The sequence below is a fragment of the Chiloscyllium plagiosum genome, unplaced genomic scaffold (assembly GCF_037043375.1).
Source record: "Chiloscyllium plagiosum isolate Xiang-an unplaced genomic scaffold, Cpla_swu_hap1 HiC_scaffold_34, whole genome shotgun sequence".
Taxonomy (NCBI): domain Eukaryota; kingdom Metazoa; phylum Chordata; class Chondrichthyes; order Orectolobiformes; family Hemiscylliidae; genus Chiloscyllium; species Chiloscyllium plagiosum.
In genome coordinates, this window is record NW_028270172.1 from 48,663,074 (window position 1) to 48,732,229 (window position 69,156).

General features: G+C 42.1%; 1 protein-coding gene across 1 annotated transcript; it reads left to right on the forward strand.

Annotated features, from left to right (window-relative positions):
- The first annotated feature begins 17,281 nt into the window (after positions 1-17,281).
- Positions 17,282-35,165, forward strand: smim13 (small integral membrane protein 13). The gene is made up of 2 exons (XM_043719037.2): positions 17,282-17,634; positions 30,675-35,165. Exons 1-2 carry the CDS (start codon positions 17,559-17,561, stop codon positions 30,866-30,868), a joined length of 270 nt encoding a protein of 89 aa, XP_043574972.1. The 5' UTR covers positions 17,282-17,558; the 3' UTR covers positions 30,869-35,165.
- Positions 35,166-69,156: the final 33,991 nt, after the last annotated feature.

Below are 69,156 nucleotides of genomic sequence, written 5' to 3' on the forward strand. Positions count from 1 at the left end.
GTTTCTGATTGTCTACTCTATCTATTCCCCTGATCATCTTATACACCTCTATCAAGTCACCCCTCATCCTTCTCCATTCCAATGAGAAAAGGCCTAGCACGCTCAACCTATCCTCGTACGACCTATTCTCCATTCCAGGCAACATCCTGGTAAATCTTCTCTGCACCCTCTCCAAAGCTTCCACATCTTTCCTAACGTGAGGCGACCAGAACTGCACACAGTACTCCAAATGTGGCCTAACCAAAGTCCTGTACAGTTGTAACATCACTTCACGACTCTTGAATTCAAACGCTAATACACCATAGGCCTTCTTACAAGTTCTATCCACCTGAGTGGCAACTTTCAAAGATCTATGAACATAGACCCCAAGATCCCTCTGCTCCTCCACCTTACTAAGAACCCTACCGTTAACCCTGTATTCTGCATTCTTATTTGTCCTTCCAAAATGGACAACCTCACACTTTTTTTAGATTAGATTACAGTGTGGAAACAGGCCCTTCGGCCCAACAAGTCCACACCGACCCGCCGAAGCGAAACCCACCCATACCCCTACATTTACCCATTACCTAACACTACGGGCAATTTAGTATGGCCAATTCACCTGACCCTGCACATCTTTGGACTGTGGGAGGAAACCGGAGCACCCGGAGGAAACCCACGCAGACACGGGGAGAACGTGCAAACTCCACACAGTCAGTCGCCTGAGTCGGGAATTGAACCCGAGTCTCTGGCGCTGCGAGGCAGCAGTGCTAACCACTGTGCCACCGTGCCGCCCACCGTGCCGCCCACTTGACAGGGTTGAACTCCATCTGCCACTCCTCAGCCCAGCTCTGCATCATATCTACGTCCCTTTGCAGCCGACAACAGCTCTCCTCACTATCTACAACTCCACCAATCTTCGTATCGTCTGCAAATTTACTGACTCACCCTTCGATTCCCTCTTCCAAGTCATTAATAAAAATTACAAACAGCAGAGGACCCAGAATTGATCCCTGCGGAACTCCACTTGTAACTGGGCTCCAGGCTGAATATTTATCATCTACCACCACTCTCTGACTTCGACCGGTTAGCCAGTTTTCTATCCAACTGGCCAAATTTCCAACTATCACATGCCTCCTGACTTTCCGCATTAGCCTACCATGGGGAACCTTATCAAATGCCTTACTAAAATCCATGTATACTATATCCACTGCTCTACCCTCATCCACATGCTTGGTCACCTCCTCAAAGAATTCAATAAGACTTGTAAGGCAAGACCTACCCTTCACAAATCCGTGCTGGCTGTCCCTAATCAAGCAGTGTCTTTCCAGATACTCATAAATCCTATCCCTCAGTACCCTTTCCATTACTTTGCCTACCACCGAAGTAAGACTAACTGGCCTGTAACTCCCAGGGTTATCCCTATTCCCTTTTTTGAACAGGGGCACAACATTCGCCACTCTCCAGTCCCCTGGTATCACCCCTGTTGACAGTGAAGACAAAAAGATCATTGCCAACGGCTCTGCAATTTCCTCTCTTGCTTCCCACATAATCCTAGGATATATCCCGTCAGGCCCGGGGGACTTGTCTATCCTCAAGTTGTTCAAAATGTCCAACACATCTTCCTTCCTAACAAATATCTCCTCTAGCTTACCAGTCCATTTCACACTCCTCTTCAACAATACGGTCCCTCTCGTTTGTAAATACTGAAGAAAAGTACTCATTCAAGACCTCACTTATCTCTTCTGACTCAATACACAGTCTCCCACTACTGTCCTTGATCAGACCTACCCTCGTTCTCATCATTCTCATGTTTCTCACATACGCATAAAATGCCTTGGGGTTATCCTTGATCCTATCCGCCAAAGATTTTTCATGCCCTCTCTTAGCTCTCCTAATCCCTTTCTTCATGTCCCTTCTGGCTATCCTGTATCCCTCCAGTGCTCTGTCTGAACCTTATTTCCTCAACCTTATGTAAGCCCCCTTCTTCCTCTTTACAAGACGTTCAACCTCCCTCGTCAACCAAGGTTCCCTCACACGACCATCTCTTTCCTGCCTGACAGGTACATACATATCAAGGACACGTCGTATTTGTTCCTTGATATGTATGTACCTGTCAGGCAGGTACATACATATCAAGGAAAGTTCCACATTTCCACGACATCCTTCCCTGACAGCCTATGCTCCCAACTTATGCTCCTCAGATCCTGTCTTACAGCATCGTATTTACCCTTCCCCCAATTATAAAACCTACCCTGTTGCAAGCACCTATCTCTCTCCATAACCAAGGTGAAAGTCACAGAATTGTGGTCACCATCACCAAAATGTTCACTCACTAACAAGCCCATCACTTGTCCCAGTTCGTTATCATGTACCAAATCCAATATGGCCTCCCCTCTGGTCGGGCAATCTACATACTGAGTTAGAAAAACTTCCTGTACACACTGCACAAACACTGCCCCATCCAATCTACTTGATCTAAAGAGCTTCCAATCAATGTTTGGGAAGTTGAAATCACCTATGACTACTCCCCTGTGGCTTCTGCACCTTTCCAAAATCTGTTTCCCAATCTGTTTCTCCACATCTCTGCTGCTATTGTGGGGCCTATAGTAAACACCCAACAAGGTGACTGCACCTTTCCTATTTCTGACTTCAGCCCATACTACCTCCAAAGGCAGATCCCCCTCGAACTGCCTTTCTGCAGCCGTTATACCATTTCTAATTAGCAACGCCACCCGCCCTCCTTTTTTACCACCCTCCCTAATCTTACTGAAACATCTGTAACCAGAAACCTCCAACAACCATTCCTGTCCCTCTTCTATCCACGTTTCCGTGATGGCCACATCATAGTCCCAGGTACCGATCCACGCCTTAAGTTCACCCACCTTATTTCTGATACTCCTTGCATTGAAGTATACACACTTGAGCCCATCTCTGTGTCCGCAAGTACTCCCTGTCAGTGCTACCTTCTCCACAGCATCCCTACATTCTTGGACATCCTGACAAACAGCTAGCCTACTTGCTGGACTACAAGTTCGGATCCCATCCCCCCTGCCAAATTAGTTTAAACCCCCCCGAAGAGTGCTAGCAAACCTACCTCCCAGGATATTGGTGCCCTTCTGGTTCAGGTGCAATCCATGCTTTACTAGAACACCCCCTACAAATACAATTGCCTCCTTCCCCACAGTTTGCAGCCTGCAAATGCCACAAATAAGTTTCTGAATCTCCTTTCCGCAGACCAACCTTGTTCACCTCTCACCCATCTCCCTCACCTATTAGTTTTTCTAAATGGACCTGATAGACTGGCTGTGGCCTACCCTCTTCAGTGACCCAAATGGATAGCCCTGGACGACAAGTGCTCAGATCCGTAGCTGATGCCCATGTATCTCCCTGATCACATTAGGCCAACCCATCCCCACTCCCCCCACCCCCAGACAGGTTGAACCATGAACCATGCACTGGACTGCAGAGGTATGGACCCCTAACTGAAATCAACCTGACTGGATGTCTGACTGGCCAATCCCTGGACTGGTATCAGATGCTGCCCTTGATTTACTGTGCCAGGATCCCTGACGTATGCGTGCTTCCATGGACTTCAGTGAGGTCTGTTCCCCTAAGACTTTGAGACATAGCTGCCTGCTTGTTGCACATCTATTGTTTGTTCCAAAGCTGCTGGCATATGCTGTAGGTGTGAGACTGATATAGCATACTGCTGTCAAGCAAGATGTGCGCTCCCTTGACTGAGCACTGCTGAGCTGCGAGGAAAACTTGGTTGGTTATGTGACTGACAACGCAGAGATGCTGTAAACTTGCAGGTAGGTGCTAAGTGAACAAGTGCTACAAACTTATTAGGAAAGCAAACAAGCAGCTCTGAGATGCAACCTGGTCCAATCTATGCTGACACCAGCTGTCAGCTGCAGAAACTTGAAGTGATAGATGGAAAATTGTTTATAGCATACCTTTTAACTATACCTATATGGTAAGCGCTGGTTAGCTGTTATACTCTGTTTTACTGCCCTTGCCTCCGTACAACCCCACTATTTTGTTCACCCCATTAAGAATTCTGCTAACAGGTGTTCAGCTCGGAAGAAGCACCAACATTTTTGGCAATATATTACCACAATTTCCAGCCGTTTTCAGTTCAGATAAAGGGTTACTGGATCTGAAAAGTTAACTCTATTTTTCCTCTACAGATGCTGTCAGACCCACTGAGTTTCTCCAGCACCTTGCCTTTGTTTCAGTTTGTATTAGTTTGGACATATATGCCAATTGGAGGACAGGGTGTGGTTGCACATATTAAAGTACCAGCAGCACTGGTTGCTTTATGTCCCTTTGAAATGTTAAATCATTTTCATTCTGACAATTGGTACTTCTAGGTTAGATGGACAATATCTACGTACCCAGTTGTAAATTAGAAACATCCAACAGCTCATACTCGTTATACCACCAGGAGCTGCAACCAACATTGGTCGTACAGAGGCAGAAGATCTGCTTTAATTTCAAAACTGTTTTGATAGATATCGTATTCTTAGGTGAAAATGTGTTGCTGGAAAAGCGCAGCCGGTCAGTCCTCACTTTCTCCTATCGTATTCTTAGAGGCAGTTCATTTTCCTGCTTAGATCACCACTGATCCCCACTCGATTTTCCATCTTGATTTGCACTTAAGGAGACGTATAATTGATCTCCATGATTATGACTCTCTTAATGCTGTTTCTGTATTCTGGATCTTTCCTTGAAGATGACAATTTGCTGGGATACTGCCTAATTTTAAATAAAAATGAAAATCTGGATTCAGTAGCTACATCAGTACTATTGAAAATATATTCAAATACAGATATCAAACACCATAAACTATATTGCCCATAAATTCATAATGAAGTTCCAGCATTGTCATTTGATATTCTGCACTGCACGAATAATCAACAGACCAGTTATTTCAACCTGTAGTTAGAAGCTGAGCTATGCAGTCAACGTTACAACTCTTACTGAGTGTTATGCTTCTGCCCCCCAGTGGAACAAATGCATTTGCAAATAGATCTAAACTGTTCTGTATTTAAAATGATGCTATTTGCGCTATTCAGAGCATGTGGTTAATTTACTTTTTGAGAACAATTACATTTTCTGTTTCAACAAAACAGCTTATAGCTTAAATGAGTAAATGTGTATATTTCAGTAACAACTTGCATTGATATATCAACACTAATACAGTTAAACATTCAAAAGATTTCTGAAAGGCTAAATGAAAAAGAAATAGCACTCAGCCCAAGCAGATACGAGAAGGAGTAGACAGAGTTTTGGAATGGAAGTGGAGAAATTTTGTGAGAGAATTCCTGGGTGGCTGAAAACACAGCTGCCAGTGGTAGGGTAAGGGGAAGACGCTCAAGGAAGAGGAGAATTCAGGGAGGGCGCTGTAGACCCACAAAAGGTTACAGAAGGGGTATGGAGGATGCATGGGGGTGTGAGGGAGGAAAGCAATGGGCCCTACCTGCAAAGAGAAGAACTGACATGCCAGCAAGAGGAGTTGGATATTTGTACCTTACCACCCCACTTGAAAAATTAAGCACTAAGCCCATTAACAATGAAACCCTTCAATTACATTTTTGTCACTTTCAAGCTCAAATATTCCAATGTTACCTTGACTAGCCTTTCAACTTCTACTGTCAAAAACCGTGTTCAAAACTCTGATGCCAGTGCATCATAAAACAAAACCTATTTCACTTACTCCAGCCTTAGAACCACGCATTCCACTCTCTGAGATTATTTAACCCGTGCTAATTTTCTCAGGCAACTTCAAAGATTTTAATGGATTCAGTTAATTGTTAACACAGTTGTACAATGAAACCTCATTATCTATGCTTGGTTGAATTTCAACACTAATAATTTCAGATAGAAGGGGTTGTTGCCATAGCTGATTTCATTAATAGTATTGTGTGATATTAAGAGGTGTAAAGTTTTTGTTCAAAAGGAGTTTGAATGTAGGTTTGTTTATTTTGACAGCTTCATGAGCATTTCAAAGAATTGCCAGTATTATTATGGGGGTGTGAAGTTATGAATAAGTTATACCAGACACAAAATACTCTGTTTCTCTCTCCACAGAAATTGCCAGTCCAGCTGAGTTTCTCCAGCATTCTGTGTTGATTTCAGATTTCCAGCATTAGCATTATTTTGCTTTTATTAAGGGCTTCATGAGTTCTGAAAATTTGAATACCTGGTGAGTTGGTAGAGAAGAGATATGGGCATGGGGATTAGAGAGTTTGTGGAGCGGCTCAGATGCTAAAAATGTCAGGGATGAGGGCTATAGTCCCTAGCAGTAAAGAGCAGAACTGGATTATTGTCCTAGTAAACTGAGATCAGCATTCCTACCTGCCTGTCTCACGTATGCTGTGTCTCATCTTGCCAGAAGCCTGCTTTCGGAGATTGCAGCTGAACTGCATCCTGTCCCCAACCTACTTGGGAGAATAACCTGACCTTGTCGTTGAAGCAGAAGGCAGCTAATAACGTCAGGAAATGGCCCAACTCCCAATCCCGTCTCAAAAGCAAAAGTATAGTCCCCATATTTAAGGAAGGATACCCTCATGTTGGAGACACAACCGTGAATGTTCATCAATTTAGTTTCTGGGATGACAAATTTAGTAAATTGGGTTTATACTTTTTGGAGTTTAGAAGAATCAGGATTGATCTTGTTGAATTATGCAAAATACTGAAGGTAGAACTGAGAGGTTGGTTCCCCTGACTCAGGTATCTAGAACTCAGGGGCAGTTTCAAAGTTCTTTATTCAAGACTGAGATGAGGAGACATTTCTTCACGCAGAGGAGAGTGAATTTTTGGATTTCAGAAAAATTCTGAAAAATAAGGTCTGGACATTTGATTCTACATTTATTGTATTCAAAATTGAGATGGACAAACATCTTTGAGGGCATTAAGAAATATGAGGAACAACAAGGATGCTTGAGTTGAGGCAGAAGATCAGCTATGATTATACTGAATAATGGCAGAATAGACTTGAGGGGCCATTAGTTTATTCCTACCCCTTCACCTTACTTATTTATGCTTTTTATATTCTTATGTTATTGTACCGTAAATGGTGTAGTCTGGACCAAGTGAGTGGGTCAGACTTTGAGTATTCTGACAACGCAGAAGTTCATTCTGACAACGCAGGGAGCATCCAAGAAAGACAAATTGGAATATCTTCCTGAAGATAAAGGAGCTGTGGAGGAGCAAATAGATTTAGGTATCTGTATATATAAATCATGAAGATGGTAAATTTCAAAAAGTGTACTCAAAAACTAATGGAATGGAACTGGGATAAAAACAATTAGGACTTGTGCTTCAGTTGCACAGAGCTTGATCAGTCCCCATCGGGAGTATCATGTTCAACTCGATCACCGCTTCACAGGAAGGATATATTATCCTTGGAAATAATTCACCAGACTAAAAGGGTCAAATTATAATGACAGGTTGTCTAACCTTGGTTCTTATTTCCATGAGTTTCAGATGCATGTAGGGAGACATAATAAGTGTTACAAATACAGGACTTCCCTACTTCCACAGCATTGAACAGTCATTTTACAAACCAGTAATCTAATCTTATAGGTGGAATCCTCTCAGACCCTGCATGACCTTTAGCAAATAAAATCACATGAGATGGCCAGCAAGGAGCTTCTTGACGTCAAGAGCAATAAGTCCTATTTTCAAACCAAGTGTTGAACAGCAAGATGTGATTCTCACTATTCTTATTTATCTGCACATTGTGGCATGCATTAGCATCTCATTATTAGTTAATGTAATCCCGTTAGTAGCAGTTTTCCATTCTCCCAGGGACAGAAACTTGAGAGCTGACAATTCCTGACATGAAAGTTGGAGCGGTAACATGGTGACTGCAGTTCACTACTTACTCCTTGGACACCAGATACCAACATCTTAGCCCATCTTAGGGCACATTCCTGAAAGCATTGCCTACATCCATGGACATTGACATCTGACACATGTCATCACTATGCCTTTTTGGCAATTCTCTGATCCACTTACAATATGTGTTGCACTTCAAAGCTGCATTTTGTAGGATGCTGGCAGCTTTCATTGGTCTGCTGTCGCTAGAACACTGCACACAGAAACAGGTACCCAACAGGATTGGACTAGGATACTTCTCAGGATCTTTGCTTGGTCTCATATCGCCCATTCACTTTGTGCCTACTTGGATGCTCACAGGATCTCTGCCTTGCCTTTTTCCACTTTGCCTCCTCAGCCAGACCTGACTGGCTGACAGTGCTTCTGTCTTGCCTTGTTGTTTAACATAGACGCAAAGCCAGGCAACTTAGAGTCATAGAGTCATAGAGATGTACAGCACGGAAACAGACCCTCCGGTCCAACTTGTCCATGCTGACCAGATATACCAACCCAATCTAGTCTCACCTGACAGCACTTGGCCCATATCCCTCCAAACCCTTCCCATTCATATACCCATCCAGATACTTTTCAAATGTTGTAATTGTACCAGCCTCCACCACTTCCTCTGGCAGCTCATTCCATACACATACTACTCTCTGCGTGAAAAAGTTGCCCCTTAGGTCTCCTGTATATCTTTCCCCTCTCACTCTAAACCTATGCCCTCTAGTTCTGGACTCCCCCACCCAAGGAAGAGATTTTGTCTATTTATCCTATCCATGCACCTCATGATTTTATAAACCTCTATAAGGTCACCCCTCAGCTCCGATGCTCCAGGGAAAACAGCCTTAGCCTATTCAACCTCTTCCTATAGCTCAAATCCTCCAACCCTGCCAACTTCCTTGTAAATCTTTTCTGAACCCTTTCAAGTTTCACAACATCTCTCTGATAGGGAGGAGACCAGAATTGCATGCAATTCCAACAGTGGCCTAACCAATGATCTGTATAGCTGCAACATGACCTCCCAATTCTTGTACTCTTTGTTCATCAATACTCCCTAGGACCTTACCATTAAGTGTATAAGATTTGCTTTCCCAAAATGTAGCACCATTGCATTTATCTAAATTAAACTCCATCTGCCACTTCTCAGCCCATTGGCCCATCTGATCAAGATCCTGTTGTAATCTGAGGTAACCTTCTTCGCTATCCACTACACCTCCAATTTTGGTGTCATCTTATACTCACATCCAAATCATTTATATAAATGATGAAAAGTAGTGGACCCAGCACTGATCCTTGAGGCACCCCACTGGTCACAGGCCTCCAATGTGAAGGACAACCCTCTTCCACCATCTCAGTTTTTTTACCTCTAAGCAAGTTCTGTATCCAAATAGCTAGTTCTCCCTGTATTCCATGAGATCTAACCTTGCTAACCAGTCTGTCAGTGGCAAACAATGTAGTGGGCATGTTGCTGTACATCACCATGTGACATAAGTCTCACACCTACACCATGTGCCAGTGGTGTACATGCCAAATACACTGCATGTCCTTCAAACAAATGGCCATGTCTCAAAGTGTAAGGGGAATAGTCCTCAGTTGCCAAAAGAGACAGCCTTTATCCATGGTGTCCCAACACAGTACATCAAGGGCAGTCTCCAAGATCAGTTCAGGGTTTGCATATGGAGCAGTCAAGGGGCCCATTTCTCCACTTACTGGGAAATGGGCCACAGTTAGCTTTAGGGGCCAGTTCAACTGGTCCGGAGAGTCACGGGAAGTCAGTGTGGAAGCAGCCATGGGTCTGGTCAGTCATCAGCTGGGTCTATCTCTCCAAGTTTGTCAAGAAACAAGGCTGTGGTCAATCTTGAGGGTCCATCGCTAAAGGTCAAGGGTGTGTTTCAGAGGCGATTGTTTTGGGAGAGAAGGTAAGGATTTCAATTGTGCAGGTTGGAGGCACCTTTCTGGATGCAGAGGTCATGCAGGTTTAGTAGTATTGGTGGAATTGAGTTTTGGGAAAGTGAGAGAGGGAAGTTGTTACAGGGAAGTATGGTGGAGCATGAATCTTGGTGGGAGGTGGGTACTGTAGCAGAGATGGAGTAAATCTGAGGTACCAGACAGAGGATGGTGACACTTCCCTTGGCAACACAAAGGAAATCATTGATCTTCTTGTGGCATTGCTGAGCATTCCTGTGGACTTTGGAGATTGCAATTGACCTCGGTAGCAATCTCAGTCCCTGCTGGTAGTGTGTGCTGTTAGGCTAAAAGTACCAATGGGTTCTTTAAAGTATGATCAAAAGAAAACATATGTACTTCGATACATTGCAAATGTATTTGCTTAATCTACTTAATATATACAAATGAATGAGAAACTCTATTAATGCAATCTACTTTACTTCCATATGCAAACTAATAAGTCACATTGATTTTTGGCTTGTCGGGGACTGGTGATAGTGGTACTATCTCAGATTCCACAGCAGTGGTCTTGCAAACCCCAGCCCGATAGTGAAAGTCTATAGCCTTCATCTTATGAACCCGGTTCGATGGTAAAACGGTTTGAATGGGTCAAAACACCTAATATTAATATTGCTCTGAATCTAATGTTATGTGTTGTATTAGCATTTCTTATACTTTCAGTACTTTTCCAGACATTTCATTGTGCAAAAACAATTCCAAGTGTCTTTGTATTAACTGTACAACAGTCTGTTTCCCAGGCCTCAGCCAATGTCAATGTAGTTCTCTTTCAGCCAAAAATGGCTGTTTTTGCACTGGTCTGCTTTCCATGTACTTTTCCACTTTCTCCAATTGCATATTGTCATCTCTAATTAATCCTTAACAATTAACCCTTAACAATCTGGTTTGAAGATATCATTGTTAAGCCCAACAGCACATAGGTTCTTCTGCTGATCCTGGGGAACAGGACAGCCCTCCCCTGCACCACTGTGTCCACTAGAACTTTCAGGTCCTTGTCAGAAAGCAAAGCACCAGTCTTCCTTTATTTGCCATATCCGGGACAAGTAAAACAACTCATGCAGGGCATTTCTAGACTGTCAGCATTTGACTGTGTGCACAACTGCCTTTTAAATTTGATGTTTAGATCAGAGTGGTGCTGGAAAAGCACAGCAGGTCAGGCAGCATCCAAGGAGCAGGAAAATCGATGTTTCGGGCAAACCCAAAACGTCGAGTTTCCTGCTCCTCGGATGCTGCCTGACCTGCTGTGCTTTTCCAGCACCAGTCTGATCTAAACTCTGGTTGCCAGCATCTGCAGTCCTCACTTTTGCCTTTTAAATTTGAGGTCAGTTCCAGCAGTCACAAGCACTGTTGCCTAGTAGAAGATTACAATGAATGGGCAGTGGGTGGGGGGGGGTCACGAGGTGGGGATTTGCATAAGTAATAAGTGATTTTGGGAACATAGCACTAGAAAATCTTTATCCAATTGTTCATCACAATCTGACATGACTTTCATGATTTGGAGATGCAGATGTTGGCCTGGGGTGTACAAAGTTAAAAATCACACAATACCAGGTTATAGTCCAACGGGTTTAATTGGAAGCATGAGCTTTCAGAGTGCACGCCCACCTGATGAAGGTGCTTCCAATTCAACCTGTTGGACTATAACCTGGTGTTGTGTGATTTCTGACATGACTTTCCAATCCTTTTCTGATTGTCTTATACTTTGCACTGCTTGTAAATTCAAGCTCATCCAAAATTCATCTGTCAGTATTTTAATTCACACCAGAATTCTGTTTAGTCTTGCCTTCATGCAATCATCTTATCGTCTGAAAACCCCCAATTTTAATTCTCAACTTTGTTGACAAATTATTGCCATATCACTTCCACAATAATCTCTTTCAGCTCAACTACCCTCTGAGATGTTTGTACTGCTTCAAATGTGGCCTCGATACACATTCGCAATTTTCATCAGTTAACCATTGGCAATCATGATATCAGATGCTCTAAGCTATGAAATTATATCTTTAATCCTCTCCAATTTTCTCTTATCCTTTACAATGTTCCTGAAAACTACCTCTTTTATCAAGCTATTCCTCACCTCCCCCAATTTCTCTACATGTGGCATAATGTCATACAGTCATAGAGCTGTACATCATAAAAACAGACTCTTCGGTCCAACCCATTCATACTGATTAGATATCCTAAATTAATCTAGCCCCATTTGGCCCATACTTAGCTAAATGCTTCCTACTGATATAGCTATCCAGATGCCTTTTAAATGTTGTAATTATACCAGCCTCCACCACTTCCTCTGGCAGCTCAAACCAAACACGTGTGAAAAAGTTGCCCCCAAGGTCCCTTTTAAATCGTTCGCCTCTCACCTTAAACCTATGGTCTCTAGTTTTAAACTACCCCACCCTGGGGAAAAGACCTTGGCTACTTACCCTATCCATGCCCCTCTATAAGGTCATCGTTCAGCCTCTGATGCTCCAGGGAAAATAGCTCCGCACTACGTAGTCTGCCCCTATAACTCAAACCCTACAACCCAGGCAACATACTTGTAAATCTTTTTAAAATTTTTTTCAAGTTTCACAACATCCTTCTTTTAATAGGGAGACCAGAATTGAATGCAGAATTCCCAAAGTGGCCGAACCAATGTCTTGTACAGCTACAACGTTACCTCCCAATTCCTATATTCAATGCACTGATTACTAAAGGCAAGCATACCAAACACCTCCTTCACTATCCTGTCAACCTGGGATTCCACTTTCAAGGAACTATGAACGTGCACTCCAAGGTCTTTGTTCAGCAACACGCCCATTAAATGTATAAGTCCTGCCCCAATTTGCCTTTCCAAAATGCAACTCCTCATATTTATCTAAATTAAACTCCATCTGCCACTTCTTAGCCCTTTGGCCCATCTGATCAAGGTCCCATTGTACTCTGAGATCGCCTTCTTCGCTGTCCATTACGCCTCAAATTCTGGTGTCATTTGCAATCTTTCTAAAGTTTGAGAATGAATTCTCCAGGGAAGCACAATTGTGTAAAATGCATTAAATAAATGTTTGTTGCTCCCAATCCCAGTGATAGAAGATTTCAGTCGAGTCACAGAGTCATAGAGAGTTACAGCACGGAAACAGACCCTTTGGTCCAACTTGTCTATGCTGACCAGATATGCTAACCTAATCTAGTCCCATTTGCTAGCACTTGGCCCATATCCCTCTAAACCCTTAGAACATAGAACATTACAGTGCAGTACAGGCCCTTCGGCCCTCGATGTTGCGCCGACCTGTCATACCAATCTGAAGCTCATCTAACCTACACTATTCCATGTACATCCATGTGCTTGTCCAATGACGACTTAAATGTACTTAAAGTTGGCGAATCTACTACCGTTGCAGGCAAAGTATTCCATACCCTTGCTACTCTCTGAGTAAAGAAACTACCTCTGACACCTGTCCTATATCTATCATCCCTCAATTTAAAGCTATGTCCCCTCGTGCTCGCCGTCACCATACTTGGAAAAAGGCTCTCCCTGTCCACCCTATCTAACCCTCTGATTATCCTACGTCTCTATTAAGTCACCTCTCAACCTTCTTCTCTCGAACGAAAACAGCCTCATGTCCTTCCTATTCATATACTCATCCAGGTGCCTTTTAAATGTTGTAATTGCACCAGCCTCCATCACTTCCTCTGGCAGCTCATTCCACACGTGCACCACCATCTGCATGAAAAAATTGCCCCTTAGATCCCTTTTAAATTTTTCCTCTCTCATCCCAGGGAAAAGATCTTGTCGATTTACCCTATCCATGCCCCTCATGATTTTATAAACCTCTATCAGTAGATTGGATGGAGCAGACATTGTCTATGGTAGTGGGATTCAAAACCTGACAATCTTAAAATTAGCACTCAGTCATTTAAAAGTAAAATCAGGAAAGATGTCTTCACATGTTTAGCAGAAATCTAGGACTGTCTGTCATAAATGTCTGTTGATACTGAATCAAACAATTTTTTCATCATTTACATCATTGAATATTTTTAAGGATATGTCAAACAATTCAAAGGCAGATTAGTTTAGTTGAGCTAGTGCGACTGTGAATTAATTGAATGGTGAGAGGTAAGTGAGGGATTAAATTCCATAGCATGTGCAGTTGTGGAAATAGAACATTCAACCCAATTGATCTGCATCTGGAATTTATGCTCCACAGAAGCTTCACTGACCACCCATCATGGCACTCCTCTTCATGGCACAGTCATATTCCTATGGAACACAGTAAAAAGAGTAAAACAAACCATATAAATGCAAAAATAAAACAAAGAACTGCGGATGCTGAAGATCTGAAACCAAAAGACAGAGATTGCTGGGGAAACTCAGCAGGTTTGCCAACATTTGTACAGAGTAAGTACAGTTGACGTTTCCAAATCCAGTGACCATTCTTCAAATGTATATGTGTTAGGATTTCACACCAGTGAGAATTAACTTTGACATTTTCCTGAAATACAGCAGTACTACGTTTGGGTTATATGAATTATCACCGTACAAACCACTATAAACGAAAGCCAAGAAATTTGTCCATGCTGATGAAACCTCGTTGCCTGCCTCTCAACTTTTCTGATGCAGATATTTTTCATTTGTTCCATTGCATAGGCTTTGTTGGCTGGGCCAGCATTTATTGGCTATCCCCAATTGCTCTTGAGAAAGTGGTAGTTGGTTACCTTCTTGAACTGCTATAGTCCGTTTGGGGTATGATTTGGAGATGCCGGTGTTGGACTGGGGTGTACAAAGTTAAAAATCACACAACACCAGGTTATAGTCCAACAGGTTTAATTGGAAGCACAAAGCTAGTGTGCTTCCAATTAAACCTGTTGGACTCTAACCTGGTGTCGTTTGGGGTATGTTATGGAGAGGTGATGGGCTAGTGGTATTATCGCTTGACCCAATCCAGAGATTCTGGTAATGCTTTGGGGATATGGTTTGAATCCTTCTGTGGCAGATGTTGGAATTTGAATTCAATAAATATCTGGAATTGGAAGTCTAATGGTCGATTGTCAGGAAAAGAAACTATCTGGTTCACTAACGTTCTTTCGGGAAGGAAACTGCTATCCTCATCTGGTCTGACCTACATGTGACCCCAGACCCACAGAGGTTTGTTTGACACTTATATACTCTCTGGGCAATTAGGGATGGGTAATAAATGCTGGCCTAGCTGGTGACACCCAAATCCCATGAATGAATAAAAAGGTACATTTACAATAATGTTAGGGAGGAAGTTCCAGCATTTGGAGCCAATAGCCCTGAAATAATGGCAATACATTTTCAAGTCTGGATGTTGAGTGACATGAAGTTGGTTCTCCCATGTATCCCTTGCCCTATACTCCTAGGTGGTAGATGTTGTGGGTTTGGAAGCTGCTGTCTGAGGTGCATTTCTGATAAATTACTGCCGTATATTCTGTAGATAGTACACACCACTGCCATTGCATGTGTGATGGTGGGAGTGAATGTGCCAGTCAAGTGGGCTGCTTAGTTGAAGATGGTGTCAAGCTTCTTAAGCGTTGTTGGAACTGCACGCAATCAGGTAAGTGTGGAGTTTTCCATCACACTCCTGATCTGTATCTTGTGGATGGTGGAAATTCTGTGGGGGTCAGTAGGTGAGTTACTATTAGAGTTACTATCTGTCGGATTCCTAGTCTCTGACCTGATTTGTGGACATAGTATTCATATGACTGGTCCAGTTCAATTTCTGGTCACTGGTAAACTCGGGATGTTGATTAACCCATTTGTCTGTTGTGATTCTGTTCGCCGAGCTGTGAATTTGTGTTGCAGACGTTTCGTCCCGTCTAGGTGACATCTTCAGTGCTTGGGAGCCTCCTGTGAAGCGCTTCTGTGTTGTTTCCTCCGGCATTTATAGTGGTTTGTCTCTGCCGCTTCTGGTTGTCAGTTCCAGCTGTCCGCTGCAGTAGCCGGTTTATGGGGTCCAGGTCGATGTGTTTCTTGATAGAATCTGTGGATGAGTGCCATGCCTCTAGGAATTCCCTGGCTGTTCTCTGTTTGGCTTGTCCTATAATAGTAGTGTTGTCCCAATCGATCCGTATCATTAGATTAGATTACATTACAGTGTGGAAACAGTTGAAACTTTATTGCTGGAACAGCACAGCAGGTCAGGCAGTATCCAGGCAAGTCCACACCGACCCGCCGAAGCGAAACCCACCCATACCCCTACATTTACCCCTTACCTAACACTACGAGCAATTTAGTATGGCCAATTCACCTGACCTGCACATCTTTGGACTGTGGGAGGAAACCGGAGCACCCGGAGGAAACCCACGCAGACACGGGGAGAACGTGCAAACTCCACACAGTCAGTCGCCTGAGGCAGGAATTGAACCCAGGTCTCAGGCGCTGTGAGGCAGCAGTGCTAACCACTGTGCCACCGTGCCGCCCCATGAACACCAACTAGCCACGAAACGACACGACCAGCTATCCTTAGTAGCCACACATGCAGATGACAAGCAACAGGAGTTCGACTGGGACAACACTACTATTATAGGACAAGCCAAACAGAGAACAGCCAGGGAATTCCTAGAGGCATGGCACTCATCCACAGATTCTATCAACAAACATATCGACCTGGACCCAATATTCCGGCCACTACAGCGGACAGCTGGAACTGACAACCGGAAGTGGCAGATACAAATCACTATAAATGCCGGAGGAAACAACACAGATGCGCTTCACAGGAGGCTCCCAAGCACTGAGGATGTCACCTAGACAGGGGACGAAACGTCTGCAACACAAATTTCCAGCTCGGCGAACAGAACCACAACAGCCAGCACCCGAGCTACAAATCTTCTCCCAAACTTTGAACCCATTTGTCTTACCAGCACTTAGAATTCCAGCATCTGCAACTTATTAAAATCCCTAATGTTGCCCTTAAACTTGATTTGCAGATTGAAATACTAGTGTTTACTTAGTATTGAACGAAAAATGCAATGTTTCCATATTTTAAATTTAATAACTGACTGCATATCAAGATGTTTTGATTAAAATAGCTTTGGCCGATCAACCAGTAATCTTGTACTTGCTGGCATTCACCTCTCTACACTCTGATGCTCAGACTATCTCCACGTACCTGCTGGAAAGGTTTGTGTTGCTGACATCACCTAGCAACCAGATAACATTGAGATGCGAGAACATCGTAAGAAAATATATAGTAAAGGCAACAATTGAGTTTCCCAGCATTGAGGAAACAAATGCCATTTATAAACTGGAGGATGAAGTTCGCGCCATGTGCAATTTAAATCACTTTCCTTTTGGAATTAGCTTTCTTTTGGGTCTTCAATTAAACCGCACCAACCGGAAATACAGTCCTCTTTGACCCCGGAACAGGCTGCATGCTGGGAACTGTAGTTCTCGGCTGCACAAAGGCCGAGCTGACTCTGCCGTCGGAAAACTACAACTTCCGACATGCCGCGGGGCGGCGCGGCGCGGCGCAGGCCTTGGGCAAGAACATCTGTCAATGTAAGAGGAAAGATTGCAGGAAACTGCGGTAACCGATAGGTTCTGTAATCAGAGCGCGTCGTCTGCGGCTTTTTAGCAACGGCCAGTGTGATTGTGGAGAACGTGATTGGGGGTCGGCGCTGTGATCAGTCGAGCTTCACGTCAGTGTGAAGCCGATGTTGGGCCTAGTGGAATCACGGAGTGAGTCCTGCAGCTGCTAGTGACACGGGACACCGCCTTCAGGCGCGCAATGTTACAGAGCATCGGTCTGACCCTGCTGGTTTTGGTCGCCACTCTCTTCTGCGTCCTCTTGTTTATGGTTTTTGGTGAGTAACAAACCTGATGCAAGAACACCGAAATTGGAAGGTGATGCTCTTACACTCTGGGCCTGGGATATATATATATATATATGTGTGTTTCTGCTGTGGGTAATAAAGCTATCCCCACCATTTCTTGAATCATGAATCAAACTTAGTACAAAAAAAATCATAAAGTGTTTTTTACTTTCTTAAAAAACAACGCAATATATATTGGCACTGGTGTGTGCTTCTTCAACATTATTTAATCTTTAATTGGTCTGAGAGCTTTACAATAAAAATAAAAAAAATGCTTAGAACAGATTTAAAGATGCTACGTGTCATCTGGATCTCATCATTATCTAACCTGAAGTGGTAGAATCTAACACCATATTATTTTCTCCGAGGCAAATGAATCTGCAGTAAAATGCATGCAAAACTCAAGACCTCACAGCTTTTGAATGTTGGACAGATAGTGCGAACTTAGACGTTTATATTAATGCATTCAAATGTATAGTTAGGTTGATGTATATTTTTCATAAACTATAAATACTAATTCAAATGTATATGTGACACATTAGCATGGTACCTGTACATTTGTATATATTTCAAGGATCTGATTTTACTTGCACATTTTTATTCTTTTATGGAATGTGCCTGCTGCTGGGAAAGTACACATTTGTTGCCTATTGGTAATTGCCTTTGAACGGAATGGGGGCAGTCAAAGGGGCAGAATATGCTAGTGTGTTTGGAGTCAATTGTATGCCAGATTAGATTAGATTCCCTACAGTGTGGAAACAGGCCCTTTGGCCCAACAAGTCCACACTGACCCTCTGAAGAGTAACCCACCCAGACCCATTTCCCTCTGACTAATGCACCTAATACTGTGCAATTTAGCATGGCCAATTCACCTGACCTGCACATCTTTGGACTGTGGGAGGAAACCGGAGCAAACCTACACAGACAGTGAGAGAATGTGCATACTCCACATGGACAGTTGCCTAAGGCTGGAATTGAACCCAGGTCCCTGGCATTGTGAGGCAACAGTGCTAACTACTGAGCACTAGGTAAGGGTGGCAGATTTGCTTCTAAAAAAAGTTTTAATGAACAAGATATGTTTTTACACTAACTAATACTGATCTCATGATGACTGTTCATAAGACTAGCTTTTAATTTCAGATTTATTAATTCAAATTCTGCCAGCTGCCATGGTGGCATTTTGACTCATGTCCCCATAACATTAGCCTAGGCCTCTGGATTACTTATCCAATTACGTATCTATAAATGGATTGATCAGTATTTTTGGTTTGTGCACATGTGTTTCTCTTTCAGTTATAAACATTATTGTCTGGCTGTTGATTCCCTGATCATTTCTAGTTGAAACATTTTCCATGGTTTACAACTGCCATATTCATTATATTTTCTTCCCAGTATCTCCTAGGCTACTTTCTATTGTAACTAATTGACATTAGCTCCGAATGGTTGATTTATCACAGACTGTTCCTTCTGCCTTTCTGTCCAATCTACAGAGGTTCTGGTCATTATCTCCCTAGAAAATGATGTGAATTGTGATTCCTGTTGAAGTAATCTGAAACAGTGATGTTAATGCAGAAGAACACTGGTTTAAATATAAAGATTCTAGTGGAGTCCTAGCAGCACAGCGCTGTATCCCAGGTCACTATCTTCCTTTTGTACACAGTCAAGATATGGCCAGTCATCCCTGCCTCCGTTTCAGAGCACAAGTCTGTGGCCAATTCTCTGTTTCAGTGGAAACTTTTTTTCTTGTTTTGAGATGTAGCAACACTTTCTTCAAGGCCTGAGTTTGCTTCCCAGGTCACATTGCTCTTGGTAAGGTGTTGGTGACACACCTTCATGAACTGCTGCGTTTACACCCACAATGCTATTAGGAAGGGTGCTTAGGACTTAGACCTGGATATAGTAAAGGACTGGTGATTATAGTTCTAAGTCAGCATATTGATAGCTAGAAGGGGAACTTGTAGATTGTAGTATTTGCATGTGCCTGCTGCCCTTGTCCTTCTAGGTTGTAGAGGTTGCAGATCTGGAAGTTGCTGTACTTGGGCAGACAAAGGAGGTATATTCTAAGACACTTTTTTTAAAACTTTGTTTTGTCAGAGGACAGCTTTGGTGAATTAAAAGGCAAGTTACAAAATTATAGAGCTCCTGTAGTGCTGTCTCCCCAGTTTCCATTGACTTCAATTTTACTAAGGCCCCTTGATGCCACAGTGGGTCAAATATTGCCTTGAAATCAAGGGCAGTTGTACTTTCCTTGCCTCTAAGTTCAGGCTTTTTGCTCATATTTGAACTGAGGCTGTAATGAGATTGAAAGCAGAGTGACCCTAGTAGAACTCAACCTGAATATTAGTGCAACCAATTTTTAGGTATGTCTCATGCTGTGTCTGACATACTCTCCTGCGTTCTTCATTAAACTAATCTGGATCCCTTGTCTTGTTGGCAATGACAAAGTGAGGGATATACTGAACAAAGAGGTTACAAATGGTGGTTGAGTAAAATCCTGCTACTGGACCACAGCATGTCATGGATGTCCAGTTTTGAGCTGCTACATCTATTATGAATCTTATTTAGTACAGTGCTAGTGTTACACAATAAGTGGTATTTTTATTGTGAAGAATTGTCTTCAAGGTATGTGCATTGTGCCTGCTACCAATACTGTCATAGAAAATGTACCTATGATAGGTAGATTGGAGAGGATATTTTGTAGTAGGTCTTTCCTTCTTGTTGGTTCCCTCACTGGCTGCTGCAGAGCCAGTCTAGCAGCTATGTCTTTCAGGACTCAACAGCCAGTTGTGCTACCAGGTCACTCTTGGTGATGGACATTGAAGTCCCCAACTCAGAGTACATACTGTGCTCTTGAGAGTGCAAGAAAGTGAAGCTGTTGCTTAATGAGGTGGGACACTTCTCCCATTTTTTTTTTAGCACAAGCTCCCAGATGTTAATAAGCAGGACGTTGCAGGATCAACTGGCCTGAGTGTGCCATTGTCATTTCTGGTTACTAGTTAATCCAGGTAGACCTAATGATTTTATTCCATTGTAGTTTGTCTGTAACTGTTTGGTACAAACTAAATGACTTGCTAGGCTATTTTGGAGGGCAGTTAAGAGTCAGTCACATCACTTTCTTCATGTTGAATCGCATGTAGGTCAGATCAGGTAAGGGTAACGGATTTTCTTCTGTTGGAAATTTATTTCCCCCACCTAGTCTATATTTTACTGATCGTATAAATGCTTTTGCCTTCTTGCCCTGAACTAGAATATTTCTGTCATGTTGCTTTTAGTTTCCACCTTTTTCTCTTTGTAGTCTTTTTACGTGGTCCATCTCCAACTCCTCACTTCTCTTATTTAAACAAGTACAAATAATTTGTTGTTCCACCTGGAAGGAGTGTTTGGATAGTGATTACAGAGGAAGTAAAGAGCAGCTGCTGCATGCCCTGCAATTGTACGGAAAGGGGAGGAGATTTTGGGAATGACTGAAAAATGGACCAGGTTGATGCAGAGTGAACAGTCCTTTCAGAATGCTAATGGGGAGGGGAGGTAGTGATGACACGTTTTACTTATGGGAGGTTTGAAATGGTGGAGGATGATCTCTTGAGTATGGGGGCTACTGGGTCTGAAATAGAGAAAAAGGGAACTTTATGTAGGATTGAGTAATTTTTCAATAATTGATAGTTACATCATTCTGGAGGTGAGGAGGGGTGACAGCAGAAGTACAGGAAAGCAAATTGATATAGCCAAGGGCCCGGTAACCCATGATAAACGGGCATCCTATCCACAGAAATGAAGACAATTAACTAATAACCACTTCACTTCTTATAGGGGATTGTATTTCATTGATCCTATTTCTCTCTCTGTTATGTGACTTTCTACCTTCCAAACTCTGTTATGTGACTTTCTACCTTCTATACCAGAGGGAGAAATAGGGTCAATGAAATAGAATTCCTCAACTCAGGATGCCCGTTTATCATGGGTTACCGGGCCCTTGGCTATATCAATTTGCTTTCCTGTACTTCTGCTGTCACCCCTCCTCACCTCCAGAATGATATAACTATCAATTATTGAAAAATTACTCAATCCTACATAAAGTTCCCTTTTTCTCTATTTCAGACCCAGTAGCCCCCATACTCAAGAGATCATCCTCCACTATTTCAAACCTCCCATAAGTAAAACGTGTATCACTACCTCCCCTCCCCATTAGCATTCTGAAAGGACTGTTCACTCTGCATCAACCTGGCCCATTTTTCTGTCATTCCCAAAATCTCCTTCCCTTTCCTTACAATTGCAGGGCATGCAGCAGCTGCTCTTTACTTCCTCTGTAATCACTATCCAAACACTCCTTCCAGGTGGAACAACAAATTATTTGTACTTGTTTGAATTTACTATATTGTACGAACAGTTCAAAATACAGTCTCTTCCACACTGAGGGCACCAGATACAGATAGGTGATCAATTTCTAGAAAATTACTTTTCAGTCCATAAGCTTCCTGTTGCCTATCATTGTTATTCTCTGCTTTGCTTTCTATTTGTCTTCTCTGCCCTTGGTCTTCTACATTGTTTCAATGAAGTTTAACGAACAGCACATAATCTTTCAATTAGGTACTTTACAACCTCCTGGATGCAACAATGTGTTCAGCAATTTCACATCATAACTTCTGCCCCTATTTTTCATGGCCAGCTGTTGCTGAGTGTTCTCCTATATCCATTTAGCCTACTGTAAGTCCATCTTTTTTTCAACTGACCTTTTTGCCTTGCATTAGAGGACACGATGTTTTAGGAGTAATGTTTTGGGGTTGGTAGTCCAGTGACTCGAACTGAAGACAGTAGTTCAGATCCCATTGAGGTAATTAATAAGTTCAAGTAATTAAAGAATTTAGAACAAAAACATAAATTTCTGGAAAACCTCAGTAGGTCTGGCAGCATCCATGGCAAGAAATCAGAGTCAACGTTTTGGCTCCAGTGAGTCGAGTCCCAAGGGTCATGAGACCTAAAATGTTAACTCTGATTTCTCTCCACAGATGCTGCCAGACCTGCTGAGCTTTTCCAGCAATTTTTGTTTGTTACTGATTTCCAGCCGGTACAGTTCTTTCAATTTTTAAAGAATTTATCCCCTAACTGCTTGCTGCACCTGCAAGCTTGCTTTTAGTGATCAGTGATGAAGTCTCTTTGTATGTCAACAGTTTTTAAACTATCACTATTTGATTAATACCCTACCATTCTGTCTGCCTTCATTGCAAGAGTTTTGAGCACACCAGCAAGGAAGTCTTACTCTAACTGTTCAGGGTGTTGGTGAGAAGCTTCTTCAATCCTCATCACTCATAACCTCCCCTTATGTTAGAGATTTGGCGTTCACCTTCAGTTGTGTATAGATCAGTTTGCCAAACAAGATCAGCAAGCTTACTGACAAGGTTAAGATTGGATCTTATAGAATGGAACACTGATAATCCAAATGGAAATAAGTTTGAAATGAAAAGATTTAGAGAGGATAAGAGGCCATAGGGAGGACTCCAGGTGAAATTGCAATTGTGAAGATGAATGAAAAGATCTAATTTTCAAGGAGGAAAACTCCCAGATAAAAGAAATGGGTGCAGAGGTGAAGGTGACCTTCACATTTCAAGAAGGTGAACTTGAAATTTATGAAGGTGGCGTTGGAAGAAGTAGAAACTAAGATCTTTGCTGAGGATTACAGATTTTAGCACCTGCAATATTTTTGCACATGTATTTTCCTCTCCTATATTAGTGTATCTGATATTTTTGTCTTCTGAAAATGTCATAAGTCATAGTTATACAGTACAGAAACAGGCCGTACAGCTCAACTTGTCCATGCCAACCAGGTTTCCTAAACTGAACTAGTCCCATTTGTCTGCATTTACTATCTGTGTGCCTGATACACATGGTACAAATGGATATATCAGGAGCTTTCACTTAAATAGCATCTTTAATTAAGAGAGGGAGAGGGAGATGGAAAGACATGGGGGGATTTAACAAAGAAAGTCTCTTTGAAGGAAGGTCTGTTGTACCACATGCTGATCAAGCTGTGGCAGGGCCACTAGAGGAATTTCTCCTGGACTCATGACCCTGGAGGAAGCAGTTTTCTCCCACCACCACCTGTATCCCGTCCTTTACTTCCCAAACATTCTGTCAACACACGCACAGATACTGGAGACTCCAAAGAAATTGAGACACAGGAGGAAGTTGCCTTCATGCCTATGAATGATAGTACTAAACATGTAGGTGAGGAAGCCAAACATGGCTCTTTCAAAAACTCTGGAAGTGGTGGTTTCTGGGTAGGTAGAGATGCTGTTAAAGGAGTTGTTAGTATAAGTGATATATACCAATAAGTACAAGTGGAACTAAAATAGAGCAGCCCAACAGATCTGAAAATTGGAGGGAGATGTGTCAGTTGTCAAAGTTTGCAAGGTGGTTAAAATGATTGAGAAAAGTTAATACTTTAGTGAATTCCAGCCGTGTTGGATTGCATTTGTGATTTTCATTAGGGCTGTGTATGCAGTAGAGGAGATTGAAACACAGTTCAGGAATGTGGATTTGAAAGGTGGCAACATGTTTAAGAATTTTGTGAGGAGGGAGATTGGACGTGGGTAATAGTTTGCAAGGAAAGAGGTATCAACCGTGGAGAGGAGCTAAGTTACAATACTAAATGGGAAGGAGGGTTGGGCGAACACCAGAATGTAAGCAATACGAGCAGATCATATTCACCACTGAACATGATTGTGGTGGATTTTGGCCTTAAATTCCAGTTTCTCACCAACTCCCCATATCTTTTGCTTTCCTGAGAATAGATGTTGTCTATTCTAGCCATCAATGTGTTCACCAGTAGAGCATTCGTAACCCAGTGGGATAGAATACTTCAAAGATTCCTAACCCTTTGAGTGAAGTAATTTCTCCTCACCCCTAATGATTTCTGCTTCATCTGAAGCTGTGCAAAACAATCTCTCAACATCTATCCTATTCAGATACTTCAGAATGTTCTAGCTTCAATGACCGTATTTTCTGGAATTTAAAAGATTGAGAGATATAGGCTCCACTTACTCATCCTCTCATTATTAAGCAACCTCTTCATCCCAGAGACCAAATTAGTGAACTTTTGCTGTATCATCTCCAATATAAGTATCTCCTTCATTGGCTCCAGAGACTAAAATTGCACAGAGTATTCTAGATGTGGTTTTGCCAAAGCCCTGAAAATGGTATTGTTTCATTGGAGGCATTTCAGAGAAGGTTGACTGGAATGATGCCCAGTATGGAGGGATTGTGTTTTATAAACAAAGGTTAAACAGTTTGGGACTCTACTCATTGGAATTTAGAAGAATGAGATGATCTCATTGAATTCAATAACTTATAGGATTCTTAAGGGGCTTGGTAGGGGATATTCAGAGAGGATGTTTCCCCTCGTGGTAGAGTCTAGAAGCAGGGTCATAGAATCATAGAGGGCATAATCTCAGAATAAAGGGGCAGAAATTTAAAGTTGACATTAGGAGGAATTTCTTCTCAGAGAGAATTGAGTGTTTGGAACTCCATGTTGCAGAGAGCTGTGGGGGCAGAGTCCTCATGTATATTTAAGGCTGAAGTAGATGTTTGTTCGGTAAGGGAATCAAGGGTTTTGGGGAAAGGGCAGGAGTGGACATGAGTAGTGTCGGATCAGCCGTGATCCAATTGAATGATGGAGTAGGTTGGAGGGGCCAAACACCTAATATGGTTTATGGTAGCAAGACTTACTTCCTGTAATCCAATCCCCTTGCAATAAGGGCAAACGTGCCATTTGCTGCCTTGGTTGCTAATGTACCTGCCCACTAAGTTTGTGTTCCTTTTATGAACGCACCTCTGAAGATTAATCTCTCTGAAGATTAATATTAACATATTCCAAATCTGTTTTTTTTTAATTTGTCATCTTGTTGCCCACTTACTTAACTTGCCTATTATCTCTTTTTCAGTCTCTCTGCTCCTCCTCGCTGTTTACCTTTGTGTCAACAAGTCTGAGATGCAGCCTGCAGCGCATCAGTTTGGGAGAATTACCTGCATACTCCAGGAGGCAGTCATGTCTCTTAAGTTTGTTAAAACCTCTCGAATTGATACATGGTCAGGAACATGAGGGTGTGTCTGTAAATCAAATCAGGCAGGTGTAGGAATGGGTCCAACAGATAGAAATGGAGTAGCCTCAGCCCTTGTCCTTGATTAATAGGAATAAGGTGTTTGCTACCTCTGTGGATGAGCAGCCTGACCATGGTGCTATAGTGCAGATGCCTTTCAAGTGGAGAATGTTGTGGCGATATAGTCAGTAGGGACAAGCAGTGGTCTCTGCAGCCAGGACCAGACTTCCCAAGTGGCGTTCCAAGGTGAGATTTTTGGGGTGGTGAACTCCAGAGGCAGCAAAGGCTCTTCTGCACTTGTCTCCTTGTTGAGTCTTCCCAACTCCCTCCCTACACTCAGTTCTCAGAGGAGTCAGGACAATTTTCAGTTCTTGAAATAGGGTCATGGTTTTTGGGGGGTGGGGATGGGTGGGTAGAGAGGAAGGATGGCGGTGGAAGCTTGGGAAGCACTGACCTAAGCAAAAAGTAATGCAATTAGGTTTACTGACAATTCAAAGCTACGTGGTCATAGACTCATAGCGATGTACACTGTCATATTGAAGGCTCTGAGAAGGGCACTGAAAGACTGCAAAGAGGTGAAGTATAGACAAGTGAGTTGGCAGGTGATATATAATATTGGTTGTTGTGGGGTTATTCATATTAGTCAATAATAAAGAAGCAGAATATTTTTAAAGGGTGTGAAAAAAATTATATATTGATATTTGGAGAAGTTTGGGTTTGTTTTATGCAGAACACAAAGTTAGTATGATGATCTAATGCAGCCATCAGTCAGGAGGGAATCAACAAATCTTGAGTCGGCAGGAAAGTGGAGTTCAAGCCCAAGATCAGTCAGTTATCATATTAAATGATAGAACAGTCTCCATAAATAACCTAGTCTACTTCTGTTCCTGTTTCTTGAGATGTTTCAGCCTTCTAGCCCTGACAACTATCCCAGCAGTCCCTGATGCTGCTTTTTATTCAGCCAGTATCATCGACAGCAAACTTGGGCTTACACGAGTTTCAGCTGCTTGCTGACAGTATATTAGGAAACTGAACCTTAATGCAAAATTTAAGTCAGTAATAGTTTGGATAGTAAAGGGTTAAGGATTGAAGAGGAGGAAACTGCAGACCTATGGCTGGATATTTTGTTGTATACTGTATTAGTGCTGCTCTGATAATGTTAAAAAAAGCTCAATACCATCCTGGTTAATTGTGAGCAAGAGGTATTATGAAATTCTCTCAACCCCCCCAAATGAAAATAACATGGTGATTTCAGACCACCTCTCACATTTTAATTTTAAAAGGTCATCTGAGATGGTGGCGTAATTCTTAAATTATTAGGTTAGTAATCCAAGGAATGTGAGCTATAGTCCCAGCGCAACAATTACAGGATTTAAAGTTGGGCTCAAAGAAATTTAAAAAAAAACACTGTCAGTAGAAGTGATAGATTGGTGAACCCCTTGGATTTTTACAACAGTGCTTTTGGGAAAGGAAACTTGTCATGCTTGATTGCTTTGGTCCAGATGAGACGCCACCAATATCATTCATTTTTAACTGCTATCTGAAGTGGTCATAGAGTCGTGGAGATGTACAACACGGAAGCAGACCCTTCGATCCAACTCATCCATGCCGACCAGGTATCCAAAGCTAATCTAGTCCCATTTGCCAGTACTAAACCCTTCCTATTCATATACCTATTCAAATGCCTTTTAAATGTTGTAATTGTACTAGCCTTCATCACTCCCACTGGCAGCTCATTCCATATGCCCCCCTCACGTGAAAAAGTTGCCCCTTGAGTCCCTTTTAAATTTTTCCCCTCTCATTCTACCCATGCCCTTATGATTTTATAAACCTCCTGTAAGGTCACCCTTCAGCCTCTGCTCCAGGGAAAACAGCCCTAGCCTGTTCAGCCTCTCCCTATAGTTCAAACCCTCCAGTCTTGGCAATATCCTTGTAAATCTTTTCTGAACCCTTTTCAAGTTTCACAACATCTTTCCGATAGGAAGGAGACCAGCATTGCATGCAGTATTCCAACAGTGGCCTAACCAATGTCCTGTACAGCCGCAACATGACGTCCCAACTCCTATACTTGATGCTCTGACCAGTAAAGGAGAGCATACCAAATGCCGCCTTCACTATCCTATCTACCTGCGACCTCCACTTTCAGGGAACTATGAACCTGCACTCCAATGTCTTTTTGTTCACCTAGGACCTTGCCATGAAGTCCTGCCCTGATTTGCCTTTACAAAATGCAGCACCTCACGATTATCTAAATTAAACTCGATCTGCCACTCCTTGGCCCACCTGATCAAGACCCCATTGTAATCTGAGGTAACCTTTTTTGCTGTCCAATACACCTCCAATTTTGGTGTCATCTGCAAAGTTATTAATCATATCTCCTATGCTCACATCCAAATCATTTACATAAATGCTGAAAAGCAGTGGACCCAGCACCAATCCTTGTGGCACTCCACAGGCCTCCAGTCTGAAAACCAACCTTCCACCACCACCCTCTGCCTTCTACCTTTGAGCCAGTTCTGTATCCAAATGGCTAGTTCTCCCTGTAATCCATGTGATCTAACTTTGCTAACCAGTCTCCCATGAGCAACCTTGTCAAAAGCCTTACTGAAGTCCATATAGATCACGTCCACTGCTCTGCCCTCATCAATCCTCTTGATTACTTATTCAAAAAACTCAATCAAGTTAGTTTTGAGTTCCCACACACAAAGCCACATTGACTATCCCTAATCAGACCTTGCCTTTCAAATGCGTGTAAATCCTGTCCCTCAGGATTCCCTCCACCAACTTACCCCTCACTGATGTCAGGCTCACCAGCCTATAGTTCCCTGGCTTTTCCTTACCACCTTTCATAAATAGTGGCAACGTGTTAGCCAGTCTTCCGGCACCTCACCTGTGACTATCGATGATACAAATATTTCAGCAAGGGGCCCAGCAATCACTTCCCTAGCTTCCCACAGAGGTCTAGAGTACACCTGGTCAGGTCCTAGGGATTATTTCACATTTCTGCACGTGAAGACATCCATCGCCTCTGTAATATCGGCATTTTTCAAGATGTCACCATCTGTTTCCCCCCCATTCTAATCTGCCTTGTTCTCCCTCATAGTAATACAAAATACTAATTTAGTATCTCCTGCAGTTCCACGCATTGGCTGCCTTGCTGATCTTTGAGGGGGCCATATTCTCTCCCGAGTTACCCTTTTGTCTTTAATGTATTTATAAAATCCCTTTGGATTCTCCTTACCCTATTTGCCAAAGCTATCTCATGTCCCCTATTCACCCTCCTGATTTCCCACTTAACTATACTCCTACTGCCTTTATACCGTTCTCAGAATTCACTCGATCTCTGCTGTCTATACCTATTCCTTCTTTCTCTTAACCAAACCCTCAATTTCTTTAGTCATCCAGCATGCCCTACACCTACCAGCCTTGCCTTTCACCCGAATAGGAACATGCTGTCTCTGGACTCTTGTTATCTCATTTTTGAAGGTTTCCCATTTTCCAGCAATCTTTTTACCTGCAAACGTCCTTCCCCAATCAACTTTTAAAAGTTATTGGCTAATACCATCAAAATTGGCCTTCCTCCAAATTAGACGCAGGCTATCCTTTTTCCTTCACTATTTTAAAACTAATAGAATTATGGTCACTGGCCCCAAAGTGCTTTCCCACTGACACCTCAGTCACCTGCCCTGCCTTTTTTCCCAAGAGTTGGTCCACGTTTTGCACCTTCTCGAGTAGGTACATCCACATACTGAGTCAGAAAATGTTCTTGTATGTACTTAACAAATTCCTCCCCATCTAAACCTTTAACACTATGGCTGTCCCAGTCTATGTGTGGAATGTTAAAATCCTCTACCATAACTACTCTATTATTCTTACATCTCCTTACACATTTGTTTCTCAATTTCCTGCTGAATATTGGGAGTCTATAGCACAATCTCAATAAGGTAATCATCCCATTTTTACTTCTCAGTTCCATTTAAGTAACCTCCCTGAACGTATTCCCAGGAATATCTTTCCTAAGTACAGCCATAAAGTAATCCATTATCAAAAACGCCATTTCCCCCTCCTCTCTTGCCCCCTGTTCTATCTATGACTTGCAAGTCACTGTATCAAACTGCTGCCAGGGATTTAGAGGAGATAACTGTACCATCATCTTGGGCTGACTAGAGAAGGGCATTATATATTTGCCAGCCCATCAATATCCAAAAGATGATTTTGCAACAAAATGATCTTGTTGTCAGGTGTGTCAGCCTCTGTTGCCTGTAAGCTGGAGAGCCATAAATCACTGATCATGATTTCCACTACAATAGTGACTACTTGCAATCTGTCGCAAAGAGCATAGTAATTTTCACCTCTTCTGTAATTAAACTTTTGACCTAATTGGTTGATTTGTAGGAATTGTCTCAGAATTTTACCAGGGTATTCAAAATGTAGAGTGTGCTTGAATGCGTATAAAAGGACGTGATCATCCTCTTGTAAACTAAATGGTGAGGTTTAACTAACTCTATGGAAAATTTGTCAGTTCATACATGGTGTGGGTTTGGAGAGCAGGATGATTTGTGCCAATGTCAAGTGCCTTTTGAACTTAATATGAAAGTTGGAGGTAACCTTGATTCCCAGCCAGGCAAGTGTCTCTTTAATGGTTTGCTCAGGAGTAGACTTCAAGAACGAGATTAGATTGCTCTCTTTTTCAAGACCAGGCATGAACAGCCTCCCTGTATGTTGTATCATATTGTGAACTTGAATCATGTATTGAAGGTAGTTGTACATTGTTGTGGCTTCTGACCTTGAAGATTTTAATAATGTCTCTAGTTGTTCTGCAGTTCTGCAATTTACTTACAAACTCTTATCCTGTCGAGTAGCAGGTGTTATGAATCTTAGGAACGCTGCCAATTTTGATCATTATTGTAAGTAATGGTTTTTTCTTTTGCTTTCTAGGTTGGTATGTGGTTTGGCAGCTATTTCTGTCCAAGTTCAAATTTCTTCGTGAACTTGTAGGTGATACCAGCTCACTGCAGGGAGATACGGAGCCATCAGAAACTGAAAGTGTAGGAGACTCGCCACCCACACCTCTACGCCACAGACCCAAATCAGCACGTGTACGGAGGGCACCAATTGAAGGAACAACGTAGAGAACCAAACTTTGTTCCCTTTTTATTTGAAATTGTTTAATGTCTGTTAAGCAGCACTCAGCCTGTGACTGATTTGCTGTGCTTTCTTTGATTGATTGTACTTTGAGCAAGTCAGTTATACATTCTCTCGGAGCAAGGGAAACTGTAAAGCTTTGGGGTTGCAGAGAATTACGTGTATCTAATGTAATTTGCCAGAGTTCCATTTTCTAATTTTCTCGCAGTGCTGAGAAAGTCAGTTGGCATATTAGTTGGTATGTTTCTCTGACTTAGATTGCAGGAGTCAGGCATCAAACTGTGCTACTACCATTTTATTGAATATGTTTCTGAATTGCTCAATAACTGAACTAAGTTTGTTATGAATAGCACTTTTTAATATGTATGTTGTTTGAACTTTGCTTTAGGTGCTTCTGATTTTTTTTTTAAACTTCACATAATTATGAAGAAACACTGAATATGTTTACATTATGGATATTCCATTTTCTACTGCAACTTTCCTGTTTAACGAGTTAATGGGGCAACCTCACTTGCTTTCATTTAGATTCTTAAAGTGAGATCAACAAACCTTAACGTTTCAAAAACAGTGAAGAGCTCTTTAGAGATTCATGAGAAAGTAATGATGGGATTATTATTTCTATTCACTGACATACTTTGTTGTTAGTTTACCTCTTGGTTTCATCACTTGCACTATATGACTATTATTTATAGACTGAAAATTTTGCATTCTCGCCCATTCTTACTCAGCTTGTAGACACAAAGATATTTCTCGTTAATTGTATGAAGGGGTTTCATAACAGTTATGCAGATTGAGACTGATTTATTTGCTTATTGCTGTCTTCAGCCATTGCAGTGAGACAGTCATTTTCAACTTTCAAAGCAATATTCAAATTGCAGGATGGTATTCACATCCATGTGCCAGTCATAAAGACCCGAAGTGGAATAATGTTTGCCAGCCCTTGGCAACATGGGCTGACAGCAGGAATAACTGTTGTGGAGAATAGAAGTATTTTGAACTCTGGAAAAACGGTTAAGTTTGGAAGTTGATGCACGCTGTTAAAGGAGAGTGGCAGGGATTTTCTTGGCATTAGGTTGTGCAATACTTACTTAGAATTAGTTCAAAAAATTTCAGAGCGCCTGTAATGGAAATCTTCCATTCAATGGACATTTTTTATGATGAGTGCAGAGATTCACTTTTTCACTCCTTTCTTAATCAAGGAAGAATAACGTTGGGAGCCCCTCCTAATAAAATATTGTGTTCCTTCTGGACATTGTAAGGTTGTGGTGTTGGACAGCTTCTCTTTTAATCATCTGCATGAAAATAATAGTTTGCGAGTTTGCAAACAGAAGGATAAAAGTGGGAGAGGGCAGAAGATGGGAGAGAGGTCTTACTAAGAGTTGATTTTCCATTGAGTTCTCAGCAGTTAAAGCTTCAGCTTATATATGTCATTTGAGAACAGTTTGTATTGGATAGCTTGTTTTGATTTATTCCATGCAGCACATAATCTTTCAATACATCTACAAAATACCTCTCAAGCATCATGGCAGGAAAAAAATGTATTTCTTGAATGGATTACACCAAAAACTAGTTTTGATTTATGTGCAGTTTTAATTTTACTGTCACCAGAAAACCATTGTTGTTGCATGGTATCTCAGTTGATGTAGCCAAAAAGTACCTGTAAAGACTTGATCATTTAAATCAAAAAAAGAGGGCTGTAATGATGTAGATACATGGTCAAATTCTGTTATTGTCTTTAGGCATGCTGACTTGTGCCACATCTATAATACATGGTTTTGAATTATCATATTTCACCACATGTTAAGATGATCAGGCATTTGTTGTTACCTGGTATGGCTATGGCCACAGTGCTGTTCCTCTTGTTGATTTCAAATTTTCTGCAATCATTGACGCAATCAATCCCTCCATCCTCCAATACCATGTACTATATTATTTTAGGGTCTCACATCCTATCTTTTTGTTACAGCTAGTAGTTCACCTACAGGTCATGCTCCGAGCTCTTGTTCAATGTCCAGCTCTCTTATTGCAGCATTTTAAGATTGCATTCCTATAATCCCAACATAGTTATAATTTCCCCTTTTCTGCATCATCTTTGGCTTGTTGAAAGGTTTAGTCCCTCCCATCTTCTATCTTTCACTGATTTGCGGTGGTGTTACCTGCATGCACTGGATCAGCTAAGAGAATACCCAATTTTGTCTTCCACGTATGATCTTTTGCATATTAGTTGGTAAGTTTCACAGTTTGCGGTTGATGTTTAATATCATGTGCCCATGTAGCCTCAGTTTTCACGAGCTCAACAATGGAATTAGAGTTATGCAGGCATTGGCAGAATGAATGGGAAATACTATCTAGTCTCATTGGGAAGACATAACCATGAATCATCGCAACTACTTTAACAAGAGAGACAGAGACATTTATTTCTGTAGGTTGTGTGTTATGAAATCTTTTAATGCAATGTAATGGTGACAGAAGCTATTGATACATTCAAAATGGAAAAATATACAGAGGGGCAGTGGAATTACTTTGTATTTCTAGCATATAGTACTGGCAAGACCCCAGATGGCCTCTATTTGAACTATAAATCCTTGGATTTTCTTTGGCTCTGAATGTGAGGCCACCTTGTGTTTGATTTTGACCACAAGATATTTCTTCCCAGTCAGCAATTCCAGCCTTCATGCAGCAGCTCAGACTGAATCCAACAACTCAATAATCCTCTTCGATCCTGAGCTAAACTTCAGATCCAGCATCCAGTCTGTTCACCAATGCTACCTACTTTTTACCATTAGAACATCTTCTGACCTACATCCCTAGCTTCTGTGTGACATCACTGAAACCACTGAGTTATTGTCACCTTCCAGTTTGGTTTCTTTAATACATGCTACATTCCAATTGCTTTTTCCTTTGTTGACACCCAAATGTAATTCTGCTTATCAACTTAAAGACATCTTCCTTATTAATTGTTTCTTTGGCCTCACTTCTCCCAACCTTTTGTAATAGTTTTTAAGCAATGCACTCCAGCACCTCTTGTGCTGTTCTAATTCTGTGGTATTCCTGCTCATCTCTCATGTCTGCTCCACTATGACCTTCTACCATTGTGTCCTTTCTGGAATTCATTCTCCAAACCCTGCACCTCTTCTGTGGCTTCTTTTTCAGCCACATCCCCATACTTCATTCTTGTTCGGGATACCCCCAGTTCTCCTTTAACAGCATTTGTTCATACATGAAAAACACTATAAAAGTTTTTTGAGTTGCAGTTATTTTACAAACTGCACATTTTAGTTTCAAAAGCAAGGTCGGGACGCACTTCCATTGCTCACTTTAATTGCAGGACCTTGTTATAATTATTTTCTTCAACGTCCTATTTGGCACCCAGCTAAACTGTGAGGAAAACCAAAGGCAGACTTTTGCAGCCAATGACTTTTGGTGACAGTCCAGGTGTTGGATGTGTGGGTGGGTGGAAGGAAGATCATCAAAGGGAGGGAATGAGTGTGAAAGTCTTTTTGGATGATAAAGGCTGCAATCAACAGAGGGGAGTCCACGTGCTTCCTTGAGGAAACTGAGAATACCTGATCTTTCTGACCCATAATGAATACGGTCAAAGGTACTCAGCTTTTTTTGATCTGGCATTTGCATCTCCTGGGAAACTTGCATAGCTTCTTTAAATCCAACTCCCAGTTGCATGGTATGAATATTAATTAAATATGTCAATGAATTATCTATATTCTCATGTGACAAATTGGGGACTCCTCCACCGTAAAGTAATGAGTGATGGGTGGGTTCTATCAAAGCCATTGTGTCAGCCATTCATAAGGTAAAAAGCTGTTCTTCTTGTTGCCTAAACTGAATGTCTAGCATCAGATCGGCTACCTCAAATTTTACAATATGTAGGTGCTTGTGCTTTCATCGTAGTAACATTGCATTCTTGTCACAAATGCAGGGCATTATGCCACTCTTTGTTTTAAGTTTAAAAATAGACGGTAACAATTAGAGTGTAAAATTTAATAGGTTGCTATAGATTTAATGTTTCTAGTTAATTTTGAACTTTAGTTTGAATCCCTTTTATGTTTAACTTATTAGAATGCGTATTGGACTGTTTATTTACTGCAAAATGCTTTCATGGTGTGAGTACATTAAATTTTATGGTTATGTTCACACAGTATTACAGACAAGATAAATGCTGCTTTCACTTAACAGTGCAGTTGAATGTTAATACCCTAAAATGTTTTCTGGTTCTTAAACTGACTGCTGTGATGGCACAACAGAATAAAATTAAAAGTGAAAACATCACTGTATGTACATGTACAAGTTTTTATTTGTAGCTTTATTTTATTTTATTCTATTTTATGTTCCTTCCTTCCTTCCTTCCTTCCTTGCATCCTCCAAATCCTTCTTCATTTCCTAAGATGAATCCTTGAAATCCTTTAGCAGAAATCAGTGATGATCTTCTATAAAAATAAAAGTCTATGTCTAATTATTCCCTGAATATCTGTTGCATCACAAGTCACTCATAATACTTTAACAATTGGCTAAGTAACTATAAAACCCAAAGAACTATGGATGCTGGAAATCTTGAATGAAAAGAAATTCAGCAGGTCCAATGACACTTCTTCAGAATTGGAGCTGCAATCATCTGGGCAAGTTGAAGTATTCCATTACACTCCTCATGCCTTGTAGATGGAGGACAACTCAGATGATGAATTAATCACTGCAGAAGACCTCGCCTCTGATTTGCTCTTGTATCCTTAGTATTTATATAGTGGTTACTTAGCCAAATATCTGTTTAACTAACAACACAGATGTGCACATACATCTGAATTACTAAGAGTAGAAAAAGTAAACAGAGTTAATTGGATATTAGCAAATTGCACAGCACAAACAAAGCAAGTTTTAAAATTTTTTACTTTTTTGTGCTGCTTCATTTTGTTTTATTCAATATTGGGTTTTGTTAGCTGGGCTACCTTTTATTGTCCATCCCTAGATGTCCTTGAGAAAGTGGTGGTGAGCTGCCTTTTTGAACTTGTGCAATCCGTAGTAAAGCCATAATACTGTCAGGGCATTTCAGGATTTTGATCCAGCAGCAGTGAAGGAAATGGTGAGATATTTCCATATTAGGATGCTGAGTGGCTTGGAGGGGAATTTGCAAGTGGGTGGCGTTCACATGTATGTGCTGCCTTTTTCCTTCTAGTTGGTGATAGTCATGGGTTCAGAACGTGCTGTCTAAGGAGCCCCGGTAAATTCCTGTAGTATATATTGTGGATGATGCATACCACTGATGGAGAGAGTGAATGGTGCCATCTCCTGAAATGTTCAGACAGGCTGCTTTGTGCTAGATGGTGTTGAGCTTCTTGAGTATTGTTAGAATCATCCAGGCAAGTGGAAATGTTCTGTCACATTTCTTGTGCCTTGTACATGGAAGACAGGCTTTGGGAACTCATAGACTGAAGTGGATCAATGATGACCTTTAGGATGTTGTTAGTATGGCATTTAGCAATGATAAAGCCGTTGAATGTCCAGTGTGATGTTCAGATTCTCTCCAATTGCAAATGGTCATTGCCTGGCACTTGTGTGTTGCAAATATTACGTGCCAGTTGCCAGCCTAAACCTGGATAGTTTCCAGGTCTTGCTGCATTCAGACATGGTTCAGTATCAGGAGTCACAAATGATGTTAAAAATTGTGCAATCATTGAACATCCCCACTTCTGAGCTTATGGTGGAGGAAGGTCACTGAAGCAGCTGAAGATGGTTGGGTTGCAGGCAGTAGCCTGAGAAACTCCTTCAGAGTTGTCTGAGATGAGATGACTAATCTCAAACAGCAACAGCCATCTTTCATTGTGACAGGTATGATTCAAACCAGTGAAGATTTTTCCCAATTCCCATTGTTTTGTGATTTAACCATTTACATTTAAAGCTAAGCCTTAATGGACACAGAAAAGTTGCAAGTTATTCTAAAATTTTATGTAAGAGGTATGTATTGTTTAGATTAGATTACTTACAGTGTGGAAACAGGCCCTTCGGCCCAACAAGTCCACACCGCCCCGCCAAAGCGCAACCTACATTTACCCCTTACCTAACACTATGGGCAATTCACCTGACCAATCTTTTGGATTGTGGGAGGAAACGGGAGCACCCGGAGGAAACCCACGCAGACACTGGGAGAACGTGCAAACTCCACACAGTCAGTCGCCTGAGGCGGGAATTGAACCCGGGTCTCTGGCGCTGTGAGGCAGCAGTGCTAACCACTGTGCCACCGTGCCGCCCACGTTCTTTTCTGGTAATAATCATTAGGTTTAATATACTTTTTTGGAAATATGCCAAAGTTATGTTTTGTTTTAACAGCATAATACAGACAAATGTAAATGAAATGGAACCAGTTAAAAATACCAGTAAGTTAGTTGACCAAGGGACTGGAGTGCATAACTGACACTTTGAATTATATGGTGAATTAATGAAATGTTCTTGTTTGATTTTTAATTTAATTTTTAAAAATTATTTTGGAAGGAGACTAATATACTGGCAGGGAGATTTGCTAGAGCTGGTAGGAGGATTTAAACTAGTAAGATGGGGGGGGTGGGAGCCAGGAGATAGTGAGGAAAGAGATCAATCTGAGACTGGTACAGTTGAAAACAGAAGTGAGTCAAACAGTCAGGGCAGGCAGGGACAAGGTAAGACTAATAAATTAAACTGCATTTATTTCGATGTAAGAGGCCTAACAGGGAAGGCAGATGAACTCAGGGCATGGTTAGGAACATGGGACTGGGATATCATAGCAATTACAGAAACGTGGCTTCGTGATGGAGAGGACTGGCAGCTTAATGTTCCAGGACACAAATGCTACAGGAAGGATAGAAAGGGAAGCAAGAGAGGAGGGGGAGTGGCATTTTTGATAAGGGATAGCATTACAGCTGTACTGAGGGAGGATATTCCTGGAAATACATCCATGGAAGTTATTTGGGTGGAACTGGAATATTGTGTGCAATTCTGGTCTCCTTTCTATCAGAAAGATGTTGTGAAACTTGGAAGGGTTCAGAAAAGATTTGCAAGAATGTTGCCAGGGTTGGAGGATTGGAGCTATAGGGAGAGGCTGAACAAGCTGGGGAAGTTTTCCCATGACCGTCGGAGGCTGAGGGGTGACCTTATGGAGGTTTACAAAATTTATGAGGGGCATGGATAGGATAAATAGACAAAGTCTTTTCCCTGGGGTGGGGGAGACCAGACTAGGGGGCATAGATTTAGGGTGAGAGGGGAAAGATATAAAAGAGACCTAAGAGGCAACTTTCTCACACAGAGGGTGGTACTTGTATGGAATGAGCTGCCAGAGGAAGTGGTGGAGGCTGTTAACAACTGCAACATTTAAGAGGCATTTGGATTGGTATATGAATAGGAAGGGTTTGGAGGGATATGGCCCGGGTGCTAGCAGGTTGGACTAGCTTTGGTTGGGATATCTGTTTGGCGTGGATGGTTTGGAGCCATGCTGTACATCTCTGATTCTATGATTATTGAAAAATATTTGCTATACAAAATTATAAAATTACAAAAATATAAAAATATAACATTAACAACAAAAACAGCAACAATAAACCAACTATTATACTAGTCGACAAAAGAACTCACAACTACGCTCATTACACATCAATAAATAAATAAGTAAGTAAATAAATAACGCCACTCAGCATAACAAGACCACAACTCTCAACCTTCAATAGCATCAATTATTAAACCCACATTTGTTCGAAATTCCTCTTAGGACATTAGGCTTATTAAACCAAACCATTATGGCTAGACAAAAGCCCTAATTAAAATGGTGGACTCCACACAGTCACCACAGGCTGAAATTGAAGCTGGGTCCCTTGGGTGGACTGAATAGCCTGTTCGCACTTGCAGTGATTTTCAGCACAAGATGAAATCTAAAAGACAAGGAATAAAGTCAAATTTGGGCGAGATGTGTCATTCTCACGGTTTCTGGATCAATTAATGAACAAACAGTAGTTATGTACTTTGAATTGTGACATTTAGTAGCTATATCATGCTTTATGGCAATAATTTAAACCTATGGTTCACAAAGTTTTTGACAACTAGCTGTTTCCTCTCCTTGGTTGGTTTTGTAGGCTCATTAATAGAGGTTGTTTCCCAGTACGTCAATTGTTTCCATCTAGCATTATTTTCATATGATGTAACTTTCATGATTTTTTTGATTAGATTACATTCACTACAGTGTGGAAACAGGCCCTTCAGCCCAACAAGTCCACACCGACCCTCCGAAGAGCAACCCACCCAGACCCATTCCCCTACACCTAACACTACAGGCAATTTAGCATAGCCAATTCACCTAACCTGCACATCTTTGGACTGTGGGAGGGAAACCAGAGCACCCTGAGGAAACCCACACAGACAGTTGCTCGAGGCGGGAATTGAACCCGGGTCCCTGGCACTGTGAGGCAGCAGAGCTAACCACTGAGCCATCGTGCTACTCCCGAATTGTAGTGGATGAGCTAGATAAGGTTTAGACATCTATTGTTGAGTAATTCTTGGGTGCACATAATTGTCTATAAAGGATCATTAGTAGAGGTGCATTTCTTTTGGGGATAAATATTAGGTAGTTTACATCTCATAACAAAGACGCTGAATATTCCTTTGTGTTAATAAAACCTTGAGGTACTGTCTTTTATATGTGAAACTAGGATTTGAGGTTTGTCCTCATCTCCCTGTAAACTGGTTGAACGGTAAGGTTTGGGGTCTGGCTTTGCTGCTCCTCTCCCTTGTAAAGTTGCTGTTGTATACAGCTGTAAATGTTAACTGTTTTTTTGTAAACTGTTTTGTAATTTGTTTAATAAAATATAAACAGGAGAAAAAAAAAGCTTGAGGTCAAACTGGCCATAAACAGGCCCAGACAGCGGGCTGCGGAGGGGGTCGGTGGGGCCGATTGCCTGCCCCTCTTCTGAAGTGATGTCAGAGCCGGAGTGTCCATCAGCAGCCTCGAGACTTTCAGGAAAAGGTAGGCACCACAGAGAATGGAGTATTATTTCCCCCTCCAACTCTATTCTGTTTTAATCTCTGCCCTCCACTGCAGCATTTCCCTTTGATGTGAAGGGCACTGCTTGTCACTGGCCACGTGGATGTTTTCTTCCATCCTGGTGGTGGAAATTGAATAAAGATTTGTACACCTTGTGTCTTTCATTGTGTCTCACACCTGCACACACACAACATGGGTGCTGGGGAAAATATAAGCACTACTGCAGATGGGCGGTAGAATGGGGATAATAAAAAAGCAGAGAAAGAAAATTTTAAAAAAGCTTGTGGCTGGTTTTGAGATCGGTCCAATTGGCTCCTTGGCGATCTGTTTGTCAAAGACATCTGTTCGTTGTTTACATGTGCAGAATAGCATAAGATCAATGACATTTGAGAATACAATGACACTTGGTATATGAAACAATGAAATTTGCTGAAAGCAATGTTAAAAAGGTGTGCAGGGTCGAGCTGTGACTGTAATGATTGTCACTGTTTGATTCTGACACTTGATATAATGTATTTTAGGTTTGATTAATTATTGTTACATGTACTGAGATATAGTGAAAAGTGATGGAGAGATAGATGGGAGGGGACTGGGGTTGGGGGAGGATAGGTGAGAGGTGGATGAAGGTGGAGGTGAAGGAGTAGATAGATGGGAAGGAAGATGGACAGGTGGGAGAGGTCATGAGGGCAGCACTGAGCTGGAAGGTTGGAACTGGGATAAGGTGGGAGGAGGATAAATGAGGAAACTGGTGAAATCCACATTGATTCCATGGGGTTGGAGGGTTCCAAAGCGGAAGATGAGGCATTCTTTCTCCAGGTATCAGGTGGTTAGGGAGTGGCGGTGTAGGAGGCCTCGGACCTGCATTCCTCGGCTGAGTGGGAGGGGCAGTTGAAGTGTTCGGCCACGGGGCTGTGGGGTTGGTTGGTGTGGGTATCCCGGAGACATTTTCTGAAGTGCTCTGTGAGTAGGTCCAATGTATGGCATCGGGAGCAATGGATACAGTAAATATCGTGGAAGTGCAGGAGAATCTTTAGTGGACGTGGAAGGCTCCTTTCAGGCCTTGTATGGGTGTGAGGGGGGAATTGTGGGCACAGGTTTTGCAATTTCCTGCTGTGGTAGAAGGTGCCAGGAGGGGAGGGTGGGTTGTTTTGGGGTGGGGGGGGGGGGGGGGGGCGTGGACTAGATGATGTAGTCGCAGAGGGAACAGTCTTTACAGAAGTGGATAGAGGTGGGGAGAGAAATATAACCCTGACGATGAGGTCTGCTTATAGGTGGCGGAAAAGGTGGAGGATGATGCGATGTATGCAGAGGTTGGTGGAGTGGAAGGTGAGGACTGGGACATGCTAATCTCCAGCATCTGCAGTCCTCAGTTTCACCGAGTTGATTTTAACCTCACTGTGAATCCTCTTCCAAAGATGCCTACTTGAAGACATTCTCCTCCTCCCCTCTACAAAGATCTCAGTGAGTCTATCTCTCACTGTAACCCTCCCCCTCATCTCCTCTGCCCTGAAGCTCTTTAGCCACATTCTGAAGCAGACTCGTTACCACAGCCACATGGTGCCTGCCTCTACACTGTGGAGACAGGAGGCCAATTCGCAGAGCGCTTCAGAGAACATCTCCGGGACACCCGCACCAATTAACCCCACCGCTCCGTGGCCGAACACTTCAACTCCCCCTCCCACTCCGCCGAGGGCATGCAGGACCTGGGCCTCCTCCATTGCCACTCCCTAAGCACCCAACACCTGGAGGAAGAACACCTCATCTTCCGCCTTGGGACCCCCAACCCCATGGCATCAATGTGGATTTCACCAGTTTTCTCATTTCCCCTCCCCCCCACCTTATCCCAATTCCAACTTTCCAGCTCAGCACTGCCCTCATGACCTGTCCTACCTGTCCATCTTCCTTCCCACCTCCATCCACCTATCACACTCTCAGCTCCCCTCCCATTTATCTCTCCATCCCCGAGGCTCCCAGCCTCATTCTTGATGAAGGGCTTTTGCCCAAAACATCAATTTTCCTGCTCCTCGGATGCTGCCTGACCTGCTGTGCTTTTCCAACACCACACTCTCAACTCTAATCTTCTGCATCTGCACTCCTCACGTTCGCCTACAGATACATCCAGGTTGTTGGGATAGATGATATTATTTCGCTGATTGTCTGTTCAAAGTGAGTGTAGATTGCATTGAGCTCACTGGGTATGAATGCATTGTTACCCATGATTTGGTTTGACTTTGCGTTGTAGCCCACTATGTTGTATAAGCCTTTCCTGTCAGATGGGTGCCCGTTTGGTTAGTTTAGGTGAAGCTTAGTTTGGTATTGCCTTTTGGTGGCTCTAATGGCCTTATGAAAGTCATATCTGGGTTTCCTATCTTAGATCATGGTCACCTGACTTGAACACCTCAGACCTGGACTTCAGTAGGGAGTGAAACTTGTGCTACATCCATAGTTTCTGGTTGGGGAACATTTGAATCCCTATAGTGTGGAAGCAGGCCATTTAGCCCATTGAGTCCACACCAACCCCCTGAACAGCATCCAACCCAAACCCACCTGATCCCCAGCCCACTAGTCTGCAATCCCTGGACACTATGGGCAATTTAGCAAGGGCAATCCACCTAACTCGTAAATCTTTGTGTTGTGGAATGAAACCGTACCAACTGGAGGAAACCCACTCAGGCACAGAAAGAACATGCAAACTCCACACCGAGGCTAGACTTGAACTCAGGTCCCTGGTGCTACAAGGCAGCAATGCTAACCACTGACCCACAGTGCAGTCATCTACACCCTTATTAATGAAGTTATAGAGCCATAGAGTTGTACAGCATGGAAACAGACTCATCAGTCCAACTCGCCCATGCTGGCCATATCTGAAATTAATCTAATCCCATTTGCAACCATTTGGCCCATATCCCTTCATGTACCAATGCAGATGCCTTTTAAATGTTGCAATTGTATCAGCCTCCACCACTTCCTCAAGAGATTAATTTAAGCTAACTTTAAATCTTGTTGTAAAAAGTCAAATAAACAGGTTTGTTTTCAAAGGAATAGCTTAGCATTAGATTAACCTATTCTGTTATCTTTCCACAAGCAAGAGGATTTCTGTTCTGTTTCTACATATTGATACATATAATAGTCATTGCAACACAGAAGGAGGCTAGTCAGCCCACTGAGTCAATGTCAGCTCTCTGTTGTGCAATGCAATCAGTTCCACTCACCCACATTATCCCTGCAAATCTATTTCCCATGAGTGCCCTTCTAATTTCCTGTTGAAATCATTGATTGTCTTTGCATGCTCCATCTGTCTCTCTGTCTCTCTTTCTCTCTCTGAGTTGCCAAAAAACCTAATTGTGTCTTTGTATCAATCAGCTAATAGGGACAATTATTCTTTGTCTTCTTCATCTAATCATGTGTCATCCAGGAAATGTCTTCATAATCTCCTTTATCAATGACAACACTCGCAGCTTCTCTGACCTATTCTTGTAGATATAATCTCCCATCCTTGGAACCATTCTCGTAAATCTCTACGCAGTCTTCAAAATCTCATAACCTTCATAAATTGTAGTGACCCCAAACTGGACATAATTGGATGCTTTTCAGCTTTTGAGACTGAGCATTAGAGTTTGATATTTTCAGACCATGGCTGATTTGATTCTAGTCTTTTTGCCATGTGCCTATCTGAATCTGAAGAGAAAAACTGAGTTAACGTTTGGAATCCCAAAGCACTTCTTCTGAACTTTAGGGGACTGGAAAATAATGTTTTTACGCTGTTAACAAAAGAGGAGGAAGAGTGAGTGGAATTGTTGGGTGCCCCAGAAGAAAAGACAAGGGTAAAGCTAATGGTGGTATGGGAAGGATTAAGATATAAAGTCAGTATGAAAGATTTGAATACGAGGAAATGGGTCAGCTGTGCTGAGAGAAAAACCAACATGATACAAATAAGATGTAAGTGGGGACAGGATAACCAAAATGAAAGACAGTGCTCATGGGCTGAACTCAGTGTTGAAACCTGAAGGCTGGAAAGTACCTCAGTAGAAAATGAAATGCTGTTCCTCCAGCTTATGTCAAGCTTTATTAGAACACTGTAGCAGCCTTAGGATGGAACTGGCAGTATTGGAGCAAGGTGATTTATTGAAATTGGAAGCAACTGAACGGTCTACCTGATTTTAAATCAAGAAAGGTATTGAACTTGAAACAAAATTTCTATTTCCACAAACGCTACCAAATTTGCTGAGCAATTTCATCACTTACTATTTATGATTTTAGCAAAAATTCAGATCTCAAGCAAAAAAATGATGGCCCATGGGCTAGATACTTCATACTTGGCAGAAAATGTTCTGGAAGACACTAAGAAAATCTGAACTATGTTAAAGTAAATTTTGAGGATACATTAGTTGGAGTTTGCCTTGTGGGCAGCAACCGGAAAAGTCAGTCATCCAATTTGTCAGTTGCTGCAGGGACAAAGGCAGAATATTACATTCATGGAATCATACAGTACAGAAGAAGCCATCAAATCTGCACTGAGAAAATCTACTCTAAATCTGCAGTAGTCCCACTTTCTGGCATGTGGTCCACATGTTACGACATTTCAAGTGCTCATTCAAGTACTTTTGAAAGATTGTAGGTTTTCCACCTCAACTCCCTTTCCAGGCAGCAGATTCCAAATTCCCACCATCCTCGGGGAATGTTAGCATGGGAGCAACATGGTTTATTGAAATGGCAGGCAGCTGGGAAGTCAGAGGCATTCTTGTGATCAGAGTGGAAGTGTTCTTCAAAGCAATCACCCAGTTTGTGTTTCATCTTTCCAAGGAGACTGCCTTGTGAGCAGCAAATAAGGTAGACTGAGAAAAGTATGAGTGAAATGCTGCTTCACTTGGAAGGTTTGTTTGCACCTTGGACAGGATGGAGGTGATTGCATGGAGTTTGCACATTCTCCCTGTGTCTGCGTGGGTTTCCTCCAGGTGCTCCGGTTTCCTCCCACAATCCAAAATGTGCAGGTTAGCTGAATTAGCGATGCTAAATTGCCCATTGTGTTCAGGGATGTGTGGGTTAGGTACATTAGTCAGGGGTAAGTGTAGGATAATAGGGTAGGAACTGGTCTGGTGGGTTACTGTTTGGAGGATTGGTGTGGACTTTTTGGGCCAAAGGGCCTGTTTCCACACTGTAGGGATTCTATGGAAGAGATAGAATCGTGATTGGGAAAAATGAGTTCATTGGGATAGGAACAGGCTGAAATGACTGGTCTGTTCAGGGCTGTCCTCTTTGTGGATTTTGGGAGGGAGATAGGAAGCTGTGGAGGGAATATCTTCAGGGGAGAGGAGGTCAGTGACTAGCCTGGAAACAAAACCTTACTGCTGAATGGTGGGGTTACGGTTTAGGGGAAGCTAGGAAGAGAAGGATCTGAGAGTTGGAGCTCGGCCTCTGTGGGTAAAGGTTGGCACACCAGATGCAAACAACAACAACCCTTTACCAGCAAGGTGATAAACACAATGTTGGAAAAACTCTCAGAGAACGACAGCATTCTCAATTCTTCTTTCTCCTCTGCTTCCCTCCTACACTATCCTTTCTCACCTCTGCCATGTATTTATTGTACCTTCTGACTATCCCCTCTCTGATGCTGAATGATCTGTGCTCAACAAATAAATTAATTTTATCCTTCTTATAAATGAATTTCAGACACACAATGATGTTGGACCTGTCTTCTGTCACCTGTACATCCATCCTGTTTCTTTGGGTAGGAATCCTTTCTCTCTAAAGCAGTCCACCTCGGACGCTGCCTGAACTGCTGTGCTTTTCCAACACCACTCTAATCTAGAATCTGGTTTCCAGCATCTGCAGTCATTGTTTTACCAGAAAGACCTGGACAATATCCAGGCTTGAGCTGTACAATGGCAAGTAATATTCACACTGCGCACCAACCGCCCCCCCCCCCCCCACCCCACCACAAATGCCAGGTAATGATCACATCCAATTAGCAGTAATCTAATCATTGCCCCTTGATATTTAATAGCAAGACAATAATCAATCTTCCACTGTCAACATTCTGGGGGTTACTGTTAACTGGAAATTGAACTGGACTAGCCACATAAATGCAGTGGCTACCAAGAGTAGATCAGAGGTTTGGAATTCTGTAGTGAGTAAGGTATCTTTTGCCTCCCCAGAGCCTGTCTTCCATCTACAAGGCACAAGTCAGGAATGTGATGGAATACTCTCCACTTGCCTGGATAAGTGTAGCTCTGACAACACTCACAAACTTCACACCATCCAGGACAAAGCAGCCCACCAGATTGACACTATGTTCACAAACATCCACTCCCTTCACAGTTCATTCACAGCAGTGTGTACGGTTCACATCATGCAAAATAGAAATTAACCAACAATCCTTGGACAGCACCTTCCAAACCCTCAACCACTTCCATGTAGAAGCACAAGGGCAGTAGATACATGAGAACACCACTGCCAGCAAGTTCCCCTCCAAGCCACATACCACCCTAATTGGGAATACATCACTGTTCCTGGAATTCTCTCCTCTAAGAGCACAGTTTGGATCTACCTACGAAATGTGGATTCCAGCAGTGGTTCAAGAGACTGTTCACCACCCCACTTCTCTTCTCCCTACTCCGCAGATTGTTTTACCCATCTCCAATGCCCACACTGTCTTACAACTCAACCCCTTTCTCTGACCTTTTGAATGCATTTCTCATTAACATCGAGAACTGTTGATGTGACTTTGGCTGCCCTAATTTCTCTGCTCCCTTCACCCATTCTAATGTCTACTGGCTGCACTCTTTGGGCCTAACCCAATTAACTCTACACAACTAACCTGGCAACCGAACCCCTCACTTACCTGTAATCCTATTCACCTCACCAACCAATAATCTAAATCCTAAACTACTCGCACAATACTCCTCATCCACCTCAGCCCCCAACCCCTAAATCTCCACCCATCTTTTGCCCTTCCCTTTCACTTAATTTATATAATTACTACTTCACATTAGTCTTCAAAGTATTTCTGGACATATACACTTCAAACCTGGGGCAGCACAGCAGTTCAGTAGTTAGTACTGCTGCCTCACAGCACCAGGGACCTGGGTTCGACTCCAGCCCCTGACAGTTGTCTATGTGGAGTTTGCACATTTTCTCCTTGTCTGGTGAGTTTCCTCTGGGTTCTCTGGATTCCTTCCACAATCCAAATGTTAGGTGGATTGGCCATACTAAGTTGCCTTTAGCATCAAGGGATGTGCAGGCTAGATGGGTTAGCCATGGGAAATGCAAGATTACAGGTGTGCCTGGGTGGGATGCTCTTCAGAGGATTGGAATGGACTTGATGGGCTGAACGGCCTGCTTCCGCATGGTAGGGATTCTATTCTTCTCTACAGTGGCACTCATGCTGTAAAAGGGGCTATTATTTATATTTGAAACTTTATTGCTGGAACAGCACAGCAGGTCAGGCAGCATCCAGGGAACAGGAGATTCAACGTTTCGGGCACAGGCCCTTCCTCAGGAATGAGCAGAGAGTGTTCAGCAGGAGAAGATAAAAGGTAGGGAGGAGGGACTTGGAGGAGGGGAGTTGGAAATGTGATAGGTGGAAAGAGGTCAAGGTGAGGGTGATAGGTCGGAGTAGGATGGAGGCGGAGAGGTCAAGAAGAAGACTGCAGGTCAGGAAGGCGGTGCCGGGCTGGAGGGATCCGGCTGAGACAAGGTGGGGGGAGGGGGGATGAAGAAACTGGTGAAGTCCAAGTTCATCCCCTGCGGTTGGAGGGTTCCCAGTCGGAAGATAAGACGCTCCTCCTCCGACCGTCGGGTTGTTGTGGTTTGGCGGTGGACGGTCAGAGGAGGAGCGTCTTATCTTCCGACTGGGAACCCTCCAACCGCAGGGGATGAACTTGGACTTCACCAGTTTCTTCATCCCCCCTCCCCCCACCTTGTCTCAGCCGGATCCCTCCAGCCCGGCACCGCCTTCCTGACCTGCAGTCTTCTTCTTGACCTCTCCGCCTCCATCCTACTCCGACCTATCACCCTCACCTTGACCTCTTTCCACCTATCACATTTCCAACTCCCCTCCTCCAAGTCCCTCCTCCCTACCTTTTATCTTCTCCTGCTGAACACTCTCTGCTCATTCCTGAGGAAGGGCCTGTGCCCGAAACGTCGAATCTCCTGTTCCCTGGATGCTGCCTGACCTGCTGTGCTGTTCCAGCAATAAAGTTTCAACTTTGATCTCCAGCATCTGCAGACCTCACTTTCTCCTCTCCGCTATTATTTATATGTCAGTTCTCTGCTGCTAGATTTGAGAAGTCTTGAACAAGTTCAGAACAGAAGATTTCTGCCCAGGAATCTCCAGCTCAAAAGTCATCAAAAGGTAAGAGAGTTATTTTTAATCTGATCAGGGTCAGAAATCAGAATCCCTGGGGCAGAATAATTGACCAGTTTTAACCAGGTTGTATTTTAACCAGGTGTGGTTGTATTTGAAGGATGGTAGGTGAGCACTGCGATCACCCCCTCATTGGAACGTAACACTTCTTCCAGCAAGAGGTTAACAGTTCTCATGCACAGCCAGACGTAGCAACTCAATCATCAGGTTCTGGATATGGTTAAAGACTTGCACACAATTGCATTGTCAATGGCCTGAAATAGGTAATACCAATGTGAAAGATAAACAGCATTTAAAGTATCTGGAGCACTGTCTGTATACTCTGTAGCTGTCATGAGGTCTTTATTCATTTCAGGTAAGTAAGGAGGACCAACTGGACCTCATGTTGGTGGATGACAGTATCTAGGGCTCCTGTCTATGCCGCCTTCTGGGACATCTTCTCCTTTACCCCTCTGCTAGTGACAGAAGTGCCTTAAGATGCTATTGCACCCACACAAAGCTTGGGTGTTCACAACTTCAGATGAACAAGAGTTCCTGCCAAGATCATCTAGGACAATAGGTATCAAGGTCAGTAGCCTGCCTCCATCGGTATCAAATGGGGGGTGAAACAACACTGTTAATACAAAACTTCCAGCGTGGATCACTGGGTAATGTTGAATCTTTTTTTATTAAATAGCTGAGACATTTTATGGTTATTAGTTTTTTATGCACAAACTGGAGACGATCTGGCATTAATAACCCTGGCAGTTCCTGATGAAAATCGGAGGCACTTAAAGAGAAGTTTGCAGATACAAGCCTTTTGAATGAATTGTGGGATGTCTAGATGTCAGAGGTTGTCTCCATATGGCTGTTGAGTGAGGCCTGCAATGCCTCTGTTTAAAAACATCATTAGCCGGGACTCTCTGATCTTGCTGGTACGCATTTACTGATGGCCTCCATATTATTTTCCAAAGTAATGTGTACCCTCCTTTTCCTCTTCAGTCATAGTTGGATTCTTCATCTGAGGATGCCTGGTGGTTTTCCATGTCTTCATCTACAAGTCATTTCCCCTTCTGCAATACCAAGTTGTGCAGCAGACTACAAATGATTAAGGTTAAACAATCTGGTGTTTATTGCAAAACTCCAGCTGATCAGTCAAGACAGACTTGTGGTTCTCTATGGTCGTCCTGTGGAGGCATGACTGATGTTGTACCTCTCCTGTGCCTCAGAACATGAATGCCTGATGGGCATCAACAAGGGATGCAAAGAGCTGTGGCACCTGGGAGTGCCTGAGGATGCAGGGACTATGACTTCTCCCAGGTTACTGTACACACACCAGAAGGATGCTGAGATGGAAATCATACAATACATATAATCCAAGAGGAGAAACGTTTCCATTTACACACAAATCCTCCAAGGTGGACTTCGGGACAGGCAACAATGCAAAGTGGCCGAGCAGAGGCTGATAGTCAAGTTCGGTACCCATGGGGATGGCCTCAACCGGAAACTTGGGTTCATGTCACACTACAGGTGTTCCCATTGCACTACTCTCTCTCTCTCACACACACACACTCCTACAGACCCATACTCATGCAGACGTTCTCTCATACACAAGCTCCCATACACCCATGCACACACACCCTCTCACAGACTTATACTCACACTCACACACATACACACTCTCTCACAGACACTCTTATCCCTTCAAAAACTGCACAAATCCATGTATGATCCTGTAAATCCCTTGTTTAGAAATAAAATCAGTCTGAACATTGGGGCACAGACAGCCTCACAGAGGGTGCCTCACACCTTCAATGCATTATCTGAAATGACATGGCACCTATTGTTAAAGTTCACTTGAGAACGTAACTTTAAAAAGAAGTTTAAAAATCTGAGATTTACATATGAAAGAACTGAAACCAACATGGTCATTTTAAAAGATGAGAGACTGAACAAACAATTCAGGTCTTTTTCGATATATCATTTGAGTTACATCACAATGTAAACTTGTGCTATAAATTCTGTATCTTACAATCTTATACTCCACAACCACCTGATGAAGGAGCAGTGCTCCAAAAGCTAATGTTTCCAAATAAACTTGTTGGGCTGTAATCTGGTGTTATGTGATTTGTAACTTTGTCCATCCCAGTCCAATACCAGCACCTCCAAATCATGATTTGATTTATTTACTGTCGTGAGTACCTTGTTACAAAATACATCAAAATATGTTGTTTGGTGCTGCCACTCTCCACGCCACAAAATATCAAGGCAGAGAAATGAAGAAATAAAGTATCCAGCTTTACTGTCCTTCTCATTAAGTGCTCTGTCATGGACATAGTGGCCAGGCATGCGTCCCCTTTGCCGCATCACCATCACTTTAACAAAAAGTCACCACTCTTCACCTACACTAATGTTAAACATAGCCCGGCATTCATCATGACATCTGTGCAAATCTATCAACAAAAGCAGGCAGAATTATAGGACAGCTGTTAATATAATTGTTGATTTTTTGTTGTTGAATGATAAGATTATTGAACTTGTGTTGAATTGTGGTATGTGGCTTTGTTGAAAGATTGATCATTATCATTCCACCAGGTGGTGCTATCAGGTCAGTGTGGCATGGTTTGTTGTGAGGAAGACTTGCAAAGGTTTACAAAGATCTGAACTAACACAGGGAAAAGATTCTTCAAAAAATGTGTTTTTGCACAGAAGGTGCAAATTTAATTCTTAATTTAAAATAGATGCTCTTTCAGGGTTAGTTTCAGTGGAACTTGTGGTAGTTCTCCATGGAAGCACTCACTATGAAACAGAAAGCGATTGGTTGCTATATTTGCAAAAGGCCACATCTGTATTGTTTCCAAAGTTAATTTAGGCCTTGTTAAAATTAATTTAAACCTAAAGAGGAAGAAAAGGCAGGATATACTGGTAATGTAAGTGATGTAGTAATCCAGAGGGCCAGGCTAATGCTGTGGGAAATTAGCTCTCATCTAACCACAGTAGCTGGAGGAATTTAAATTCAATGAATAAATCTGAAATGTAAAAACTTAGTCTCAGTTAAGATCATTGTCAAAAATCCTTTTGTTTCTGTAATGCTCTTCACTGAAGGAAATCTACCATCTTTACTTTTCTGTCACTGAAGATCATTGCAGTGCAGTTGTCTCTTAATGGCCACTGAAATGGCCGACCATGCCACTCAGTTCAAGGACAATTAAAGGGTAGGCAATAAATGCTGGTCTCACTAGCAATACTCACTTCTTGTGACAGACAGTAGGAGCACAAAGGAATAAGCAGGAGTCCAGAGCCAGGGTTTGTATTGAGTGTGGAGAGTTAAGAAATATCTTCAGCAATAGGCTGCTATTTGAAGATGAAATAAACAAGTTAGTTCTCATTTAATAACTTTCATTGTGCAACAGAGACTGAAACATATTCAGAGCTCATCCATGTTGCAAATTGAACAAGACAGAATTGATGAGAGGTTACACACATTACAGTTGTGCAAAAAAATCATTGATGCTCATGACTGATGTAGTTTAAATGCTCATAAAATATTTCAGTCACAAGGTATCAGCAATAATAATAGTAAAGTAATTAAATTGCTTATGACAATGCATTAAAAGAATGTGGATTTTTTTCAAAGTACAGAGACAGGTGTGGTTTGCTCTCAAAGTACAATTTTGTTTCCCTTTATATCTATAGAAAATGAGAAGTATGTGTTATGTCAATGATCCGAGCTGATATTACCATTGATGCCAGACTAAAATCTGACTTGATAGAGCATATTTTTTTTAATTTAACATGATGGTCTTTCATTGAAGCATAAGCACATAATGCCGAGGATTTATTTTAACAATAAAAGAGAGATTTGCGATACAAAATAAATTGAGCTAGAATAGAATAACCTAGCTTTGTACAAATAATGCAATTTGAAAGATTTCAAAACCCATGATAAAATAGAATCCTGTCTTTCCCAAAATCATTATTTTACAAGACTCAAACATCAGAGAGAGAGTTTCATTCTCTATCACATCTATTGATTACTTATCTGTTTATTTTTCCATTCCAGGTTTTGAGTTTGATAGCTTTTCGTTGATTATTTACACAATTGATCCTAAGCTTTCTTCAAATAACCCTTTGATATTCTGAAATTCTCAAACTAACTGTTCTGAATAAATTCTCTTCTCGAGGAAAAACTCTTCTTACATCTGACCCCAACCAAGTCTTCTGCAAAATTTCCCAAAAATTCTGTCGACCATAAGACCATTGGATCAGGATTAGGCCATTCAGCCCATTGAGTCTCATTTGCCATTCGATCATGTCTGGTATGTTTCTCAAGCCATTCTCCTGCCTTCTCCATGTAATCTTTGATCCCTTACTAATCAAGAATCCATCAATTTCTGTCTTAAGTACATCCACAGAGCTTTCCGTGGCAATGAGTTCCACAGATTCACCACCCTCTGACTGAAGAAATTCCTCCTCAACTCAGTTCTAAAAGGTCATCCTTTCACTCTTTGCCCTGGAGTCCTAGTCTCTCCTACAAGTGGAAACATCTTCTCCACATCTACTTAATCCAGCCGTCTCAGTATTCCCTAAATTACAATTAGATTCCTCACTCATCCTTCTGAACTCTTGTCGAGTTCAGCCCTCAGCTGCTCCTCATATGAAAAGCCCTTCATCCCTGGAATCATTCTTATGAACTTCCTCTGGACCCTTCTAATGCCAATTCATCTTTACTTAGACACAGGGCCAGAAACAGTTGACAGTATTCCATAGGCTGTCTGACCAGAGCCTTATACAGCCTCAGCAGTCCATCCCTGCTCTTGTATTCTAGTCCATCAAAATGATTGTTAACATTACATTGACCTTCCTATATGCCAACTGAACCTGCATATTAACTTTAAAAGAATCCTGAACTAGGAATCTTGTTTGTGTCTCAGATTTACAAAGCCTTTCTCCATTCAGAAAGTCGTCTAAGCCTCTATTCTTCCTACCAAAGTGCAAATTACATCACACTTTCCCACATTGTGTTCCATCCGCGTCTTCTTTGCCCATTCATCTAGCACGTGCCAGTCCTTCTGCAGCCTCGCCACTTCCTCAACACCACCTGTCCCTCCAAGTATCTCTGTGTTTTCTGCAAACTTAGCAACAGTGCCCTCAGTTCCTTCGTCCAGATCATAACATGAATCGTCGTGATCATAATACTTTCCCCTGTGGAACTAATTACAGGTTGCCGCCCTGAAAAAGACCACTTTACCCAATTCTCTGCCTTGTGCCAGTCAGCCAATCCTCTTTCCGTGCCAGTACCTTGCCCCTAATACTTATCATATTTTATAGCCTCCTGTGCAGCATCTTGTCAAAGCCCTTCTGAAAATCCAAATTGATCGGATCCACAGTCTCTCCGTTGTCTAACTTGCTCATTACCTCATGGAGTTATGCAGTTGTACAACATGGAAATAGACCCTTCACTCCAACTTGTCCACACCGACCAGACATCCCAATTTGTCCTAATCCCATTTGCCAGCATTTAGCCTATACCCCCCTAAACCCTTTCTATTCATGTATCCATCCAGCTTTGTAAATGCTGTAACTGTACTTGCCTCCACCATTTCCTCTGGCAGCTAGTTCCATACATACACCACCCCCTGCATAAAACATTACACCTCAGGTCCTTTTTAAATCTTTCCCCTCTCACCTTAAAACTGTGCCATCTAGTTTTGGACTCCTGCACCCTAGGAAAAGGAATTTGGCCCTCATGATTTTATAAATCTCTATAAGGTCACCTCTCAACCTCTGACACCATATGGAAAAAAAACCCCAGCCTATTCAGCCTCTCTCTAATCAAATCCTCCAAACCCAACAACATCCTTGTAAATCTTTTCTGCAGCCTCTCGTGTTTAACAACATCATTCCAATTTAATGCCGTATTCTAAAAGTGACCTCACCAATGTCCTGTACAGCCACAACATGACATCCCAACTCCTATACTCAGTGTTCTGACCATTGAAGGCAAGTGTGCCAAATGCCTTCTATACCACTCTGTCTACCCATGACTCCACTTTCAAGGAACTATCAGCAATACTCCCCATTTTGGGCCCTGCCATTAGCTGTATAAGTCCCACCCTGGTTTGCCTTAACAAAATGCAACACCTCACATTTATCTAAATTAAATGCAATTTGCTATTCCTCACCCCATTGGCCCACCTGATCAAGGTCCCATTGTATTCTGAGATAATGTTTCTCACTGCCCACCGCACCACCTACTTTGATGTCATCTGCTAACTTACTAACCGTACTTCCTATATTCACATCCAAACCATTTATAAGAATGACGAAAAGCAGTGGCCACTTGTGACATGCCATTGGTCACAGGCCCTCCACTCTGAAAAGCAAGCCTCTCCCACCACTGTCTGTTTTCTTTCTTCAAGGCAATTTTGTATCCAATTAGCTAACTCCCCCGGATCCCAGGTAATCTAATCTAACCTAACCAGTCAACCACACAGAGCCACACACTACTTTGTTCAGTAATCTGTCAGTAATGAATTATTGGAGTGATTGAAGAAGGTCCATGAAAAGGAAATGTTGGCAATCAATGTAATAATTCTGTGCTTCTGTATGAAGTATTCCGTAAAATTACCACAGTCCCAGAGGATCTGAGGGCTACTTTCTCATTAGAGAGAAATGACAGGTGGTGGTTTAACTTGAGGGTCACCAAATCTCAGGCGACGGGAGATGTCTGAGAAGGAGAGTCCTTTATGAGAACCTCAGCCAGCACAGGAACTGAAGCCATGCTGTTGGCATCACTCTGCACCATAAACTAGCTGTCCGGGTAACAGAACTCCCATGACTACAGATTATGTGCATTAAGAGAATAGAATCCTCCTTAATTTATGTAGTTTGCTGGATATTTAGAGTGAGTTTATCACTTGATGTTTGTATGATCAAGAGCCATCATCTTGAGATACGTAAGCATATCCATTTTTCTAAATGTGCTAATATGTTACTAGGGACAGAAGCTATCATAATTTGAAGATCGTATGAGGAAAGGCTGAGGCACTTGGGGCTGTTTTCATTGGAGAAAAGAAGGTTTAGGGGTGACTTGATAGAGGTGTACAAGATGATTAGGGGTTTAGATAGGGTTGACCATGAGAACCTTTTTCCACATATGGAGTCAGCTATTACGAGGGGGCATAGCTTTAAATTAAGGGGTGGTAGGTATAGGACAGATGTTAGAGGTAGATCCTTTACTCAGCGAGTCGTAAGTTCATAGAATGCCCTGCCAGTAGCAGTGGTGGACTCTCCCTCTTTATGGGCATTTAAACGGGCATTGGATAGGCATGTGGAGGATAGTGGGCTAGTGTAGGTTAGGTGGGCTTGGATCGGCACAACATCGAGGGCCGAAGGGCCTGAACTGCGCTGTATTTTTCTATGTTCTATGTTTTCTATATTCTAATTCTTTGGAAATGTAATAAACCAATTTCTTTTGGCTAATAATGTAGACAAGTAACTTGGTCTAGATTAGATTAGATTAGATTACATTACATTACAGTGTGGAAACAGGCCCTTCGGCCCAACAAGTCCACACCGACCCGTCGAAGCCCTACATTTACCCCTTACCTAACACTACGGCAATTTAGCATGGCCAATTCACCTGACCTGCACATCTTTGGACTGTGGGAGGAAACCGGAGCACCCGGAGGAAACCCACGCAGACACAGGGAGAACGTGCAAACATGATGTGGAGGTGCCGGTGTTGGACTGGGGTGGACAAAGTTAAAGATTACACCACACCAGGTTATAGTCCAACAGGTTTATTTGGAAGCACTAGCTTTCAGAGTGTCGCTCTTTCATCAGGTGGTTGTGGAATATACTCCACATGTTGTGTGATCTTTAACTTATCAAAGTCAGTTCTGGTTGCAAGTTAAAAAGCACTGAACATTTGTAAAAATTGGAATGAAATTTCAGATACACTTGTGTCACTCAAGAGACAAGGTGATGCTATAATGGAATTGCTTAAGTTGGAGGGTGAAGCAGGGTGAATAGAAGCCTGTGACCCAAGCTGAAATTGGACCTGGATCCTTTGTTTCTGAATTTTTAAGAAGGTATATCCTGGGAGAATTATAAATAACAATGGGAATGAATCTTATTGAGAGGATTCAGGCGCCAGGATTTCTTGTTTCTTTTGGCCCCACAGCAATGATTTTGGAATGATGTGTATTTGAGAAAAATAGAATCGTATCTTTTGTCTGAGGCCACAAGGGCTGCTGAAGAATCTTAAGCAAAGGTTAGTCTGGCACCTTTTCTGTCTAGTAGCAGCCAATTTCAGAAAGGAGAGCTAAAGACAGATGTTCATCCCCCACATGTCTAAATGAAGGCTCATACACCTATTCCTGATGAAGGGCTTTTGCCCGAAACGTCGATTTTCCTGCTCCTCGGATGCTGCCTGAACTGCTGTGCTTTTCCAGCACCACTCTAATCTAGAACCAGAACATCTGCAAAGCCACCTTTTGGATTTGAAAACACACATGCAAATCTGGTGCTGGATTTTGCATCACCCTGTTGCTCATTTTTGCCCCAGATAACGAACACGTGCAGGATGTTTAAGACTTGGCAGCACACTACATCATCACAGACTCTAACATCACATTAGATAGTCATAAAACCAGCATTATTATCCACAGAAAAATTGTTATATTTTCCCATACCATAATTAATCATCTGTAAATAAATTGTTTTGAGATCAGCATTCATTGTAGATCGATTCCCTCCAGTTAAATACTGGGAAGAATGTCAATAGTCTGCAATTAAGCCAGCCTGTTTACAATGCAACACACACACAAAAACAGAAGCTGCTGGAAACGCTCAACAGGTCTGGCAGCATCTGTGAAGAGAAATCAAAGTTAATGTTTCAGGTCCAGTGACCCTTCCTCAGAACTGACAGTAGCTATGAAAATGTTGATTTATATGCAGAAGATTCAGTAGGAGGAGCGGTTAAGAAGTAAACGATAGGTGGAGATAGAGCTCAAAGAGAGAGAACAGTTGGACAGACAAAGGAGTGGATAATGATTTGGCTAGGAGAGTGAAAAGCTGTTAATGGAGACTGTTATGGCTAACAATAGGTAGTGTGTAATGGCAGAGGCCTGGTGTGTGGGGTAGGGGGCGAGGACATGGGAGAGTTCAGGCCCTAAAATTATTGAACTCAATATTGAGTCTGGAGGGCTGCAGGGTTCCCAAGCAGAAAATGAGATGCTGTTCTTCCAGCTTGCACTGAGCTTCACTGGAGCACTGCAGCAAGCCTGAGACAGAGACGTTGGCCAGGGAATGGGGTGGTGCATTAAAGTGTCAGGCAATTAGGAGTTCAGAGTTGTTGTTGCAGGCAGAATGTAGGTTTCTGTTTGCAATTCTCATCCTACATATTACCCTAAGATGATCTTCCTACCTCATTCATATCACTAAGATTGCATACCTGCATAACATGGCCAGACATTGATCCCATTTCAACTCCTCTGGCACTGAAATGCTCATTCATGGCTTTGTTATCTGTAGCTGTGACTATTCTAATTCCAATATATTCCTTGCTTGTCTCCCACATTCTACTACCTATAAACTTCTACATTTCACAGCTTGTGCCTTAACTCACTTAAATCCCTTCGCCATCACATGTATTTTAAAAAATTACTTGCAGGATGTAAGCTTTACCTAATTAAAGTCACAAACTTAACTGGGAGGAATGCATTTATAATCATGTCTGTTGTTCCATCGACTGTCACAAAATCTATACAAGTATAAAATCCCAATGAGACCACCAAAATGACTAATTTTTCTGACCGACTGCTACTCAGCCAAAAAAGCACAGTAAAATAACTGTTTCCAAAATAACAACTTTAACAAGCGTAGGAAAAAGAAAGGGTTTCTAATCTACTATATCCCGTGAAAATCCCAAATCCACTCACACACATTCACAATTAAGATGGACGAAGACAAATGATATAACATACATACTGTGGGTGACAAAAGAATATATTATTGAGAGGAATTACAGGGAGGTAGTCACACGTCAGATACAAGAAAAATGCTTACAGTCAGGGTTTGGAAAGGGAACTGGCAGATAATGCAGGGATCCCCTGTGGCCGTTCCCCTCAGGAACAAGTATACTGTTTTGGATACTGTGGGAGGGACGTCTTACCGGAGTAAGCCATAGAGTACAGGTCTCTAGCACAGAATCTGTCCGTGTTGCTCGGAAGGGAAGGGGCGAGATGAGTACAGCATTAGTCATTGGGGACTCCATAGTTAGGGAGACAGATAGGAGGTTGTTATCTCGTTTGTTGCCCATGCCATGTGCTAGCAAGGCGAGGAATAAGGAGATATATAAGTTAAGCATGTGGTTACAGGAATGATGCAGGAGGGAGGGTTTTGGATACCTGGATAATTGGGGCTCTTTCTGAGGTGGGTGGGACCTCTACAAACAGGATGATCTACACTTGAACCAGAGAAGTACCAATATCCTGGGGGTAAGTTTGCTAATGCTCTTCAGGAGGGTTTAAACTAATTCAGCAGTGGAGGTTGCAAATAGCGAGGTCAGAAATAAGGTTTCAAGGTTACAAGAGTTCACTAGCAAGTAGGAAGGTGGTTTGAAGTGCGTCTACTTCAACGCCAGAAGCATCTGGAATAAGGTGGGTGAACTTGCAGCATGGATGGTACCTGGGATTTAGATGTTGTGGCCATTTCAGAGACATGGATAGAGCAGGGACAGGAATTATTGTTGCAGGTTCCAGGATTTAGATGTTTCAGTAAGAACAGGAAAAATGGTAAAACAGGGGTGTGTGTGGCATTGTTAATCAAGGACAGTGTTTCGGTGGCAGAAAGAATGTTTGAGGACTCGTCTACTGAGGTAGCGTGGGCTGAGGTTATAAACAGGAAAGGAGAGGTATTGGGAGTTTTTTATAGGCCTCCGAATAGTTCCAGAAATGTAGGGGAAAGGATTACAAGGATGATTCTCAATAGGAGAGTGACAGTAACAGGGTAGTTGTTATAGGGGACTTTAACTTTCTAAATATTGACTGGAAATACTATAGTTCGAGTACTTTACATGGATCAGTTTTTGTTCAATATGTGCAGGAAGGTTTCCTGTCACAGCATGTAGACAAGCCAACAAGGGGCGAGACCACATTGCATTTAGTACTGGGTAATGAATCCGGCCAGGTGTTGGTTTTGGTGGTAGGTGAGCACTTTGGTGATGTTTACAATTCGGTTATATTTACTTTAGTAATTGAAAGGGACAGGTATATACTGCAGGACAAGAGTTATAACTGGGGAAAAGCAATTATGATGCAATTAGTCAAGGTTTAGGATGCATAGGATGGGGAAGGAAACTGCAGGGGATGGGCACAACTGAAATGTGGAGCTTATTCAGGGAACAACTACTGTGTGTCCTTGATAAGTATGCACCTGTCAGGCAGGGAGGAAGTTGTCGAGCGAGGGAGCCGTGGCTTATTAAAGAAGTTGAATCTCTTGTCAAGAGCAAAAAGAAACCTTATGTTAGGATGAGACATGAAAGCTCAGTTAGGGCACTTGAGAGTTACAAGCTAGCCAGGAAAGATCTAAAGAGAGAACTGAGAAGAGCCAGGAAGGGACATGAGAAGTCATTGGCAGATAGGATCAAGGGAAACTCCTAAAGCTTTCTAAAGATATATCAGGAATAAAAGAATGACGAGAATAAGATTAGGGCCAATCAAGGATAGTAATGATAAGTTGTGTGTGAAATCCAAGGAGATAGAGGAAGTGCTAAATGAATATTTTTCGTCGGTATTCACACTGGAAAAAGACAATGTTGTAGAGGAGAACACTGAGATACAGGCTACTAGACTAGATGGGATTGAGGTTCACAAGGAAGAGGTGTTAGCAATTCTGGAAAGTGTAAAATAGGTAAGTCCCTGTGCCGGATGGAATTTATCCTAGGATTCTCTGGGAAGCCAAGGGGGGAGATTACAGATCCTTTGGCTTTGATCTTTATATTATTATTGTCTATAGGAATAATACCAGAAGACTGGAGGATAGCAAATGTTGTTCCCTTGTTCAAGAAGGGAAGTAAAGATAACTCTGGTAATTCTACACCAGTGAGCTTTACTTCAGTTATGGGTAAAGTGTTGGAAAAGGTTATAAGAGATAGGATTTATGATCATCTGATGAGGAACATGTTGATTAGAGATAGTCAAATGAAGGGTACGTTGTGCCTCACAAACCTTATTGAGTTCTTTGAGAAGGTGGCCAAACAGGTAGATGAGGGTAAAGCGGTTGATGTGGTGTATATGGATTTCAGTAAGGCATCTCTGGGTTATTACCAGTGCCATGTGCTAGTGAGGCAGGTGATTTGTACAAGAGGGATGGGTTGCACCTAAACTGGGAGGAACTGATATGCTTGCAGAGTTCATAGTACTACTCAAGATGGTTTAAACTAGAGTGGTGGGGAATGGGAACCAGTGGGTCAGCAAGTGGAGGTATTGAGGGGACAGTGGATGTTAGGACCAGTAAATCAAAAAGAAAGGTCAGGAAGAGACAAGTAAATAAACAGGATGGTACTGTTGAGCTGGTGTGTTTATTTCAACACAAGGTAAGGCAGATGAGCGTTGAGCCAGGATTAGTACATGGGAGTATGATCTTGTGGCCATTAGTTGAGAGAGAGAGACAGGACCAACTGCTCAACGTTCCAGGGTTTTGTGGTTATGGTGAGATTGAGAAGAAGGTAAAAGAGGTGAAGAAGTTGCATTACTTAATAGAGAGAATGTTGCATCTGCATTCAGATCAGACATACTGGACAGCTCATCACTGAGACAAAATGGTTAGAGTCGAGAGTGTGGTGCTGGAAAAACACAGGCGGTCAGGCAGCATCCGAGGAGCAGAAGAATTGACATTTCGGGCATAAACCCTTCATCAAAATATGGGTAGAGCTCAAAAATAAGGTGGGTGCAGTCATTCTGATAGGATTAAGCTATACGTCCCACCACAGCCACCGAGACATTGAGGAACAAATACGCAGGCAGATTATGGAAAGATGCAATAAGACCAGAGTTTTCACATGGGTGACTTAAGCTTCCCCAGTATTGCCCTTCGAGCAAGAGACTTAGACAGGGAAAAATTTATTAAACAAAACAAGAGGGTTTCTTGAAACCATATATGGATAGTCGGACGAGAGGAGGGGCTATACTGGACCTTGTATTGGCTAATGAGCCTGGCCAGGTGACCAATCTTTCAATGGGAGAGCATTTTAGAAATAATGATCATAACTCCTTAAGTTTTAAGATAGCTATGAATAAGGATTAGTCAGGACCTTATAGCAAGGTACTAAATTGGGGGAGGGTAAATTATGTCAGTATGAGGCAGGAGTGAGGAAATGTCGTTTGGAAATTGCTGCTATCGGGCAAGTCCACATTAGACATGTGGGAGTGGTTTAAAGACCTGCTGATGAGAGTTCAGGACCGGCATGTTCCAGTGAGGAGGAAGGACAAGGATAGCAAGGTAAACCCTGGTTCTATGTTCTGTGAAACTCAAACAGTTCTCAGTGCCACTTCGTCCTAAATTCTCCCTCTCATTGCTTCAAAGAGCAAGAATTATATCGCACTTGATCTTAAAGTTACAGAACTCTCCCAAATTTAATTTATTGTGGTCTACTTTGCATTTCGGTTTATGCAAACCACTAAAAATGTGGTCTCTTACCTTAAGAATGTGGTTCTTCTTGAACCACAACAATCCATATGGTGTGGATATGCCTACAGTGCTGTTAACAAGGGACTTCCAGAATTTTGACCCAATGGCAGTGAATGACAGTGCTATAGTTCGAAGACAGGATAATGTATGGCTTAGAGAAGTACATGTAGCTAATGATGTTGTTATGCATCACTGGGGTAATGCACTGGAAATCAAACCATGGTATTTCCAGAATCATCACAAAAATTGAAGATTCTAAAAAGTGCACACAATTCCCCAATTTACTTGACTTTCACACCAAGCTTAACAGAAAATATGAACCAGGTTTCTGTACTGAACAAGCATTACTATTATTTCAAATAATCAGACTCTAGCTACAGGTGAACAATTATGTACCATTGGTATATAACTCTACTAATTAAAACTTGAATCCTCTTGTAAACTTTACACACACAATTAGACAGACATATACAGTAAAAAAAATAAAATTAGTGTTATGGGCTTGCTGTGATGACTCTTGTGCTGATCAGAAAGCTGACTATCAAACTTTCTTCTCTGGATGCTTTCACTTGTTTAGAGGTAGCACAGGGTGACTGGTTCAGACTTACAAAGGTCTCTGACTTATTAATTAAAAGTCACAGTGTCCAACAAGTGCTAAAGGTACAAAGAAAAGGCTTTCCTCAATTTTACTTGCATACAGCCAATATAATTTCTTTATAAAGTCACTGTTCTGAGAAACCTCCTCTGACAGTACCATATAAGTTTACTGTGCTTTATTTGTTCCTTACTGGACTTTAAATTCTGACTAAGATTCTCCCTATCAGGGCACTCATCAGTATCTGACATCTCCAGGTACAACTCTATCATTGAAGCTGATATTTTTATTCTCTCATTTTCTCTCTCTGTTTTGCGTTCTAATTCACTTTTCTCATTTCTATTTCCTGTCTTTTAAATTCCATTTCTCTTTCCTTATTTTTTTTCCTGCTCTCTGTTTTCCTTCCCTTTGGAATTCTGTCTCCAGTTTTCTCATTGACTTCTCATGGTCAAGTTGTTCTAAATATAACACATGATTCCAATGTTTCACTACCCAAAGTATTTGGTCTCTTCTGTATTTCTTTGAAACTCAAAGGCTGTGCCAGTACCTGAACTATTTCGGCCTTCTTAGGTCTGCCAGATAATGCTACCTCCACTCTACCTGCCAAGTCAATCAAACTGAAAATTTGAAGGTTTCCTTAAGACTGCCAGGAACCCCTTTACCATTTTCATGAGATTCTTTGCCATTTCCAATCCCATTTGCAAAATACAGTTCAGCACCTTGTGTTTTTTTTCACTTGTGTTATTTACTAATGCCACATCATCCTCATTGCCTCTGTTTCAAATCAATCCCAGATGGACTTCCAAACTTTGTTATGCCTCCCTGGGGTAGCGCACTGGAAATCAAGCCCCTCTATACTCAGACTTGTCACAAAAACTAAGAGTTTAAAAGGTATGCACAATTCCTCAATTTACATGACATCCAGTTTGACAAGGAGGTAAAAACAATGACTGTAGATGCTGGAAACCAGATTCTGGATCAGTGGTGCTGGAAAAGCACAGCAGTTCAGGCAGCATCCAAGGAGCATTAAAATCGACGTTTCGGGCAAAAGCCCTTCATCAGGATTACAGGCATGTGCCTGAAGGGTGGAGAGATAAATGAGAGGTGGGTGGGGGTGGGGAGAAAGTAGCACAGAGTACAATAGGTGAGTGGGAAAGAGGATGAAGGTGATAGGTCAGAGAGGAGGGTTGAGTGGATAGGTGGAAAAGAAGATAGGCAGGTAGGACAGGTCATGGGGACAGTGCTGAGCTGGAAGTTTGGAACTGGGGTGAGGTGGGGGAAGGGGAAATGAGGAAACTGTTGAAGTCTACATTGATGCCCTCCTCCCTGACCTGTCGTACTCTTTGCCACTTTCTCTCCACCCTCACTCTCCTCTCATTTATCTCTCCACCCTTCAGGCACTCTGCCTGTATTCCTGATGAAGGGCTTTTGCCCGAAACATCGATTTTGCTGCTCCTCGGATGCTGCCTGAACTGCTGTGCTTTTCCAGCACCACTAATCCAGAATCTGGTTACTAGCATCTGCAGTCATTGTTTTTACCTCGTTGATTTTAACCCTACTGCGAATCCTCTTGCAAGGATGCCTGCCTTGAAGAAGTTTTCCTCCTCTCTCTACAAGACGGAATACTTCAACCTCAGGGCATCAATGTTGACTTCACCAGTTTCCTCATTTTCCCTTCCCCCATCTCACCCCAGTTCCAAACTTCTAGCTCAGCACTGTCCCCATGACTTGTCCTACCTGCCTATCTTCTTTTCCACCTATCCACTCCACCCTCCTCCCTGACCTGTCACCTCCATCCCCACCCCCACTCACCTATTGTACTCCATGCTACTTTCTCCCCACCCCCACCCTCCTCTTTTTTATCTCTTCACCCTTCAGGCTCTCTGCCTGTATTCCTGATGAAGGGCTTTTGCCTGAAACGTCGGATTTTCCTGCTCCTCGGATGCTGCCGGAACTGCTGTGCTTTTCCAGCACCACTAATCCAGAGTTTGACAAGGAGTACAGACAAGTTTCTCTATTTAACGACTATTATTTATTACAAATAAATATGGCGGAACCTCGAATATCCAAACAAGATGGGCCGGCACTATTTTGTTCGGATAATTGATTATTTGGATAACATATTTTACTTTAAACAAAGGAAGCCATGCTGATCTAACTGTGTGGTCTACTGGAGAATTTATTTAAATCTATAATTTTAATGCATTGAGCGCAAGAGGACACAGATTTCACATGATGAACAAAGTAAACTTTGAACTCAGATTTCTCCAGTTTCCTCATTTCCCCTCCCCCCACCTTGTCTCAGTCAAATCCCTCGAACTCAGCACCGCCTTCCTAACCTGCAATCATCTTCCTGACCTCTCCGCCCCCACCCCCACTCCGGCCTATCACCCTCACCTTGACCTCCCTCCACCTATCGCATTTCCAAAGCCCCTCCCCCAAGTCCCTCCTCCCTACTTTTTATCTTAGCCTGCTGGACACACTTTCCTCATTCCTGAAGAAGAGCTTATGCCCGAAACGTCGATTCTCCTGTTCCTTGGATGCTGCCTGATCTGCTGCGCTTTTCCAGCAACACATTTTCAGCTCTGATCTCCAGCATCTGCAGACCTCACTTTCTTTCGAACAAAGTAAAGCAAAGATAACACGAGAAAACTTTTTAAAAATGCAACAGTAGTTACCATTTGGCAAGGAGTGGTGAAGACAACATTAAGCAAAGTCCCCAACAGCTTGTACAATTGCAACAGCATTTGTCAGTTTCCAGGCTTGCAGTCTCGCGATACAAAAATGGAAGCACTGCCTCACGCATGCGTTTGCGTCCTCGGCCATTTTTATTAATGAACGGCCTGGTAAAGTGACGGGAATACCTGTACAGTAATGTGAACACTTACTTTTGCAAAGGGCTGTGTAATAACCCTTACTTTAGACATATCCAGTCGTTGATGCTTGAGCTGCATGTGTTTCTTTGTTTTTGCCAGGGTTTTCACATGTTCTTCAGTACAGGTAAATCAAATATACTTACCTCTTTGATGTAAGGTCTTTGTAGGACCTTGAAATCTTCTTCGGATAATCCAAAATTTGGATAATTGATATTCAGATAATCAAGGTTCCTCCATAGATCCTAGTTACATGTTTGCAGTTATGAAGTGTTTCCATATAACTCTACCAGATAAAATTTTCATCCCATTATAAACTTTCACTAGTTTGGAGAAGGCACAGGGTGACTGGTTCAGACCTACAAATGTCTCTGACGTATTAATTAAGTCATAGCTTACAGTAATTGCTTAAGGAAAAATAAATTGCCTTTCTTCAGGCTTAATTTATTTTTCTCTGCAGACAGCAGAGACAGTTCCTGAGTTTGCAGAGATCTAATGGCTTCCTCTTATTTTATTCACAGCCTAAAGCTGTTTAGTTGCTTGGGATATATTCACATAGCTATTAGCAGGCAGAAGGCCTTTGTCATTGATAACTGGTCACTAGTCCATAGACCAATCAGCTACTTGTTGCCAGCTGAATCTCTATTTGTATAGCTCATGGTTTTAGCTTGTCTATAAATGTTTCACCACTGCTTGAACAACAGCTGTATAAACAACACTTGCAATGAGTATTAAGTTACTTGCTTTCGAAAAAAAATGCAGCAATTCCTCAACAATTCTCGGATTTTGATACTGTTCTTTCCTTGTTTCAATCCACCATCAGAAATACAGAAAAATAAAAGCACAGTCTTTCAATGTTCTCTTGCACTGGCTGCTCATGTCCTTTGAGGTGGTAGATTTTGAAAGGTGCTATGAAAGGAACACTTGGGGACTACCGTCACTGTGTGTAGATGTGAAAGATTAAATGCTGAAGGTGCTGATACAGTCTCAATGTAGTGGGCTGCTTTGATGAAACAAAGGACAATGGATACTGGAAACCTGAAACAAAAGCAGAAATTGCTGGTGAAATCAGTTCCAAAGTTCCACTGAACTCGAAATGGTAACTCTGCTTTCTCTCCACTGATGCTGCCCAGAGCTGGTAAGTTTTTCCAAAATTTCTGCTTTTGTCCTCAACGAACAAAGAACAAAGAAAATTTACAGCCCAGGAGCAGGCTCTTTGGCCTTCCAAGTCTGAGCCGATCCAAATCTACTGTCTAAACCTGTCGCTCAATTCCTAAGCATCTGTATCCCTCTGCTCCCCACCTACTCATACATCTGTCCAGACGCATCTTAAATGAATCTACCGTGTCTGCCTCTACCACCTCTGCTGGCAACGTGTTCCAGACAGTGATGTTGAATACTTGTGTTGTTGGATCTTCACCCGTAAAGGCAAGTGGAGAATATTCCATTGCATTCCTGACTTGTGTCTTGTAGATTGAGTAAATTGGAGAATTAGGAGGTGAGTTACTTGCCTGTGACAATGTAAACTTCACAACTTTAATAACTATTTATGGGTTGAATGAATCAACAAAAGATCAACTATTATACACAAAAAGCAGTAGCAAAAATCTGTCTGGAATTAACTGTTTGTTGAGATGTAAAGAATAAAGGTAAGTTGTTACACAGAGACTGAATGCAATTAGCCATGTCTTGGCAAGATTACATAAACAAAGCTGCTTTGCTACCTGCTTGATAAACTGGATGTTTTATTGCCACAAAAGACAACTGATTGCCTTGCAAAAGAATTGCAGGGGTTAATTGCAGGAAAAGCTGTATTTTAAACAGACAACTAATCCTGACTGTAACAAGGAACAGGGGAGCTACTTCTGATAAGAAGGCAAGCTGCAATCTTGAGATCTCCAAAAATGTAATCAATATTAGGGATGAAAAAATCTATTGAATCATCAATATTGTCACACCACAAACTTGAAAGAAAGGAAATTGTATAAGAATCCAATACCAGAACAAGCCAGTAGCAGAACTTTGAAGAATAACACTGCATAAGGATCGAACCCTGGACACTTCCAAAAGCAGATACTGTTGGTGAAATCTTGGCCAGATTCCATCATTAGCCAAGTTTGGTTGTGAGGCTTATCTTGCTTACTTGAGGATTGCTACATGTAATGAAGTTTAAATCATTGTTTCAGTACAGTGAAATTTCTTAATAAGTGGCCAAATTAAAGGCACCACTTTTCTTACTGCTAGAAGCTAGGCAGCAATAACTTGAAAAGGAACAGGACAAAAACATTTCAATTAACCTGAAAAGCCAAGTAGCCCAAAATCAGTGGTTCAACTATCGACATTTACTGACTACTCCCCACATATGGACCATAGACATTGATCTGCATATCCTTTGTTGCTTTTTGAATTACTTTTCATTTTTAAACTATGTGTATGTGTGTTTCTCTTTGTTACGTTTAGCAACTAACAAACTTGGTCATTTATTAACTCAAGTAAGTCTGGTTAAATTGGCTCTCCTTAAGACATACATTCATTAGTGTCTGGGAGAAGGGTTTCCTTTGTAAATTAGTCTTATTGTGATTAACTGAGGCTGGGGAAATGAATAAAGAAATAGAGCCAGTTGATCTCTCCTCATCAAGGAACCTGACAATTTTGGGTATCCCACCTAGAACTGTAATAACTTCAGCACCTCACCTTGGGTCTGATCGTAACATAATCCGAATGCATATTGCGATGAAAACCATGTGTTATATGCATATTGTGCTATAAGACATTGTCCTGTGAAAAGGTAACACTTAAAGAACAGACTTCCAAGGTGTTGTTACCTTTGACTGTTTCCAAATATTAGTTATGTTCAATTGTTTCAATAAGTTACTCAGGACAGTTTGGGATCACTGAAGAAGCATTCAAATGTGACAGGGTAATGAGACTGAAAGTCTGTGTGTGTGTGTGTGTGTGTGTGTAATCGACTCCATATTACACAAGGCTGCTGTTAGCTGTGTTCTATCTAGGATGTAAACTATTTCATCATTTTCTGTGTTGCCGTCACAAACAACGAGTCCAAAATAGGACACTCTTAGAACTGGCCGTTCGTATTGCTATTGTTGGTGTTTCAGGAGCCTCTGACACTGAGCCTAATTCTGTGCATTTGGATGGATAATCCTTGTACGTTACTGGATCTAAACTGTGCAGACTCTCTGCTGCAGTGTTTTTTTTCTAAGAATGAAGTAAGGTATTTTTCTTAAAGAGTCCTTGTATGGTTTGTACATCAAGTTACTTGCCCTGGGAGAGTACCCCAAAGAAGACATGTTTGGGGATTCTGTAGTCATGCGTGTGGGAGACATGGCCTATGTTGAATCTTCGCGAAATCAACTCCATGTTGTTAAAGCCAGTGAAATGGAAGGACCTTATTGTTTAGGATTTTGTCCTGCCATCAAATACTCATGATGAATCTTCAGACATCTGTGGTGGAAACATTCCAGAGTCTCGAAGCAGCAGCTGGGATTCTATGCCATGCAGATCCTGAGCATTTCTGTACACATTGTGATATAAAATATTTATTTCTGATGCTAAAACATGTCAATTCTGTTAACGGTGTTAAGCATAGGAGGGAATGTCTGTCAATAAGTAAGGACGTTTCCCTTAAAATGAAACATAAGGACAAGCCTGGCTGGATTGCTACAGATTATGTTAAAGTAAACAAAATTATTCATAGAGGTTAATTGAAATACAGCAGTTCTTAGCAGCAACTGCTA

Bases quoted from the DNA above. Each gene is read 5' to 3' on its own strand.
- smim13 (XM_043719037.2), top strand. From the start codon at position 17,559: ATGTTACAGAGCATCGGTCTGACCCTGCTGGTTTTGGTCGCCACTCTC. The intron at 17,635-30,674 runs GTGAGTAACAAA...TTTGCTTTCTAG, and splicing joins CCTCTTGTTTATGGTTTTTG to GTTGGTATGTGGTTTGGCAG.